The sequence below is a fragment of the Salmo salar genome, chromosome ssa09 (genome assembly GCF_905237065.1).
Source record: "Salmo salar chromosome ssa09, Ssal_v3.1, whole genome shotgun sequence".
NCBI lineage: Eukaryota > Metazoa > Chordata > Actinopteri > Salmoniformes > Salmonidae > Salmo > Salmo salar.
Window position 1 is genome coordinate 28,607,753 of NC_059450.1, and position 62,248 is coordinate 28,670,000.

General features: G+C 41.1%; 3 protein-coding genes and 1 pseudogene across 4 annotated transcripts in view; all 4 read right to left on the minus strand.

Annotated features, from left to right (window-relative positions):
- Positions 1-19,432: 19,432 nt before the first annotated feature.
- Positions 19,433-23,103, minus strand: bdkrb1 (bradykinin receptor B1). The gene is made up of 2 exons (XM_014211191.2): positions 22,243-23,103; positions 19,433-21,566 (listed from the first exon to the last, which is right to left on the minus strand). The coding sequence occupies exon 2, from the start codon at positions 21,550-21,552 to the stop codon at positions 20,482-20,484; it is 1,071 nt and encodes a 356-aa protein (XP_014066666.1). The 5' UTR covers positions 21,553-21,566; positions 22,243-23,103; the 3' UTR covers positions 19,433-20,481.
- Positions 22,900-23,674, minus strand: LOC123744777 (B2 bradykinin receptor-like; annotated as a pseudogene).
- A 5,544-nt stretch (positions 23,675-29,218) lies between these two features.
- LOC106611159 (B2 bradykinin receptor) lies at positions 29,219-32,349 on the minus strand. The gene is made up of 2 exons (XM_014211065.2): positions 32,108-32,349; positions 29,219-30,999 (listed from the first exon to the last, which is right to left on the minus strand). The coding sequence occupies exon 2, from the start codon at positions 30,990-30,992 to the stop codon at positions 29,955-29,957; it is 1,038 nt and encodes a 345-aa protein (XP_014066540.1). The 5' UTR covers positions 30,993-30,999; positions 32,108-32,349; the 3' UTR covers positions 29,219-29,954.
- A 25,414-nt stretch (positions 32,350-57,763) lies between these two features.
- The window catches only part of LOC106611160 (uncharacterized protein C14orf132), a 65,743-nt gene continuing 61,258 nt past the window's right edge, over positions 57,764-62,248 (minus strand). For both annotated transcript variants that reach the window (XM_014211067.2, XM_014211066.2), the window contains exon 2: positions 57,764-60,176. In XM_014211067.2, coding sequence (XP_014066542.1) covers positions 59,943-60,176 — 234 coding nt within the window. In that variant the 3' untranslated portion in view covers positions 57,764-59,942. The remainder of the gene's footprint in view (positions 60,177-62,248) is intronic.

The window sequence follows — 62,248 nt, forward strand, 5'->3', positions numbered from 1 at the left end:
GTTAGAATTGGTCTGATTGAGTGGTACTGCAGTTGGGTCCATCTTTGCCCTCGCTGAGTTGGATGTCTCTGGGTGCTCTGCGTTGTTGTCACCTATTTTACTCCAATGGTTCAATGAGAAAATGGATGTTGGGATGCCCTGGTTAAAAGCGTTGGGCCAGTATCCGAAAGGTTGCTGGTTCAAATCCTCGAGCTAGCAAGGTGGAAAAATGTGCTGTTCTTCCCAGTTAACCCCCTACAACAACTGCTCTCCGGGCGCCGATTTAAATGGATGCCGATTCAGAGGGGTTGGGTTAAATGTGGAAGGCACATTTCGGTTGAATGCATTTAGTTGTGCAGCTGACTAGGAGTACCCTTTTCCGTTTCTTGTATTCCATGCAAATTATACTCATACAAATACATTTTCTGGAACTGATGAAGCTGTTGTGGGAATGGCTCTACTGGTGTTTTCAGGATTGTCACTAGTTAACACAGCCATATTGTCAAAATTGGCTATATTCAGTGTGGTTTAAGGTTAGGGTTAGGTTTCAAATCAGATTTTAAGAGGAGAAATTGTAGAAATAGACAGGGTTTATGACTTTGTGACTATGGTAACTAGTGCTGACCAGCATAGATATTTGGTTATCAATAACAAAATAATTGCCATTAAATTGTATTTCTAAATTTAGGATATTGATACTACTAAATGACAATTTCGAATCCGTTGCTAAGCTTTTTCATCAACCTGTCACCTTTCCATTATATGCCAATTTGTCCAGCACCAATCATCAGACAATTCTAGGTCCAAGAGGCTTCTAAACAGCTTCTACCCCCAAGCCATTAGACTCCTGAACATCTAATCAAATGGCTACCCAGACTATTCACATTGCCCCCCCTCCCCTCTCCACACCACTGCCACTCTCTGTTGTCATCTATGCATAGTCACTTTAATTAACTCTACCTACATGTACATACTACCTCAACTAACCGGTGCCCCCGCACATTGACTCTGTACTGGCACCCCCCTGTATATATTGTTATTTTTTACTGTTCCTCTTTAATTACTTGTTACTTTTATCTCTTATTCTTTTCCGTATTTTTTGGAACTGCACTGTCGGTTAGGGGCTCATAAGTAAGCATTTCACTGTAAGGTCTACCTGTTGTATTCATCATTTCACTGTAAGGTCTACCTGTTGTATTCATCATTTCACTGTAAGGTCTACACCTGTTATATTCATCATTTCACTGTTGCATTTCACTGTAAGGTCTACCTGTTGTATTCATTTCACTGTAAGGTCTACCTGTTGTATTCATTTCACTGTAAGGTCTACCTGTTGTATTCATGTCACTGTAAGGTCTACCTGTTGTATTAATTTCACTGTAAGGTCTACCTGTTGTATTCATTTCACTGTAAGGTCTACCTGTTGTATTCATTTCACTGTAAGGTCTACCTGTTGTATTCATTTCACTGTAAGGTCTACCTGTTGTATTCATTTCACTGTAAGGTCTACCTGTTGTATTCATGTCACTGTAAGGTCTACCTGTTGTATTAATTTCACTGTAAGGTCTACCTGTTGTATTCATTTCACTGTAAGGTCTACCTGTTGTATTCATTTCACTGTAAGGTCTACCTGTTGTATTCATTTCACTGTAAGGTCTACCTGTTATATTCATCATTTCACTGTTGCATTTCACTGTAAGGTCTACCTGTTGTATTCATTTCACTGTAAGGTCTACCTGTTATATTCATCATTTCACTGTTGCATTTCACTGTAAGGTCTACCTGTTGTATTCATTTCACTGTAAGATCTACCTGTTGTATTCATCATTTCACTGTGAGGTCTACCTGTTGTATTCATTTCACTGTAAGGTCTACCTGTTGTATTCATTTCACTGTAAGGTCTACCTGTTGTATTCATTTCACTGTAAGGTCTACCTGTTGTATTCATCATTTCACTGTAAGGTCTACCTGTTGTATTCATCATTTCACTGTAAGGTCTACCTGTTGTATTCATCATTTCACTGTAAGGTCTACCTGTTGTATTCATCATTTCACTGTAAGGTCTACCTGTTGTATTCATCATTTCACTGTAAGGTCTACCTGTTGTATTCATTTCACTGTAAGGTCTACCTGTTGTATTCATTTCACTGTAAGGTCTACCTGTTATATTCATCATTTCACTGTTGCATTTCACTGTAAGGTCTACCTGTTGTATTCATTTCACTGTAAGGTCTACCTGTTGTATTCATCATTTCACTGTAAGGTCTACCTGTTGTATTCATCATTTCACTGTAAGGTCTACCTGTTGTATTCATTTCACTGTAAGGTCTACCTGTTGTATTCATCATTTCACTGTAAGGTCTACCTGTTGTATTCATTTCACTGTAAGGTCTACCTGTTGTATTCATTTCACTGTAAGGTCTACCTGTTATATTCATCATTTCACTGTAAGGTCTACCTGTTGTATTCATTTCACTGTAAGGTCTACCTGTTGTATTCATTTCACTGAAAGGTCTACCTGTTGTATTCATTTCACTGTAAGGTCTACCTGTTATATTCATCATTTCACTGTTGCATTTCACTGTAAGGTCTACCTGTTGTATTCATTTCACTGTAAGGTCTACCTGTTGTATTCATCATTTCACTGTAAGGTCTACCTGTTGTATTCATTTCACTGTAAGGTCTACCTGTTGTATTCATTTCACTGTAAGGTCTACCTGTTGTATTCATTTCACTGTAAGGTCTACCTGTTGTATTCATCATTTCACTGTAAGGTCTACCTGTTGTATTCATCATTTCACTGTAAGGTCTACCTGTTGTATTCATTTCACTGTAAGGTCTACCTGTTATATTCATCATTTCACTGTTGCATTTCACTGTAAGGTCTACCTGTTGTATTCATTTCACTGTAAGGTCTACCTGTTGTATTCATCATTTCACTGTAAGGTCTACCTGTTGTATTCATTTCACTGTAAGGTCTACCTGTTGTATTCATCATTTCACTGTAAGGTCTACCTGTTGTATTCATCATTTCACTGTAAGGTCTACCTGTTGTATTCATTTCACTGTAAGGTCTACCTGTTGTATTCATCATTTCACTGTAAGGTCTACCTGTTGTATTCATTTCACTGTAAGGTCTACCTGTTGTATTCATTTCACTGTAAGGTCTACCTGTTGTATTCATCATTTCACTGTAAGGTCTACCTGTTGTATTCATTTCACTGTAAGGTCTACCTGTTGTATTCATTTCACTGTAAGGTCTACCTGTTGTATTCATTTCACTGTAAGGTCTACCTGTTATATTCATCATTTCACTGTAAGGTCTACCTGTTGTATTCATTTCACTGTAAGGTCTACCTGTTGTATTCATCATTTCACTGTAAGGTCTACCTGTTGTATTCATTTCACTGTAAGGTCTACCTGTTGTATTCATCATTTCACTGTAAGGTCTACCTGTTGTATTCATTTCACTGGAAGGTCTACCTGTTATATTCATATTTCATGCATTTCACTGTAAGGTCTACCTGTTGTATTCATTTCACTGTAAGGTCTACCTGTTGTATTCATTTCACTGTAAGGTCTACCTGTTATATTCATAATTTCACTGTTGCATTTCACTGTAAGGTCTACCTGTTGTATTCATTTCACTGTAAGGTCTACCTGTTGTATTCATCATTTCACTGTAAGGTCTACCTGTTGTATTCATTTCACTGTAAGGTCTACCTGTTGTATTCATCATTTCACTGTAAGGTCTACCTGTTGTATTCATTTCACTGTAAGGTCTACCTGTTGTATTCATTTCACTGTAAGGTCTACCTGTTATATTCATCATTTCACTGTTGCATTTCACTGTAAGGTCTACCTGTTGTATTCATTTCACTGTAAGGTCTACCTGTTGTATTCATCATTTCACTGTAAGGTCTACCTGTTGTATTCATTTCACTGTAAGGTCTACCTGTTGTATTCATTTCACTGTAAGGTCTACCTGTTATATTCATAATTTCACTGTTGCATTTCACTGTAAGGTCTACCTGTTGTATTCATTTCACTGTAAGGTCTACCTGTTGTATTCATCATTTCACTGTAAGGTCTACCTGTTGTATTCATTTCACTGTAAGGTCTACCTGTTGTATTCATCATTTCACTGTAAGGTCTACCTGTTGTATTCATCATTTCACTGTAAGGTCTACCTGTTGTATTCATTTCACTGTAAGGTCTACCTGTTGTATTCATTTCACTGTAAGGTCTACCTGTTATATTCATCATTTCACTGTTGCATTTCACTGTAAGGTCTACCTGTTGTATTCATTTCACTGTAAGGTCTACCTGTTGTATTCATCATTTCACTGTAAGGTCTACATGTTGTATTCATTTCACTGTAAGGTCTACCTGTTGTATTCATCATTTCACTGTAAGGTCTACCTGTTGTATTCATTTCACTGTAAGGTCTACCTGTTGTATTCATGCATTTCACTGTAAGGTCTACCTGTTGTATTCATTTCACTGTAAGGTCTACCTGTTGTATTCATTTCACTGTAAGGTCTACCTGTTATATTCATAATTTCACTGTTGCATTTCACTGTAAGGTCTACCTGTTGTATTCATTTCACTGTAAGGTCTACCTGTTGTATTCATCATTTCACTGTAAGGTCTACCTGTTGTATATCATTTCACTGTAAGGTCTACCTGTTGTATTCATCATTTCACTGTAAGGTCTACCTGTTGTATTCATCATTTCACTGTAAGGTCTACCTGTTGTATTCATTTCACTGTAAGGTCTACCTGTTGTATTCATTTCACTGTAAGGTCTACCTGTTGTATTCTTTCACTGCATTTCACTGTAAGGTCTACCTGTTGTATTCATTTCACTGTAAGGTCTACCTGTTGTATTCATCATTTCACTGTAAGGTCTACATGTTGTATTCATTTCACTGTAAGGTCTACCTGTTGTATTCATCATTTCACTGTAAGGTCTACCTGTTGTATTCATTTCACTGTAAGGTCTACCTGTTGTATTAAATTTGCATTTCACTGTAAGGTCTACCTGTTGTATTCATTTCACTGTAAGGTCTACCTGTTGTATTCATTTCACTGTAAGGTCTACCTGTTGTATTCAAAAGTGCATTTCACTGTAAGGTCTACCTGTTGTATTCATTTCACTGTAAGGTCTACCTGTTGTCATTTCACTGTAAGGTCTACCTGTTGTATTCATTTCACTGTAAGGTCTACCTGTTGTATTCATCATTTCACTGTAAGGTCTACCTGTTGTATTCATTTCACTGTAAGGTCTACCTGTTGTATTCATTTCACTGTAAGGTCTACCTGTTATATTCATCATTTCACTGTTGCATTTCACTGTAAGGTCTACCTGTTGTATTCATTTCACTGTAAGGTCTACCTGTTGTATTCATTTCACTGTAAGGTCTACCTGTTGTATTCATCATTTCACTGTAAGGTCTACCTGTTGTATTCATCATTTCACTGTAAGGTCTACCTGTTGTATTATTTCACTGTAAGGTCTACCTGTTATATTCATCATTTCACTGTTGCATTTCACTGTAAGGTCTACCTGTTGTATTCATTTCACTGTAAGGTCTACCTGTTGTATTCATCATTTCACTGTAAGGTCTACCTGTTGTATTCATTTCACTGTAAGGTCTACCTGTTGTATTCATCATTTCACTGTAAGGTCTACCTGTTGTATTCATCATTTCACTGTAAGGTCTACCTGTTGTATTCATTTGACTGTAAGGTCTACCTGTTGTATTCATCATTTCACTGTAAGGTCTACCTGTTGTATTCATTTCACTGTAAGGTCTACCTGTTGTATTCATTTCACTGTAAGGTCTACCTGTTATATTCATCATTTCACTGTAAGGTCTACCTGTTGTATTCATTTCACTGTAAGGTCTACCTGTTGTATTCATTTCACTGTAAGGTCTACCTGTTGTATTCATTTCACTGTAAGGTCTACCTGTTGTATTCATTTCACTGTAAGGTCTACCTGTTGTATTCATTTCACTGTAAGGTCTACCTGTTGTATCATCATTACACTGTAAGGTCTACATGTTGTATTCATTTCACTGTAAGGTCTACCTGTTGTATTCATCATTTCACTGTAAGGTCTACCTGTTGTATTCATTTCACTGTAAGGTCTACCTGTTGTATTCATCATTTCCTTTTGCATTTCACTGTAAGGTCTACCTGTTGTATTCATTTCACTGTAAGGTCTACCTGTTGTATTCATTTCACTGTAAGGTCTACCTGTTATATTCATAATTTCACTGTTGCATTTCACTGTAAGGTCTACCTGTTGTATTCATTTCACTGTAAGGTCTACCTGTTGTATTCATCATTTCACTGTAAGGTCTACCTGTTGTATTCATTTCACTGTAAGGTCTACCTGTTATATTCATCATTTCACTTTTGCATTTCACTGTAAGTTCTACCTGTTGTATTCATTTCACTGTAAGGTCTACCTGTTGTATTCATTTCACTGTAAGGTCTACCTGTTATATTCATAATTTCACTGTTGCATTTCACTGTAAGGTCTACCTGTTGTATATCATTTCACTGTAAGGTCTACCTGTTGTATTCATCATTTCACTGTAAGGTCTACCTGTTGTATTCATTTCACTGTAAGGTCTACCTGTTGTATTCATTTCACTGTAAGGTCTACCTGTTGTATTCATTTCACTGTAAGGTCTACCTGTTGTATTCATCATTTCACTGTAAGGTCTACCTGTTGTATTCATCATTTCACTGTAAGGTCTACCTGTTGTATTCATCATTTCACTGTAAGGTCTACCTGTTGTATTCATTTCACTGTAAGGTCTACCTGTTATATTCATCATTTCACTGTTGCATTTCACTGTAAGGTCTACCTGTTGTATTCATTTCACTGTAAGGTCTACCTGTTGTATTCATCATTTCACTGTAAGGTCTACCTGTTGTATTCATTTCACCTTAAGGTTTACCTGTTGTATTCATTTCACTGTAAGGTCTACCTGTTGTATTCATTTCACTGTAAGGTCTACCTGTTATATTCATCATTTCACTGTAAGGTCTACCTGTTGTATTCATTTCACTGTAAGGTCTACCTGTTGTATTCATCATTTCACTGTAAGGTCTACATGTTGTATTCATTTCACTGTAAGGTCTACCTGTTGTATTCATCATTTCACTGTAAGGTCTACCTGTTGTATTCATTTCACTGTAAGGTCTACCTGTTATATTCATCATTTCACTTTTGCATTTCACTGTAAGGTCTACCTGTTGTATTCATTTCACTGTAAGGTCTACCTGTTGTATTCATTTCACTGTAAGGTCTACCTGTTATATTCATAATTTCACTGTTGCATTTCACTGTAAGGTCTACCTGTTGTATTCATTTCACTGTAAGGTCTACCTGTTGTATTCATCATTTCACTGTAAGGTCTACCTGTTGTATTCATTTCACTGTAAGGTCTACCTGTTGTATTCATCATTTCACTGTAAGGTCTACCTGTTGTATTCATTTCACTGTAAGGTCTACCTGTTGTATTCATTTCACTGTAAGGTCTACCTGTTATATTCATCATTTCACTGTTGCATTTCACTGTAAGGTCTACCTGTTGTATTCATTTCACTGTAAGGTCTACCTGTTGTATTCATCATTTCACTGTAAGGTCTACCTGTTGTATTCATTTCACTGTAAGGTCTACCTGTTGTATTCATTTCACTGTAAGGTCTACCTGTTATATTCATAATTTCACTGTTGCATTTCACTGTAAGGTCTACCTGTTGTATTCATTTCACTGTAAGGTCTACCTGTTGTATTCATCATTTCACTGTAAGGTCTACCTGTTGTATTCATTTCACTGTAAGGTCTACCTGTTGTATTCATCATTTCACTGTAAGGTCTACCTGTTGTATTCATCATTTCACTGTAAGGTCTACCTGTTGTATTCATTTCACTGTAAGGTCTACCTGTTGTATTCATTTCACTGTAAGGTCTACCTGTTATATTCAACATTTCACTGTTGCATTTCACTGTAAGGTCTACCTGTTGTATTCATTTCACTGTAAGGTCTACCTGTTGTATTCATCATTTCACTGTAAGGTCTACATGTTGTATTCATTTCACTGTAAGGTCTACCTGTTGTATTCATCATTTCACTGTAAGGTCTACCTGTTGTATTCATTTCACTGTAAGGTCTACCTGTTATATTCATCATTTCACTTTTGCATTTCACTGTAAGGTCTACCTGTTGTATTCATTTCACTGTAAGGTCTACCTGTTGTATTCATTTCACTGTAAGGTCTACCTGTTATATTCATAATTTCACTGTTGCATTTCACTGTAAGGTCTACCTGTTGTATTCATTTCACTGTAAGGTCTACCTGTTGTATTCATCATTTCACTGTAAGGTCTACCTGTTGTATTCATTTCACTGTAAGGTCTACCTGTTGTATTCATCATTTCACTGTAAGGTCTACCTGTTGTATTCATCATTTCACTGTAAGGTCTACCTGTTGTATTCATTTCACTGTAAGGTCTACCTGTTGTATTCATTTCACTGTAAGGTCTACCTGTTATATTCATCATTTCACTGTTGCATTTCACTGTAAGGTCTACCTGTTGTATTCATTTCACTGTAAGGTCTACCTGTTGTATTCATCATTTCACTGTAAGGTCTACATGTTGTATTCATTTCACTGTAAGGTCTACCTGTTGTATTCATCATTTCACTGTAAGGTCTACCTGTTGTATTCATTTCACTGTAAGGTCTACCTGTTGTATTCATTTCACTGTAAGGTCTACCTGTTATATTCAACATTTCACTGTTGCATTTCACTGTAAGGTCTACCTGTTGTATTCATTTCACTGTAAGGTCTACCTGTTGTATTCATCATTTCACTGTAAGGTCTACATGTTGTATTCATTTCACTGTAAGGTCTACCTGTTGTATTCATCATTTCACTGTAAGGTCTACCTGTTGTATTCATTTCACTGTAAGGTCTACCTGTTATATTCATCATTTCACTTTTGCATTTCACTGTAAGGTCTACCTGTTGTATTCATTTCACTGTAAGGTCTACCTGTTGTATTCATTTCACTGTAAGGTCTACCTGTTATATTCATAATTTCACTGTTGCATTTCACTGTAAGGTCTACCTGTTGTATTCATTTCACTGTAAGGTCTACCTGTTGTATTCATCATTTCACTGTAAGGTCTACCTGTTGTATTCATCATTTCACTGTAAGGTCTACCTGTTGTATTCATTTCACTGTAAGGTCTACCTGTTGTATTCATTTCACTGTAAGGTCTACCTGTTATATTCATCATTTCACTGTTGCATTTCACTGTAAGGTCTACCTGTTGTATTCATTTCACTGTAAGGTCTACCTGTTGTATTCATCATTTCACTGTAAGGTCTACCTGTTATATTCATAATTTCACTGTTGCATTTCACTGTAAGGTCTACCTGTTGTATTCATTTCACTGTAAGGTCTACCTGTTGTATTCATCATTTCACTGTAAGGTCTACCTGTTGTATTCATTTCACTGTAAGGTCTACCTGTTGTATTCATCATTTCACTGTAAGGTCTACCTGTTGTATTCATTTCACTGTAAGGTCTACCTGTTGTATTCATTTCACTGTAAGGTCTACCTGTTATATTCATCATTTCACTGTTGCATTTCACTGTAAGGTCTACCTGTTGTATTCATTTCACTGTAAGGTCTACCTGTTGTATTCATTTCACTGTAAGGTCTACCTGTTGTATTCATCATTTCACTGTAAGGTCTACCTGTTGTATTCATCATTTCACTGTAAGGTCTACCTGTTGTATTCATTTCACTGTAAGGTCTACCTGTTATATTCATCATTTCACTGTTGCATTTCACTGTAAGGTCTACCTGTTGTATTCATTTCACTGTAAGGTCTACCTGTTGTATTCATCATTTCACTGTAAGGTCTACCTGTTGTATTCATTTCACTGTAAGGTCTACCTGTTGTATTCATCATTTCACTGTAAGGTCTACCTGTTGTATTCATCATTTCACTGTAAGGTCTACCTGTTGTATTCATTTCACTGTAAGGTCTACCTGTTGTATTCATCATTTCACTGTAAGGTCTACCTGTTGTATTCATTTCACTGTAAGGTCTACCTGTTGTATTCATTTCACTGTAAGGTCTACCTGTTATATTCATCATTTCACTGTAAGGTCTACCTGTTGTATTCATTTCACTGTAAGGTCTACCTGTTGTATTCATTTCACTGTAAGGTCTACCTGTTGTATTCATTTCACTGTAAGGTCTACCTGTTATATTCATCATTTCACTGTAAGGTCTACCTGTTGTATTCATTTCACTGTAAGGTCTACCTGTTGTATTCATCATTTCACTGTAAGGTCTACATGTTGTATTCATTTCACTGTAAGGTCTACCTGTTGTATTCATCATTTCACTGTAAGGTCTACCTGTTATATTCATCATTTCACTGTAAGGTCTACCTGTTGTATTCATTTCACTGTAAGGTCTACCTGTTATATTCATCATTTCACTTTTGCATTTCACTGTAAGGTCTACCTGTTGTATTCATTTCACTGTAAGGTCTACCTGTTGTATTCATTTCACTGTAAGGTCTACCTGTTATATTCATAATTTCACTGTTGCATTTCACTGTAAGGTCTACCTGTTGTATTCATTTCACTGTAAGGTCTACCTGTTGTATTCATCATTTCACTGTAAGGTCTACGTGTTGTATTCATTTCACTGTAAGGTCTACCTGTTATATTCATCATTTCACTTTTGCATTTCACTGTAAGGTCTACCTGTTGTATTCATCATTTCACTGTAAGGTCTACCTGTTGTATTCATTTCACTGTAAGGTCTACCTGTTGTATTCATCATTTCACTGTAAGGTCTACCTGTTGTATTCATTTCACTGTAAGGTCTACCTGTTGTATTCATTTCACTGTAAGGTCTACCTGTTGTATTCATCATTTCACTGTAAGGTCTACCTGTTGTATTCATCATTTCACTGTAAGGTCTACCTGTTGTATTATTTCACTGTAAGGTCTACCTGTTGTATTCATCATTTCACTGTAAGGTCTACCTGTTGTATTATTTCACTGTAAGGTCTACCTGTTATATTCATCATTTCACTGTTGCATTTCACTGTAAGGTCTACCTGTTGTATTCATTTCACTGTAAGGTCTACCTGTTGTATTCATTTCACTGTAAGGTCTACCTGTTGTATTCATCATTTCACTGTAAGGTCTACCTGTTGTATTCATCATTTCACTGTAAGGTCTACCTGTTGTATTATTTCACTGTAAGGTCTACCTGTTATATTCATCATTTCACTGTTGCATTTCACTGTAAGGTCTACCTGTTGTATTCATTTCACTGTAAGGTCTACCTGTTGTATTCATCATTTCACTGTAAGGTCTACCTGTTGTATTCATTTCACTGTAAGGTCTACCTGTTGTATTCATCATTTCACTGTAAGGTCTACCTGTTGTATTCATCATTTCACTGTAAGGTCTACCTGTTGTATTCATTTCACTGTAAGGTCTACCTGTTGTATTCATCATTTCACTGTAAGGTCTACCTGTTGTATTCATTTCACTGTAAGGTCTACCTGTTGTATTCATTTCACTGTAAGGTCTACCTGTTATATTCATCATTTCACTGTAAGGTCTACCTGTTGTATTCATTTCACTGTAAGGTCTACCTGTTGTATTCATTTCACTGTAAGGTCTACCTGTTGTATTCATTTCACTGTAAGGTCTACCTGTTATATTCATCATTTCACTGTAAGGTCTACCTGTTGTATTCATTTCACTGTAAGGTCTACCTGTTGTATTCATCATTTCACTGTAAGGTCTACATGTTGTATTCATTTCACTGTAAGGTCTACCTGTTGTATTCATCATTTCACTGTAAGGTCTACCTGTTGTATTCATTTCACTGTAAGGTCTACCTGTTATATTCATATTACTTTTGCATTTCACTGTAAGGTCTACCTGTTGTATTCATTTCACTGTAAGGTCTACCTGTTGTATTCATTTCACTGTAAGGTCTACCTGTTATATTCATAATTTCACTGTTGCATTTCACTGTAAGGTCTACCTGTTGTATTCATTTCACTGTAAGGTCTACCTGTTGTATTCATCATTTCACTGTAAGGTCTACCTGTTGTATTCATTTCACTGTAAGGTCTACCTGTTATATTCATCATTTCACTTTTGCATTTCACTGTAAGGTCTACCTGTTGTATTCATTTCACTGTAAGGTCTACCTGTTGTATTCATTTCACTGTAAGGTCTACCTGTTATATTCATAATTTCACTGTTGCATTTCACTGTAAGGTCTACCTGTTGTATTCATCATTTCACTGTAAGGTCTACCTGTTGTATTCATCATTTCACTGTAAGGTCTACCTGTTGTATTCATTTCACTGTAAGGTCTACCTGTTATATTCATCATTTCACTGTTGCATTTCACTGTAAGGTCTACCTGTTGTATTCATTTCACTGTAAGGTCTACCTGTTGTATTCATCATTTCACTGTAAGGTCTACCTGTTGTATTCATTTCACTGTAAGGTCTACCTGTTGTATTCATTTCACTGTAAGGTCTACCTGTTATATTCATAATTTCACTGTTGCATTTCACTGTAAGGTCTACCTGTTGTATTCATTTCACTGTAAGGTCTACCTGTTGTATTCATCATTTCACTGTAAGGTCTACCTGTTGTATTCATTTCACTGTAAGGTCTACCTGTTGTATTCATCATTTCACTGTAAGGTCTACCTGTTGTATTCATCATTTCACTGTAAGGTCTACCTGTTGTATTCATTTCACTGTAAGGTCTACCTGTTGTATTCATTTCACTGTAAGGTCTACCTGTTATATTCATCATTTCACTGTTGCATTTCACTGTAAGGTCTACCTGTTGTATTCATTTCACTGTAAGGTCTACCTGTTGTATTCATCATTTCACTGTAAGGTCTACATGTTGTATTCATTTCACTGTAAGGTCTACCTGTTGTATTCATCATTTCACTGTAAGGTCTACCTGTTGTATTCATTTCACTGTAAGGTCTACCTGTTATATTCATCATTTCACTTTTGCATTTCACTGTAAGGTCTACCTGTTGTATTCATTTCACTGTAAGGTCTACCTGTTGTATTCATTTCACTGTAAGGTCTACCTGTTATATTCATAATTTCACTGTTGCATTTCACTGTAAGGTCTACCTGTTGTATTCATTTCACTGTAAGGTCTACCTGTTGTATTCATCATTTCACTGTAAGGTCTACCTGTTGTATTCATTTCACTGTAAGGTCTACCTGTTGTATTCATCATTTCACTGTAAGGTCTACCTGTTGTATTCATTTCACTGTAAGGTCTACCTGTTGTATTCATTTCACTGTAAGGTCTACCTGTTATATTCATCATTTCACTGTTGCATTTCACTGTAAGGTCTACCTGTTGTATTCATTTCACTGTAAGGTCTACCTGTTGTATTCATCATTTCACTGTAAGGTCTACCTGTTGTATTCATTTCACTGTAAGGTCTACCTGTTGTATTCATTTCACTGTAAGGTCTACCTGTTATATTCATAATTTCACTGTTGCATTTCACTGTAAGGTCTACCTGTTGTATTCATTTCACTGTAAGGTCTACCTGTTGTATTCATCATTTCACTGTAAGGTCTACCTGTTGTATTCATTTCACTGTAAGGTCTACCTGTTGTATTCATTTCACTGTAAGGTCTACCTGTTGTATTCATCATTTCACTGTAAGGTCTACCTGTTGTATTCATCATTTCACTGTAAGGTCTACCTGTTGTATTCATTTCACTGTAAGGTCTACCTGTTGTATTCATTTCACTGTAAGGTCTACCTGTTATATTCATCATTTCACTGTTGCATTTCACTGTAAGGTCTACCTGTTGTATTCATTTCACTGTAAGGTCTACCTGTTGTATTCATCATTTCACTGTAAGGTCTACCTGTTGTATTCATTTCACTGTAAGGTCTACCTGTTGTATTCATTTCACTGTAAGGTCTACCTGTTATATTCATAATTTCACTGTTGCATTTCACTGTAAGGTCTACCTGTTTTATTCATTTCACTGTAAGGTCTACCTGTTGTATTCATTTCACTGTAAGGTCTACCTGTCGTATTCATCATTTCACTGTAAGGTCTACCTGTTGTATTCATTTCACTGTAAGGTCTACCTGTTGTATTCATCATTTCACTGTAAGGTCTACCTGTTGTATTCATCATTTCACTGTAAGGTCTACCTGTTGTATTCATTTCACTGTAAGGTCTACCTGTTGTATTCATTTCACTGTAAGGTCTACCTGTTATATTCATCATTTCACTGTTGCATTTCACTGTAAGGTCTACCTGTTGTATTCATTTCACTGTAAGGTCTACCTGTTGTATTCATCATTTCACTGTAAGGTCTACCTGTTGTATTCATTTCACTGTAAGGTCTACCTGTTGTATTCATTTCACTGTAAGGTCTACTACACCTGTTGTATTCAGCGCATGTGACTAATAAGATTTGATTTGCTTTCATTTTTGGTGTATTTCTCATTTCTTGAAAAGGCTTAAAATAAAGGTTAAAATCTAGGTCATAGTCCAAAACAGGGCCCAAGTCATGAAGGTAGAGCTGAGACACACACAGCCTGCTACACGCCTCTGCATCGACCCACTGTTATGTCTCCTCTGTCAACATTTGATCACGTAAATTGTTACGCTGAGACCTTTAACAGACTCACAGCAAGAGAGAAAAGGTTGGGTCCGTAACTTGTGGGCCTTGTATAATCACACGGACGCCTGTCCAACAGCAGACATTTCTCACACGTTTTGTTCAGTCATTTTAGATACAAAATGGTATAACCACATGTGACCCTATTTGAATGTACATAATTATAATCTGGAAGTTTTTTATGACATTTGCATCAAACATAATTTATTATTTTATGTTGGAGCAACTGACACATTTCTCTATTGGCGTAGTTGAACCATGAAGGAAGATACTACCTAATTTCCTTCCTATAGCATTGGATTAAAATAGAAACAGCTTTCATTATACATAATGGCAGACGTCACAAAGTGATGGGTTTGAGGGTTGTTAACAAGGTTAAAATATCCTAAACAGGGATATTGTAGCTGTTGGGGCCCCAGATGGCTAATTACCCGTGATGGTCCAGATTGCGCATAATTGAAATTGAAGAACTGACAACTCAGGACATACACTGAGCTAAATGTCTGACAGATCAGTTTTTTTTAGATGAACTGATATATGGTGACTTATTTTCCACAAAATAAGTAAAACTGAAAGCCTGCAATATACAGTTTGGAGATGGTTAATTTTGGGTTGGTTGGGGATGCATTTGCTGGGAAGCTGACCTACTAGAAAGCCATACAAATGCAAAGAACCAATGATTGGTGAATGGTGGGGAGATGGAATTACATCCAGAATCATTATAGAATAATTGAATAGGATCTCCGTGGGTGGTGCGGCATCTTGCTTAGCACCCTGTTGGAAATGGGGACTGAGACAACACTGATGATTTGTCACGGTTGTCGTAGGGTAAAGACCAAGACGCAGCGGGAAAATATATACTCATCTTTTTATTTGGTGAAGAAGGCAAATACAAATAACGTATACAAAACACAAACGAACTTGACAGTCTTGTCAGGCAAAACAAGCACAATCTCCCACAAAAACCCATGAAAAACAAACTCCTAATTATAGGACCCTCAGAGGCAACAATAACCAGCTGCCTCCAATTGAAGGTCCAACCCCAATTAACTACACAGAAATACAAAAGACTAGATAGAACATGGAACATAGAAAATATACTAACAGACTAACAAACCCCGGACCACATAAACCAAACACCCCTCTACCTAAATACATAGCCCAAAACACACCCTGAACCACATAAAACAAACACCCCCTGCCACGTCCTGACCAAACTACAATAACAAATAACCCCTCTACTGGTCAGGACGTGACATGATTGGTGAACTCATTTAGCAATTATGTCAACCCCTAACTTGATTTAAAATCCCACCTCAATGTCTTGTAAACTGAAAGGAAGAGACGTGTGAGTTTTCTTGTAGGCTATGTAAAGTATGTGGCAGATGTGGAGAGGACACATGCCTAATTATGCAAGTTCATGTCAGACGTTATCAACAGTGGTCGACAGAGATTGAAATGATAATGATTTGGTGTATTTGGTAACATTGTTCTCCTGGATGTTTTTCACTTTTGCTCTCACACTATTTGCTTAGCTGCCAACTTTCTGGCTCCTTCAATGAAAATATTTGCTTAATGGTTTTCCTCAAAATTCCCTCGTTCGTGTGGTGAAAGTCCAACGGGGGTATTCCTGTGAATAATGTTTTGATTAGTATTTTACTTTATTTACATATTATTTACAAACATGCATATTACCTGTGGACAGTGCCGATTTTAGCATGTACATCTTGGTGGGGCAACAACAACAAAAAATACGGTGGGATGCATGCCAGCAAAGCCACTGCACAACACAACCCTGAACAATACATTAATTGCACTATAACGGTGACAAACGGTGCCCAGAAACTGTTAGGGCCTACATAAAGCTGTCCCAACATCTTACCATTGCTACAACTGGCTTTTCAGTGAAGCCTTGTCTGGCAGCGAAACAGTTCATTCAGCCTCATTTACTGCCTTTTAAAAAAACATAGCTGATATGGCTGACTTGCTTAAATAAATGTGGTTTCTAATGACAATTGAGATGTACAAACTGGCATAAGGGGACGACAAGCGGATAAGAGGCAATCTGTAATTTTGATTTAGACAATGAGCGAGCTAGGACGGACGTAGTCAATATACCTATTTGTTTAGCACTTTTGAAATGTATTGCGACATAATTCAGAACATGGGCCGTTCATGTAGTATTCTCCCTGTACACCAAGTCAGAACCGTAGGATAAATAAAGGGGGCATATAAGTAGACAATGAAAGCTCTTACAATATTCGATGTTGACATTTCTCTAAAACAGATTATAGGCTACATGTACACCACCAAGTCAGCACAGTAGGCTAAATTATGATGGCAAAGGGGACCAAGTTATTAGGGTGAGGCACATGTGCTACTAACAGCTTACTACACAACATACACTTAGTATTACTTTCTTAGCTACAGTATACATATCTCCCTGGCATATTACATAATTTATGCAGCAGCATACAATACATTTTTGTGCTCACTTGAACAGGAAGGTGGTGCGGCGGTCTTTCATGGGCAAATTTTGTCATCAATGTCTGGCATTCTCTAAATTGATGGTGCTTTCAAGACAACTGGAAACTCAGGGAAAAAAACAAGGTCGAATCATGATGACGTCATTGATCTTCAGGTCGTAGCACTAGAATGAGGCCGGATTTACAATTCCGAGTTGGATGACCGTTCAAAATGTATTTTGCCAGTCGGGGCTCGTTTATTCCCGACTTTCCAGTTGTCTTGAACTCACTGAAGTCAAGTTTTCACAGTTCCGAGTTAACAGTTGTTTTTGAGTGCGGCACAAATCATGCTTCATTGACAGCATGGCCAATGTTCAATGTTTATCATTTTAAACTGGGAAAGAGCCCCCTAATCCCAAATTTGGGACCACACAGCAACTCCACTGAATAGCAGGCTAGTGATTGCTTTGCAAAGCTTGCAGTTAGCCACTGTCACTGATTCCTTCCAAACTACTCATTGTTGAATTCGTGATTTCCAACTTGTTGTGTAATGTTTATGTCCAATGGCCGATGAGCACCGATATGTTTTATCTATTATTTCTCTTCATTATTTCTCTTCATTTGACAAGGATTAAAAAGGATTTGCCAGTAGATTGTCGACTTGATTCATGATGATGACTGCTAGCTAAGATTTTGAAAGTATGATGTTGACATGATCAGTCCAATCAAAGCTACTGTACATATAACGTGATTTGAAGTCATTTTATCTGTGGCCAATGACCTTGAGCCTTCTTGGGTGGGCACTTCTAATGTACTGTAACTCTATGGCAGGACCCAAGGGGCTAGAATTTTCTAGCTCTACCCTTAGACTTGGCGGTGGTGTAGTGTCCCCATGAGTGACAGAACACTGAGCCAATCACGGCTCAACGCTCCGTATTTTCTGCTGGCTTTCCCCGCCACCACCGAAAGCACTGAGCTAGGCTGAAACACCTGCATTTTGGAGCTGCCTTACTCAAGAAAACAAAAAAAGAGATCATGTTTGTATGCGGCTTTATTAACTCAATGATATATATATATTTTTTTCTTTACATTGTTTGCAAACTGATATGTGACATGTTTTAATGCCAAAATAACATGCAAAACAGGCTCAAAACAGTTGGGGCAGAGCCTTGAATGATGGGTCACCACTGCCTGTGCACAATGACAAATGGCACAGCTCCTCCCAAAAAATGCAAGAAACACTCAGTACCATTAATTATTTTATAAGCCAAGATTTCACTAGGAATTTCATGGTTTTTGCTCTAGAACCTGCATTCTCTCATGGTCAAAGACGTGACTGTTGAGCTTAGTATCCTGAAGTGAATGTCAAACAATGTTAGTCTCTAGCATTTCTTTGTCTCTGTTAAATTCCCTCTGAGTTATCACATGAGAGCAGCACTGCAGATGAGAGAACTGTGTGCTGGGTAGACGAGTGAATGGTGAACTCAACAATTATACATGGGTGGTTTGCGGTTCATAAATCGTATGTATATGTTTAAGCACACAAAAGAGGAGAGTTGGTTTTCCAAGAGGTGACTTTTGGGTAACATTTTATTTGGATAGTCTGTAGAGCATCTACAAATGGACTAACTATCTACTAACACTAATCCTAGGCCCTAAACTTAACCCTGAACTCTTATTCTAACCCTAACCGTAATCTTAGCAAGCAGTTGCTTATCAACAAATTGATTATCCAGACTATCCAAATAAAGTGTGACCTGAAACAATAGTTTTGTCACTGTAAAGATGTTTTTATAGGCTATGGTGTAAACTTCACTGTGGTGCAGAATCCACAACTATTATGAATAGCAACAAACATGACGTTGGCTCATCTGCAGTTTATAACTTGGAACTTCTCTCCGTTGGGTCTCCTGGGTGTGAACAACGACTTGACATCTCAAAATGGACTACTAGACCTACACATGCAAATAGTTATAGAATGTGGGTGGTCATACACTCAAGTTAACAAACTATATATACAAACATGAGCAACCAGAACCAGTCTAGAAAGCAAAAGAGCATAGCTAGGCAGACTCCTCTCCTGACTTTGGTCTTGTAAAATGATCATTAAATGACTATACATTTATTCCTATAGGTGTCTTGGGAATCATTGATATTTGTGTCAAGATACAAATAGTATTCTCTCCAATGTCACACAGGAGACATTTCCTCATATGTATTAAATAACTTTATTGAAAAGAAGAATGGTAGAGGTACAGTAAATGTGGGTACTGGCGAGAGAAATGCCATACAATGTTTAGGCGTTAACATAGATGTGTTTGGCATTTTAAAGGCCATCATTTATTGTGACAAGACAAGGTTTTGGGGCAATCTAGAATGGTGTAACACACATACACACACAGGAAACATTAAAAGATCACCCCGTGATCTTCACTGCTAGAACATACAATCTCTGTTACTTGTCTCAGAAAAAGGTCTGTAAAAGTTAAATTTTGCATTAAAAGTGACATTGTGACAGGTGACATTGTGATATTTTTGGGGTATTTTATTAGGATCCCCATTCGCTGTTGCAAAAGCACCAGCTACACTTCCTGGGGTCCACACAAAACATGAAACATAATACAGAATGGCATAATACAGAACATCAATAGACAAGAACAGCTCAAGGACAGAACTACATATATTTTTTTTAAAGGCACACTTAGCCTACATATCAATGCATACACACAAACTATCTAGGTCAAATAGGGGAGAGGTGTTGAGAGGTGTAATATGAGATGGAAGGAAGTTCCATGCAATAAGGGCTCTATATAATACTGTACGCTTTCTTGAATTTGTTCTGGATTTGGGGACTGTGAAAAGACCCCTGGTGGCATGTCTAGTAGGATAAGTGTGTTTGTCATAGCTGAGTGTAAGTTGACTATGCAAACAATTTGTGATTTTCAACACAATGTTTCTTATAAAAATTAGTGATGCAGTCAGTCTCTCCTCAACTCTTAGCCAAGAGAGACTGGCATGCATAGTATTTATATCACAATATACGCTTCATAAACTATCGCCATTATCTCACTTTTGAGACGATAATTTCCGTGCCCGTAAACATATCTCCTACACAATCTAAACCTTATAGACCTACATTATGTAGTTCAAGATTGCACACATTTTATGTGGCTACATTGTGTAATTCAACATTGAAAATGCAATTTAGTGTGAAATAACTACATGATATCAAACAAATGTGCAGGAAAATGCAGGAACTCATGTCTGTATTACAACAGGTTTGATTTGATCAGTCCTGTGGAGGTAGGTTGATACAATTGAAAGCTGAAATGCCATTGTATCAGATCTCCTGCGATTCTTCGTTCTCTTGTAGATGGCACTAACTTTCCTCCTGAAATACTGACCAGAAAATACATACAACAGAGGATTTAGGCTACTGTTCAGAATTGCTAGGTAGGTTGAAAACTGGGTACCAATGTCCAGTGTATAATGCCACGTCTCATCCAAGACCTCTGCATCACACAGCATATCGAGTAAGGTGAAGAGTTGGAAGGGACTCCAACATACAAAAAACAGCAGCGTCACGGCGTAAACGAGGACTGTGGCCTTCCTGTCGTTTCCACCCTCTATGTAAACACTGTTCCTCCTCTTCCTCAGGGCTCTGATAATGTTACAACTACAGGAACAAATCGCCACAACAGGTACAACAAAGCCAACTATGTTCAACAGGAGGTTGTGGGCCAGCTTCCAAGACACCCCAGAGTGGTCAGGATACTCCAGAATACACGCCATTGTCTGATATTCCTCAATGAACGTCACCTTTCTGTGAAGCGAAGCTAGACCCCCTATCAGCAGCCCAAACAGCCACAGTATGAGGCATATCGCTCGTGCGTAGCGCTTCCTCCTCAGCCACCTGGCCCTCATGGTCCTCACCAGCGCTAAGTAGCGGTCCACGCTCACCATCACCAACAGGTAGATGCTGGTGTAGAAGTTGACAGTGATAGACAGATTGACTACATGGCACAGGAAGTCTCCATAAGGCCAGTTGTAGTCATTAAGGATGTTCATGGCCCAGAAGGGCAGGCAGGCCAGGAGGAGCAGGTCAGCCAGGGCCAGGTTTCCCAGGTAGATCTCTGGGACGGAGCACTGCTCCCTCTGGAGAAGGAAGACCAGCAGGACAAAGCCATTACCCAGCAGCCCCGTCACACACAGGGTGAAGATGTAGGGAGGGATGATGCTGTGGACCAGGATCCATTCTGTGGCGTTGTGGAGAGGAGTCTTAGGGGTGGGAAGGAAAGACCTGTTGTTTTCTGACAGGAGCATAGCCATGGAGACCACCAGCTCTGTTGTCATAAGAAAATGTCAAAATGTAATATCTGAGTGTATTATCCACTAATCAACAATATTCATCTTAGTATTGTGACACTGATGTTTAATATTTTATGTGTGCATGGAAATTGAAGCCAAAGAAAAAACTATTATATAATCGATCTCCAGACCGTCTTCATCAAAGCTAGATATCTATCAAAACTTAACGCTAAAGAGTCCAAACTCTCTTGAAAGGTCATCAACCAATTAGCTGTGGTTGCATAAATATGCTGAATCCAACAACAACTTTAGTATTTCTGGTGTTGTGTGACAAAAGTGGGATTTAAGCATGATGTTTTGATAAAGACTTGACTTCAACTAATTGATCACTTTTTTCAAATGTGATTTAGTAACTCATATAACAGCCAACTATTTTTTTGCTTTTCCATTTATCAGTTGCAACTCTGAGCAGAATGTCCTTAACATACAGATATATGACTGTTCAAATAAATAAGGCTTTCTTTTTGTCAAGTTGAACAACCTCAAAAGTGTCTGTCTCAGTGTTTTTGTTCTATCAGTATTAATTGAAAGACTAAATTACTTTGTCTCTATACCCTTACTTTATTCAGAAGCCTGACTCACGAAGCCAACTTTTTGAATGTCATCCCAAGGAACATTTGTTAAAATATGCATTTGTAAGAAATCGCTTACCTTGTGCCAATCGTGTGAAAATATATTTGAGTAAGGAGAAGAAAACACTACAGTTTATCCCACACACCAACCCAGTAGACCATGTAGTGTTGTTCGTCTTTAAGCTTCTCACTGAGTTAGGGAGAGATGTGCTGGAAAGTTTGGTTCTGTATACAACATTCTTCCACACCCTTGTCCGACCGTGTATTTCAACTTGTTTATAAGCCAGTTTCAGTTCGCCTGAAGGTCAGGTCAGAATGTATGAATACTCAAAGAGAGAAAACATGAAGTGAAGTGAACGACTTGTTCTCCAGTGGTACAAACACCTTTATTGAATTTTGGCACTGTGTAATAACACATACACATACAGGCCCAGGGCCAAGTAGCTAGCTTAATCCATGATTTTTTTCTCTCCAGTAGATTTAAAGGTAATAATTGAATACCCTCTGTTTATATTTCATTATGAGTGATCTTAATTTGATCACTCTTTTGTAGCTGAAAAATGTTCCTGCACCGCAGATGAGCTTTGTTAGCTAACAGCCTAACTACCGATCAAGCAACATTATGGACTAAACCTTCAAATCATCTTGCTGAAGGATTATTTTTGCTTATATAGGTCAAATTAAGATGCTACATCTGTAGGTCCATGCTATAGGTCAGGGGCATTCAATTCTTACCCTATGAGGTCCAGAGCATGCTGGCTTTCTGTTCTACCTGATAATGAATTGCACCATCCTGGTGTCCCAGATCTAAATCAGTCCTTGACTAGAGGGGAACAATAAAGAAATGAAGTGACATAGGGCCTCCCGAGTGGCTCAGCAGTCTAAGGTACTGCATCGCAGTATTGCGCCATCACTACAGCCTGTAGTTCGATCCGGGTGTTAAGAAGCGCGATTAGGCGGGAGGACGCATGACTTGACTTTCGCCTCTCCCGAGCCAGTTGGGGAGTTGCAGTGATGAGACAAGATCGTAATCATGAAATTGGGGAGAAAAAGGTGGTGGCACTTGCTTCAAGGTCCAGAGATGAGTTTGAGGGCTATAGGTAATAATATGTGTCTTTCTTACATACACATACAGGAAAGGGTTCAGTGAGCTGTTGCTGTAGCCCAAGTAGGTAGCCAGTTGAGTGCTGATGTCTAATGCATCCACCAAGCCACAACCAGAGATGACTTCGTAGTGATAAAGGGTCTCCAGGAAGATAACCACCTGGTAAGGCAGCCAGCAGAGGATGAATACGGCCAGGACGATGAGTACTAGGTGGGCAGCCTTCCTCTCCTTTCCAGCCTGCCGCCGTGCTCCTCATCCTGCTCGTCTCTTTGTCCCGGAGCACCCTGATGATGTGGTAGCTGCAGAAGGACACAATAGGTACAGGAACCAGGAAGCCCACTATGTTGACAGTCAGGTTGTAGCGCAGCCTCCAGCCGTTGTGAGGGTACGCCATGTAACACGCCTCCACCCCCAGGTGAGTGGAAAAAGTGGACAGAGCGGAAGAACTGAGCGGGGAGGCTGAGGAGGCCACTCACCACCCACACACCCAGGTAGATTTCGCTGGCCCAGGCTGGTCTTCTCCCACCAGGTACCGGTCCACACTGACCAGCGTGAGGAACAGGATGCTGCAGTAGTAGTTCCTCCAAATGACAATGTTCACCAGCTGAAACATGAGCTCGCCGAACAGCCAGTGGAACTCTTGTAAGGCAACCACCCAGAACAACAGGCAGGACACCATGAGGAGGTCTGCAGTGGCCAGGTTACCCAGATAGATGTCTGCCATGGTGGCGTGTCTACTCTGGAAGCAGAACACACACAGGACGAAGGAGTTACCCAGCATGCCCCGCAGGCAGAAGATGGACATGTAGGCTGGCTGCATGCAGTACACCCACTCCCAAGCTTCTGTGTGGTTCCACTCCTTCTTGGCAATGAGCACACCCTCCATGAGAGGGTCCCTTGACCAGTTTGAGACCATTTGGCGAGCTGTCCTAAGAGAGATTGTGTGTGTCAATGTTGAAGTGTAATGTTATATTATAAAACATCAAAAAAGCTTTTGATGTCAAAGGTACTAAAAATGTGCACCACTACTTCTCTAATTTCTCTCAAACCGCTACTATCTGGTTCAAACTAAAGTGGATGGCGAGCTAATGGACTGGGGATTTAAGAGAATGGAATGGAATGGCTAATATTGTTATCAGTGAGAGTGCACAGGCTGTGCGTGTTGTTGCCTTGTGAAGCACACCTCAGCTCTTTACATAAATCACTGTGATGTACAGTCATCTAAACAGAGCTGCAGGTAACAGATGGTCCTTCTCTCTAATCTGGATGACATGGAGCACACTCTCTGTGGACTCTGTCTACATCTCCCTCCTCACAGTACTAAGTCAGCACAGCCTCAGTGGAAATGCAAAAATGTATGTTTTCAGTCTATCAAAAGGAGAGTAAATGTTTGGTACCCGTGGGAAACGGGAGAATATTATTGGTGCTGACTAGTACCACTCTTTTTTTTAAACTAGGAGTACCACTCAGTTTTTGAACAGGCAGCAAAATGCTACAATTACTCTACCCACACAATGGTAAAAACACACAGCAAAAAAAAGCTTAATTAGGATTTTTCTGTGAGTTGGGTGTACTTCAGAAGGACAAGAAATTGAGCTACAGTAATGTGTGAATGTTTTTTCACTCAACAAACAATGTAAAAAAACTTGTTGAGTGGTTTAGCTATATTTTAAGTTCCTCGGCGTACACATCACGGACAAACTGAAATGGTCCACCCACACAGACAGCGTGGTGAAGAAGGCGCAGCAGAGGCCTCTTCAACCTCAGGAGGCTGAAGAAATTCGGCTTGTCACCAAAAACACTCAAATGTTTACAGATGCTCAATCAAGAGCATCCTGTCGTGCTGTATCACCTCCTGGTACTGCAGCTGCTCCGCCCATAACCGGAAGGCTCTCCAGAGGGTAGTGAGGTTTGCACAACGCATCACCGGGTGCGAACTACCTGCCCTCCAGGACACCTACACCACCCGATGTCACAGGAAGGCCAAAAAGATCATCAAGGACAATAACCACCCGAGCCACTGCCTGTTCATCCCGCTATCATCCAGAAGGCGAGGTCAGTACAGGTGCATCAAAGCGGGGACCGAGAGACTGAAAAACAGCTTCTATCTCAAGGCCATCAGAATGTTAAACAGCTATCACTAACATTGAGGGGCTGCTGCCAACATACTGACTCAACTCCACCCACTTTAATAATGGAAAAATTGATGTAATCAATTTATCACTAGCCACTTTATATTATATAATGTTTACTTAGCCTACATTACTCATCTCTTATGTATATACTGTACGCTATACCATCTACTGCATCTTGCCATCTGATGTAATTAAATGTATCACTAGCCACTTTAAACAATGCCACTTTATATAATGTTCTCATACCCTACATTGCTCATCTCATATGTATATACTGTACGCTATACCATCTACTACATCTTGCCATCTTCATGTAATGTATCACTAGCCACTTTAAACAATGTCACTTCATATAATGTTTTCATACCCTGCATTACTCATCTCATATGTATATACTGTACTCTATACCATCTACTGCATCTTGCCTATGCCGTTCGGCCATCACTCATTTATATATTTTTATGTACATATTCGTATTCATTCCTTTACACTTGTGTGTATAAGGTAGTTGTGAAATTGTTAGGTTAAATTACTTGTTAGATATTACTGCATGGTCGGAACTAGAAGCACAAGCATTTCACTACACTTGCATTAACACCTGCTAACCATGTGTATGTGACAAATACATTTGATTTGATTTGTCCAAATGTTGAGCAAGCTGACAATTCTATTGTAGCTTGTTGCCTTAGAATTGAACGTGGAATCAACAAACTCTGCTCGAAGTTCGCTGAATTTGTACAAGATTTTTGAGTAAAATTACAAGTGTGTGTTTGCTCAAAACCACTCAAAACCACTCCCCTCGTTAACATATTTCCCAGCATGCTCTATTACAGGATGATTTTCAGAATTGTTTATTTCAACACCTGTTTGCATGTACATCATTGGGTTGATTAATATTATGCTACACAAACATAGATAACATTAATTTTTCTAAACTAATCCAATCTATTAGTAGTTTGACTTTTTGCACCCGTTATTGAAATGGCTGTTCCAGTTATATGATTTAGGTAGTCTCAAAAATTGCATTCACCCTACATTAGCAATAATCAATGTAAGTTATGGGTGATTAAATGTTCCAATTGTTAGATATTATCACTCTGGATTCCAATAGGATTTACACATCAATTTGCAAACCAGCTTAACGTGACTTGAAGACTTTGATGTGGCCTGTAAATCAGGAGTTTCAGACCACTGCATTAGGGTGTGACTAGGCCCTCAAAGAAAGGCGTAATGATATACAGTACCAGTCAAATGTTTGGACACACCTACTAATTTCAGGGTTTTTCTTTATTTTGACAAGGGTCCTTAGCTTAGTGATGAGCTTTGTGGGCACTATGGTGTTGAATACTGAGCTACAGTCAATGAACAGCATTCTCACATAGGTGTTAATTTTGTGCAGGTGTGAAAGGGCAGTTTGAAGTGCGATTGAGATTGCGTTATCTGTTGGGGCGGTATGTGAATTGGAGTGGGTTTAAGATTTCAGGCATGATGGTGTTGATGTGAGCCATGGCCAGCCTTTCAAAGCACTTCATGGCTACCGATGTGAGTGCTATGGGGTGATAATCATTTAGGCAGGTTACCTTCGCTTTATTGGGCACAGGGACTATGGTGGTCTGTTTGAAACATGTAGGTATTACAGACTCGGCCAGGGAGAGGTTGAAAATGTCAGTGATGACACTTGCTAGTTGGTCCACGCATGATTTGAGTACATGTCCTGGTAATCCATCTGGCCCAGCGGCTTTGTGAATGTTGACCTGTGAGCAAGACCTTTAAACATCTGCTACGGAGAGCATCATCACACAGTCATCCGGAACAGCTGGTGCTCTCATGCATGCTTCAGTGTTGCTTGCCTCAAAGCGAGCATGAAAGGCATTTTAGCTTGTCTGGTAGGGTCGTGCCACTGGGCAGCTTGTGGCTGGGTTTCCCTTTGTACTCCGTAACAGTTTTCAAGCCCTGCCACATCCAACAAGCGTCAGAGCTGGTGTAGTAGGATTGAATCTTAGTCCTGTATGGACACTTTGCCTGTTTGATGGTTCGTCTGAGGGCATAGAGTGATTTCTTATAAGCTTCCAGATTAGTGTCCCGCTCCTTGAAAGGAGTGGGACACTATATTATCCATCTCGTCGTTCAGCCAAGTCTCGGTGAAACACAAGATATTACGTTTTTGAATTTCCCATTGGTAGGATAGTCTTAATCGTAGATCGTCCAGTTTGTTTTCCAATGATTCCGGGTTAGCCAATAATACAGAGGGTAGTGGTGGTTTGTTTACTCGCCGACTAATTCTCAGAAGGCACGCGGAGGATGGGGATTTGGGTCTGGTCTCCTCAAAGCAGTATACCCTTCGCGTCAGACTCATTGAAGAAAATATCTTCCTCCAGTTCGAGGTGAGCAATCACTGTTCTGATGTCCAGAAGCTGTTTTCGGTCATAAGAGACGGTAGCAGCAACATTATGTACAAAATTAGTTACAAACAATGCGAAAAAAACGATCAAAATAGCACAATTGGTTAGGAGCCCGTAAAATGGCAGCCACCCCCTCTGTGTGCCATTTTTCCACCCTTTGCCCTGATGACAGCTTTGCACACTCTTGACATTCTCTCAACCAGCTTCACCTGGAATGCTTTTCCAACAGTCTTGAAGGAGTTACCACATATGCTGAGCACTTGTTGGCTGCTTTTCCTTCACTCTGTGGTCCAACTCATCCCAAACCATCTCAATTGGGTTGAGGTCGGGTGATTGTGGAGGCCAGGTCAGCTGATGCAGCGCTCCATCACTCTCCTTTTTGGTCAAATAGCCCTTACACAACCTAGAGGTGTGTTGTGTCATTGTCCTGTTGAAAAAGAAATGATAGTCCCACTAAGCGCAAAACAGATGGGATGGCATATCGCTGCAAAATGCTGTGCTAGCCATGCTGGTTAAGTGTGCCTTGAATTCTAAATAAATCACTGACAGTGTCACCAGCAAAGCACCCCCACACCATCACACCCCCTCCTCCATGCTTCACGGTGGGAACCACACATGCGGAGATCATCCATTCACCTACCAAATTTTAACTCATCAGACCAAAGGACAGATTTCTGGGCCCAAGCAAGTCTCTTCTTCTTATTGGTGTCCGTTTAGTAGTTTTTTTTTGCAGCAATTCAATCATGAAGGCCTGATTCATGCAGTCTCCTCTGAACAGTTGATGTTGAGATGTGTCTGTTACTTGAACTCTGTGAATTTCTGAGGCTGGTAACTCTAATGAACTTATCCTCTGCAGTAGAGGTAACTCTGGGTCTTCCTTTCCTGTGGCAGTGCTCATGAGAGCCAGTTTTATCATAGCGCTTGATGTTTTTTGTGACTGCACTTGAAGAAACTTTCAAAGTTCTTGAAGGTCAGTCAATCCGGAAAATGTAGTGTTTTAAAGTTGGACTGTCGTTTCTCTTTGCTTATTTGAGATGTTTTTGCCATAATATGGACTTGGTCTTTTACCAAACAGGGTTATCTTCTGTATACCACCCCTACCTTGTCACAACACAACTGCTCAAATGCATTAAGAAGGAAAGAAATTCCACAAATTAACTTTTAACAAGGCACACCTGTTAATTCAAATGCATTCCAGGTGACTACCTCATGAAGCTGGTTGAGAGAATGCCAAGAGTGTGCAAGGCTGTCATCAAGGCAAAGGGTGGCTACTTTGAAGAATCTCAAATATAAAATATTTGTTTAACACTTTTTAGTTACTTCATGATTCCATATGTGTTATTTCATAGTTTGGATGTCTTCACTATTATTCTACAATGTAGAAAATAGTAAAAATAAAGAAAACACCTTGAATGGGTACTGGTGTATATATATATATTTTTTTTTACAGTGCACTCAAAACATTGATTTCCTGTTTGGCACGACCAACTATACTTTGGGGACAAACTGGGGGTGTGCCCCTGACCACAGTCACTCCTGACAACATGTCTAGCCAATGAAGTTGGGGTTTGGGAAAAACATAATAAGAGAGAGTAACGTTCTCCTCCCACACAAAGGAACACAACTTGTGTCACCACTGGAAAGTCTGTGACACATTCACTAATGTAGCCATCCAGACATTTAGTCAGAGAAAACATCATAAATCACTTACTCAGAGTTCCCCCGAGAGTCTCTGGGTCTTGTTTTAGGTTGTCTGACATTTACATGCATTTCAAATGATTCCACAAGATAGCAATTTTTTACTTCAATAATGTTCTCAAAAGTAACACAAAGTTGACAACTGTTCTATATACATTTCTAGTAAATTCTGACTCATTTCTAGAACACAATCGGTAGATTCTATTTACACAGCTTATTTCACAGAAAACAATATTCATATATTGCACTGAATTAGAAGAAACAGCCCTCCTAAATAACACATTACTGATAAATACATTCTAAACTTAAGCATGGCTTTTAAGTTAAAGTACATTGATACTATTAAGGTTATTAGTATAAAATGCAGTCAGATGAGGGCGGGGTGCTGAAGTGTCAAATTCTATCATAGAGATAAAAGTATTATAACTAGTTCCCTTTTTGTGCCTCAAGCTCAAGCCAGCGTTTTGAGCGTGGAAGACAGCTGTGACCGTTGTGACCCAGTGGCCATCTTCTTCCTCATAGACAACTGTTCGAACACCTCCATTACTTTCTTCCTGAAGTTCTTCCCCACAATCACGTAGAGGACTGGGTTGAGCACGCTGTTGAAGAAGGCCAGGTAGGTAAACACCTGGTTGCAGATATCCAGACTGTTGCTGAGGTTGCAGCCTGAGATGTCTGCTGCCCTCAGGAGGACATCCAGAGCGGTGACCAGGTGGAATGGCACCCAGCAGAGTAGGAAGGCCAGGAGAACAGACAGCACCAGCAAAGTGGCCTTCCTCTCCGTGTGCTCCGTGTTGAATCTCTCCATGGCCTGGTTCTTCAGGGCTTGGATGATCTGACAGGTGCAGTAGGAGATCACCGACACAGGGATGGCAAACCCAAACACGATGAGCGTCACGTTGAACACCAGCTCCATCTTGGGACTGGGGTAGTCCAGAAAGCAGGCGGTCACCTCGAAGTCTGGAAACCACTTCACCGCTCTGAAGAGCATGGTCGGGGTGCCCAGGAGCAGCCCGAAGCCCCACACTAACAAACAGCCCAGCTTGGCGTAGGAGGGCCTCCTCATCCTCCCGTGGCTCATCGTATGAACTAGCGCCACATAGCGGTCCACACTGACCAGAACCAGGAAGTAGATACTGCAGTAGGCATTCATCTTGATGCCCACGTTGATCAGGCGACACAGCAGGGGGCCGAAGGGCCAGTTGAAGCCGTTGGCCACGTTGACTGCCCAGAAGGGGAGGCAGGAGACCAGGAGCAGGTCAGCGGCGGCCAGGTTACTCAGGTAGATCTCTGCTACGGTGCAGGCCTTCTTATGCAGGCAGAAGACCAACAGGACAAAGACGTTACCTAGAATCCCCAGGACACTGATGGCCAGGATGTAGCCCGGTTGCATGGTGTGGAGCCAGTCCCACCCCTCAGCGAATGGGCAGTGGCTGGTATTGGTACTGTTCCTTCCTGTCATGTCTGTAGAGTTGGTGGTTATGTCCATTTTGGAGCTGTAGAGAAATATGTTGTGTAAATGTAACTGGGGTTGTTCATGGAAGGGGAGGGGGGTACATGGCAGATACCATTCCTGGACAGGTGACTCTCAGTAGGCATTAATTTATAAAGTTTACTGTATAATCTAGTACGTTAGTCACATGCTCATGCTGGTTCTGTCATAACATCCAGTCCTCATGCACTTGTGGTGATGGGAGCTGCGACTCATGTGGTTTATAACCCAACAGAATATGGAACTTCCCTGCTCCACAATGGGACTTTTTTGTATTATTTATTCAGACACTGTGTCTGCAAGTCATCATAAGGAAGTTGTCTTATTAAAGTACTGTACAAGTAGCTAAGTGGTTGTTTCAGTGTGCTATTCATTATGCATATCTTTATATGCATTTCTTGTAAATATCATATACGTAGACCGGAAATAAAAAATGCTCAGGTAGCGAAAGATAAAATATTCATGAAAGTTAAAGTGAGGATCAATATCTCTTGTCATGAAAACATTTGGGAGCCACATTGCCCCATAATTATTCTCAGCATTATGATTGCAATACTTATCTTTTTATCACTGTTTTAGATCAGTATCATCATCGGCTGCGACTGTCGGCTGCGACAGCCCCAACATTCTTTGAAAAGGCGTGCAATAAAATGTTATACATTTATGCTGCTGGAGGAGTGGTACACACATTATTTGCTAAAAAATAAACATAAATCTGTATCTGTGCACAGAATGCTAATTTACTTTTTTATAGAGAAGAAATCCCTTCAATATGAGGTATTAAGAGACTATTGAAAGTACTGTCTCTCTCCCCATGCTGTCAACCACATATTATTGTTCACATCCCTCAATCTGTTTGAGGAGTTTTAGAGTTTAGCTACAAAGTGCTCTCCTTTTTGTCTGTTAAAAAGTCTGACAACATAAACAATCTTCTTGTTTCTAAGTTGGATTCGAAAATGAGAGGAGAGGCAGCAATTCAATCAAGTTTACTCTAAATATGATCTGAACAGCAAATTTACTGTGATATAACTCTCCACTCATTTATAATTTTCTTGCATTAGTGACAAACCTATGTTATAAATGTTAAAGATACAGTACGTCATCTTACAAACCTTGTTGGCTGGAGCAGGAGTCCTCTGGTCTAAGTGTAAATCCAGACGTGCCGTGCGTCTGGTCAGTCCAGTCAAGACGTTTCCCTACAGTGCTCCTCTACCCTGGAGTCAGCTCTGATTTATTCTTTTAAAGGAGGGAGTCCATCATGGAAGTGATGTCACTCAAAATCTGTGCACTTTATTTGTTCCCTTTTCCCCCAATTTACTGAAATTGTGTGTTTTGTCTTCTTTATAATTTCTGCCCTATCTCATACTACACTTTTTATAGGACTTTGATGGAATTCCCCTCGATATAAGTGTGTTTGGATATCTACTGACATCCCAGCTGTTGTTTTGGTCATCCTACCACAACCTAGCATTACTGAGAAAGAAAACAAACTCTGAACTGGAGTTGCTTTAAACAATAAATCTTTACAAATTCATTACGAATGCTGGGAAGGACAAATTAAACCTTTGCCACACACAATGACTTACACTAGAGTTAAGCCTACATACCACGCTCTTATTTAGTGTCAATGTAGACCTAAACCACTTAATTATTTTCTGTACATTCATGGCTGGATTACGTTTTAGGCATGTTGTAAATCAAATATCCCTCTGTGAACAACCTTCAATTCAAACAGGGTGGGGTATCGTCAGAGGGGAACAGCAAGGCCGTGAAACAATAAGCCATCAAGTGTTTCTAATTAGTATCAGGAAGATCACAATCAAGGGTCAAGGTCAGAGCACAAAACAATGATCCATTACGAGTGTGTGTGTGTGTGTGTGTGGTCAGTTCACATACTCCAAGATAATCAGAGGTAACTGGAATAGTACTTTTCTAATTTATTGGGTGTTTGAACTTTAATGTTATTGTTGAAAGATATTTATTAGAGAATGTACCTCTTGAGAAGAAGTGCATAATACAGTGTTTACATTCAACATGATTGTGTGATCCCATCACAGTAATGATGCCATCACTATTTTAAATACATTAGGCTCCTGAAATTAAACAGATGAAAAAGTACCTCTGTGGAAGGGGTAATGTTGGTAATCTGTTTTATAGTCATGTCACTGCACGAGGCAAGGTTCAAGGTGCGAAGTGAAGTGTAGGTTTATTCAAATAATAAGGTAATAGAGTCCAAAATCCCAAGGGCTAGGCCTAAACAGGCATTCATGCACAGAAAAGAGTCAATTGGAGATGCACTGCTGTAAGTCAAGTAAGTCACTGCTGTAAATAATTATGTTTTTGTCATTCACATGCCTGGCCTCTTGTCCTGCATTGTCAAGTATTTGCATTTATCTTGGCATTTATCTAATACTAAGAGCTTTTCCACAGTTAGGATCCAACTTGAACTGTTCTGTAATGGACAAACATAAAACAAATATTTCAAGAGCAGCCTTTTTCCATCTTCGTAACATTGAAAAAATATGAAACTTTTTGTCCCAAAATTATGCAAAAAAGCTAATCCATGCTTTTGTCACTTCAAGATAAGCAAACAGCTGGAGGCAGGGCTTTCTCCTATAGAGCAACATTTTTATGGAGTGGTCTGCCGATCCATGTGAGAGACGCAGACTCTGTCTCAACCTTTAACTCTTTACTGAAGACTCATCTCTTCAGTAGGTCCTATGATTGAGCGCAGTCTGGCCCAGGGGTGCGAAGGTGAACGGAGTGACGAACCAACCTTGCTGTCTCTGCCTGGCCGGCTCCCCTCTCTCCACAGGGATTGTCTGCCTCTGACCCTATTATGGGGGCTGAGCCACTGGCTTGCTCGCACTCTCCCTTCCTTCCTGTCCTTGGCCTCGGGCTATACTTATGCAATAAGGCACGAGGGGGTCTGGTATATGGCCAATATACCACAACTAAGGGCTGTTCTTAGGCATGACGCATCGCAGAGAGCCTGGATACAGCCCTTAACCGTGGTATATTGGCCATACAGTGGGGGAAAAAAGTATTTGATCCCCTGCTGATTTTGTACGTTTGCCCACTTACAAAGAAATGATCAGTCTATAATTTTAATGGTAGGTTTATTTGAACAGTGAGAGACAGTATAATAACAACAAAAATCCAGAAAAACGCATGTCAAAAATGTTATAAAAGGACTTGCATTTTAATGAGGGAAATAAGTATTTGACCCCTCTGCAAAACATGACTTAGTACTTGGTGGCAAAACCCTTGTTGGTAATCACAGAGGTCAGACGTTTCTTGTAGTTGGCCACCAGGTTTGCACACATCTCTGGAGGGATTTTGTCCCACTCCTCTTTGCAGATCTTCTTCAAGTCATTAAGGTTTCGAGGTTGACGTTTGGCAACTCGAACCTTCAGCTCCCTCCACAGATTTTCTATGGAATTAAGGTCTGGAGACTGGCTAGGCCACTCCAGGACCTTAATGTGCTTCTTCTTGAGCCAGTCCTTTGTTGCCTTGGCCGTGTGTTTTGGGTCATTGTCATGCTGGAATACCCATCCACGACCCATTTTCAATGCCCTGGCTGAGGGAAGGAGGTTCTCACCCAAGATTTGACAGTACATGGCCCCGTCAAATGATGCGGTGAAGTTGTCCTGTCCCCTTAGCAGAAAAAAAACCCACCCCCAAAGCATAATGTTTCCACCTCCATGTTTGACGGTGGGGATGGTGTTCTTGGGGTCATAGGCAGCATTACTCCTCCTCCAAACACGGCGAGTTGAGTTGATGCCAAAGAGCTCCATTTTGGTCTCATCTGACCACAACACTTTCACCAGTTGTCCTCTGAATCATTCAGATGTTCATTGGCAAACTTCAGATGGGCATGTATATGTATTCTTGAGCAGGGGTACCTTGCGGATGCTGCCGGATTTCAGTCCTTCACGGCGTAGTCTGTTACCAATTGTTTTCTTGGTGACTATGGTCCCAGCTGCCTTGAGATCATTGACAAGATCCTCCCGTGTAGTTCTGGGCTGATTCCTCACCGTTCTCATGATCATTGCAACTCCACGATGTGAGATCATGCATGGAGCCCCAGGCCGAGGGATATTGACAGTTCTTTTGTGTTTCTTCCATTTGCGAATAATCGCACCAAATGTTGTCACCTTCTCACCAAGCTGCTTGGCGATGGTCTTGTAGCCCATTCCAGCCTTGTGTAGGTCTACAATCTTGTCCCTGATATCCTTGGAGAGCTCTTTGGTCTTGGCCATGGTGGAGAGTTTGGAATCTGATTGATTGATTGCTTCTGTGGACATGTGTCTTTTTTACAGGTAACAAGCTGCAGTTAGGAGCACTGCCTTTAAGAGTGTGCTCATAATCTCAGCTCGTTACCTGTATAAAAGACACCTGGTAGCCAGAAATCTTTCTGATTGAGAGGGTGTCAAATACTTATTTCCCTCATTAAAATGCAAATCAATTTATAACATTTTTGACATGCGTTTTTCTGGATATTTTTGTTGTTATTCTGTCTCTCACTGTTCAAATAAACCTACCATTAAAATTATAGACTGATCCTTTCTTTATCAGTGGGCAAACGTACAAAATCAGCAGGGGATCAAATACTTTCCCCCCCCACTGTATACCACAAACCCCCGAGGTGCATTATTGCTAGTATAAACTGATTACCAACGTAATTAGAGCAGTAAAAATAAATGTTTTGTCATACCCGTGATATACGGTCAGATATACCATGGCTGTCAGCCAATCAGCATTCAGGGCTCGAACCATCCAGTTTATAATCGGCCTTGTTTCAGGGTAGTAAGTTATTGGTCTGTTAATATCCCTTTGGTGGTGTGGGAGCTGTGCTTTGTCAAAGTGGGTGGGGCAATATCCTGCCTTGTTGGCCTTTTACTTGGGTAACTTTGTACGGGGCCACAGTGTCCCCCCCTTCTCAGTCTCCACTGTCTGTGCTGCAATAGTACAGTACCAGTCAAAAGTTTGGACACACCTACTTATTCATGGGTTTTTCAAATTTCACTATTTTCTACATTGTAGAATAATGGAATCATGTAGTAACCAAAAAAGTGTTAAACAAATAAAAATATATTTTGATTATTTAAAGTAGCCACCCTTTGCCTTGATGACAGCTTTGCACACTCTTGGCGTTCTCCCAACCAGCTTCATGAGGAGAACTTTTCCTACAGTCTTGAAGGAGTTCTCACATATGCTGAGCACTTGTTGGCTGCTTTTCCTTCACTCTGCGGTCCAACTCATCCCAAACCATCTCAATTGGGTTGAGGTCGGGTGATTGTGGAGGCCAGGTCATCTGATGCAGCAGTCCATCACTCTCATTCTTTGTCAAATAGCCCTTACACAGCCTGGAGGTGTGTTGGGTCATTGTCCTGTTGAAAAACAAATGATAGTCCCACTATGTGCAAACCAGATGGGATGGCGTATTGCTGCAGAATGCTGTGGTAGCCATGCTGGTTAAGTGTGCCTTGAATTCTAAATAAATCACTGACAGTGTCACCAGCAAAGCACCCCCACACCATCAAACCTCCTACTCCATGCTTCACAATGGGAACCAAACGTGACTAGATCATCCATTCACCTACTCTGCGTCTCTCAAAGACATAGCGGTTGGAACCAAAAATCTCAAATTTGTACTCATCAGACCAAAGGACAGATTTCCACCGGTCTAATGTCCATTTCTCGTGTTTCTTGGCCCAAGCAAGTCTCTTATTCTTATTGGTGTCCTTTAGTAGTGGTTTCTTTGCAGCAATTCGACCATGAAGGCCTGATTCACGCAGTCTCCTCTGAACAGTTTATGTTGAGATGTGTCTTTTACTTGAACTCTGTGAAGCATTTTTTTAGGCTGCAATCTGAGGCTGGTAACTTTATTGAACTTATCCTCTGCTGCAGAGGTAACTCTGGATCTTCCTTTCCTGTGGCTGTCCTCATGAGAGCCAGTTTCATCATAGCTCTTAATGGTTTTTGTGACTGCACTTGAAGAAACTTTCAAAGTTCTTGAAATTTTCCGGATTGACTAACCTTCATGTCTTAAAGTAATGATGGACTATTGTTTCTCTTTGCTTATTTGAGCTATTCTTTGCATAATATGGACTTGGTCTTTTAACAAATAGGGCTATCTTCTGTATACCCCCCTGATTGGCTCAAACACATTAAGAAGGAAAGGAAGGAAATTCCACAAATACATTTTTAACAATTTTCACACCTGTTAATTGAAATGCATTCCAGGTGACTACCCTCATGAAGCTGGTTGAGAGAATGCCAATAGTGCGCAAAGCTGTCATCAAGGCAAAGGGTGGATACTTTTAAAAATGTAATATTATTTGATTTGTTTAACACTTTTTTGGTTACTACCTGACAAGCATTTCGCTACACTCGCATTAACATCTGCTAACCATGTGTATGTGACCAATACAATTTGATTTGATTTCATATGTGTTATTTCATAGTTTTGATGTCTTCACTATTATTCTACAATATAGAAAATAGTAAAAATATAGAAAAACCCTTGAATTAATAGGTGTGTCCAAACTTTTGACTGGAACTATATATGTGCCGGGGGGCAAGGGTCAGTCTGTCCTATCTGGTGTAATTCTCCTGTCTTATCTGGTGTCCTGTGTGATCTTAGGTATGCTCCCTCTAATTCTCCCATCTCTCTCTCTCTCTGCCTCTCTCTCTCTCTATCGCTCTGTCTCTGCATTGTCCCAGACTTGCTGTTTTGACTCCCTCTCTCTCTAAGCTCTTCTGTATAAGCATTTTCTGACATCTGCTGATGTAAAAAGACCATGCATAAGCATCAACTAAATAGGTTTTATATTGACCCAAAGCAAAGTGATCTTGGTGTTTCTCCATCTGAATGATGCTGCAGCACTTACTGCAAATATATCCAGCAATTAGCATTACCACAGATTGTCTGGTAGTGGCTGTCCTCCTCATGTAGGGGTCGACTCAGAGGTCAATGACCACTCTCTTTTGGCAGTGACCATTACTCACACGGACCACCAGCTCAGACAAGGGCATTCTTGTTCACGGTCATGTTTTTATGTCAAATTTGAAGTGTGTAAGGGGTATTTTTCAACCCGTGCTCTTCAGCTGGTGATTTAATGGACTGTACAGTATGTGACTTGTATTGGGTCACGTAAATGGAGTCTTCTATAAAAAAAATATTTTAAATTTTCTTAGAGACAATGTGGCCAATGGCGCTGTCACATTACCAATGGTCTTGGCGCCACCTTATTCCCCCCTCTGTCTGTCTCATATGACAGGTCCTACATGTGATGGGGGCCCATAGTAGGCTTCAACACATCACCGTTCAATCTAATATTCCACTGGTGTCATACCAGACTTCCTGGTCTGGCAAAAATGGCCTCCACGTTTCTCTGCCCTTTCCTCTTAAAATGTGATCATCACAAAAGTTGACGAAAACCTGGAAATCAGATATCCTCTGAGATGGATTGGCTCATCAGATTTAATGGTTTAACAGTGCCATTCACGTATTTTCCCCATCTGGTGTCTATGACTGATCTTTGTATCTCCTCTAAGCCATGTCAACATTTATGTAGTTGAGGGGGTATACTCTAAATGAAAAACGTATATGGCTTGCTATAGCAAGACATGATCATGCTTTATATCAGAAATCAATGGTTTATAGATAGAATATGGCTTGGGATTTGTTTACAAATGAACACTAACATTTTTATCCAGCAACTGAACTGAATTGATTGGAAATCCACTTAAGACACTGATCATAGTTTCAGATCTGGAAATTCTATTCATGAATGTAAATTGCCAGTCATTAGTTAATGGTTTTCTTAAGTTGTGAATTTCCATCAGTTCATTCATTGACTTTCAGAATGACCCCAATACCTAACACTCTTCATCATTGTCATTCAACTCTGGTTAGTGTATGCCCTCAGTGCATCAAATACATCCTATGGCGTACCGTTCTTTATGGGCCATCAATAAATGTTCAGCCTTGCAAGAGAATGGACACTCCCATTTCCCTACAACATTGGCCTGTCTATCTCTTCTGAGATTTTTACTTATCGAATGTAGCAAACGAATTGCACTTCCCTTAATTAGTCTCACTTAAAAACAGATTATCAGTCTCTGTTGAGACCAACCGGCTACTTTTTTTCAGCCACCTTATGTTATGTTGTTTAAGAGCACATCTTAAATTGGCTGACAACTGCTCCCCGCGCAATATGATAAATGGATATTTGCACTCCACAGGTGACCACCACAAAGTAATACAACAACACACATATGGTATGTGGTGAGTAAAACACTTCAACACTGCTTATTTCAACTGGGGGAAAAATTGTGTCTGAATAACAATGTCCTAGAAAGTGCATGTCTCAAACATCACACTGCACTGTTGCACTAAAATGTCACACGCCCTGTTCCTTTGAAGTGCTAGCCCTCTATCAAGGTAGTATTTGATACAGATGCCAGAAGCAACATAAATGGTGCACTTCCATTGTCAGTGTACTGTACCTCTATGCACTGCCCGTAGGCCCCATTGACACTGCTATAGAGATGCTGTACTTTCATCCAGAATTTGCAAGCTGTTACACAAATAGAAACATTATCTAGTTATGTCCCTCTAGATGACGATGGCTTCTATAAGTGGATCTTGGTTTGTTGTTATGTCTTTAAAATATCAGATGGTCCACCATGAACTCACTGCTTTAGCGGATAATGTGGGTAGCAGAGAATTGGAGATCTTTAGACGTGGTGTGGTTGAGATTTTGAGTTGAGAGAAGTGTTTTCAGAAGTTATATGTCCAGACTTCTTTTTTCCATCTGTTTTCTGTGAGTCATTTCCCTCTAAACAGTGAATCACAAGATGTTGATGCACAGGATTATGGAAGTGTGACCATAGTTACACAGACATACTTGACTAGATCCAAACAAACAATTTGTCTAGATTTTGAAATTTAACTAGGCAAGTTAGTTAAGAACAAATTAGGTTAACTGCTTTGTTCAGGGGCAGAACGAGCGATTTTTACCTTGTCAGCTCAGGGATTCAATCTAGCAACCTTTTGGTTACTGGCCCAGTGCTCTAACCACTAGGCTACCTGCCACTCCAAATAATGGATGATGGTGGATTTTTGTTGTTGGTGGATTTATTGTAATCTAAACCTGACTCTTGGTTTTATTCATTATCATTTGATATAGAACATGTGCAAGAATGGCTTGTTTTCCAGTAATCCTAATACAACACTTACCCTATGGGGTTTACTGACTATACACCTTAAATCTAGGTCTGTATTTCTGACAGCTTTATCATACCAACATTGCAAGGTAAACTTTAAGACTGGACTAGAAGTTAGGTTAGTTACACATATTGGGAGGTATCTTACAGGAACTTCAAAGACAGTGTGAAATGTAAACTTTCTGTTGTCAGCAATGTCAAGCAGCTTTTTACTAGCACTGTGGGTAGACTGTTTGGAAAACTGTGTGGAGCTGGGGGAACATGGGTAACATAATCTTGACGAGACGGCAAATTTCTCTGTCTGTTTCTCAAACATGCTAATTTCTGCCTCTTCCTGTCTCTTGCTCTGCCCCCGCATGACGTACTGCCGTCACCACCAGTCCTGGGCTCCATGCAGTATTTAACACCAGGAGGAACTGTGGGCCTTATAACCTCTGTGACCACTAATGTAGCTGGGATATCATGCCACTTCTCCCATAGGCAGAGAAGATTCTGTACTCCAGACTTACGCTGAGTAGATTGGCTGAACCCCAAGGCTAAAAACCACATACTTTGCCCACCCATAATAATAAAAAACCTCGTAACAGCACCAAAGTCAGGTGGTTGCAATGATCAGTCTGTTTATGATTAAAAATGAGAAGTGTTTTAGGGAAGTACTGAGTCAAAGTTAGAGGAGACGTTGAATCTCCTGGCATTGGAATGAGAGAATGAGTGCACTTTCCTTTCTACTCAATTGGCCAAATAAGTGACCTCAAAACTCAACAAAACATCACTGAATCAATGTACGTGTGTAACCTACTTGTAAGTGGTCTCTCCCACATCTTATTGACTCATGCTCTCTACTCAGATTTAGATATCATTGCCTGTCTCCTCCACCTCCGCTATCAAAACTGTTTTCTCAAAGCTGCATACCAGTAGCTGAGGAACTCTTATTTTTTCCACTGGGTGGAGGTATTTATGTTTATGGTAACGGCTGGAGTATTGAGCAAGGCTTCTATCTCTCTGGCAGCCAGCCATACATAGTGTTTACATTATCACGGTGGGAGCAAGGTAAACTATTGAAGAGAAGACACACAGAACATTTGGGAAGGTCTATTTCACCACTCAGGCATTTCCAGTTGCAGGTTCATCTTATCACTGGAACTTCCAGAACAGAACGGAACAAATAATAATTCTTGCCATTGTTAAAAAATCTTTGAGAAATCTAAGCTTGATTGTCCTTCCACCTAACATACAGACAGTGGATCAGCTCATTGAGTATGGCGGCAGTTTCCTGTGAGGTGGAAACCAGGCAAATTTTACACATTTCTGTAACCTTTTTACTGTATGTCTGGCCATGCAATGTAAAGTATATAGGCTATTGTGGGTACATATGGAGCTATTCCAATAAATACAAATGCTAATTGATTACATTATTTGGCTTTTTAACCTAAATCATGTGTTGAATGTCCTCTCCTGGACAGACACTTGGCACTAAACAGCAGGCCTGCATTTGGCCAGCATCATAGACCTAATAACATGGATTTCCATGTCAGTATTTTCTTGCAACATTGTATTGCGGGAGGAATTACAGAGAGAAATAGTTGGCTTTATCTGGACGTTTTTCCTTCACATACAAGATATTTAGAGACCATCTCTATCTCCAGCCTTCAGCCACCTGCCCGTTAAAGGATAAAGCATGGGCCTGTCTGACAGAGGTTTAGATGGGTTGTGGGAAGGGTCATCATCTAATGGTTGTTTACATGCTAAGCTACAGTATAGATGGCCTGTTATTATCATCATCATCATCATCATGGTCTTTCTGTACATTACTCAGACAGACTAACAGTATTGGTTTCAAAGTCACAGCCTTTTGTTTTCACCACGGACACAGAGAATGACAGGAAAATAAGTAATGTGGAATTTGGACTTTTTGTAGAGATGATCAGCTTATAAACACCACACCCTCAAACACATAAAAGAGCACTGACTGAAAATGTTTGTTAAAGCATCCAGAGCTGAAATGAGGAAATACAACCCAAACAGCCGAAAGAGAAAGAGAGACAGAAACAGAGATAGAGACAGTGAGAGAAAGATAAATAGTTTTTATGAATGCCCTACAGATCTGCATCACCTCTGAGTTATGACAGACTGACAGACCTATGTAAGCAAAACAGGGACATCCAGTAAACAGTTTGTTTTGCAGGTCTTCCCTGCCAGAATGTGTTTTTTAGGTCTGTGTGGGTCTATTCTGCCAGAATGGCTAAAGAGATTTCTTACAGTATATCATGTAAATAGTCCTCTAAATGTTTTTCTCACTGTAAATTAGCCTACATTCCATATAATTCAGTGCCCTCTACTGGTCAAAATAGTCACTTGCGAACACATCCTCATGTAAGTCCGTCTATACATATATTTAAACCAGACTGGTCTCATAGACTAGACGTAACATAGTGAACTTAAATCATGGACACTCAAATTAGTATGATATGTTAAGTTTGGTATGGTTACATGAGACAGAAGGTTACTTATGGCAGGGTGGGTGGGTAGATGCATAACATGACTGTCTAGCAACCTAAAGGTTGCGTGTTCAAATCTCATCATGGACAACATCAGCAACTTTTCAACTACTTACTATTTTTTTTAAACGCTTCCCCTAACCCTGACTTTAACCCTTTTAGCTAACACTTCCCCTAACACTTCAGAAATTATTCACACCCCTTTTCCACATTTTGCTATGATACTGCCTGAATATAAAATGTATTAAATTTAGATTGTTTTGTCACTGGCCTACACACAATACCACATAATGTCAAAATGTAATTTCGTTTTTTGAAATTTTTACAAATTAACAAAAATGGAAAGCAAAAAGCAAATGTCTTGAGTCTATAAGTATTCACTACCTTTGTTATGGCAATCCTAAAAAAGTTCAGGAGTAAAAATGTCAAGTCACATAATAAGTTGCATGGACTCACTCTGTGTGCAATAATAGTGTTTAACATGATTTTTGGATGACTACCTCATCTCTGTACCCCACACATACAATTAACTGTAAGGTCCCTCAGTCGAGCAGTGAATTTCAAACAGATTCAAACGCAAAGAGCAGGGAGGTTTTCCAATGCCTTGCAAAGAAGGATCAAAAAAAAAAAAATACATTTAATATCCCTTTGAGCATGGTGAAGTTATTAATTACACTTTGGTGTATCAATACACCATGTCACTACAAAGATACAGGCCTCCTTACTAACTCAGTTGCCGTAGAGGAAGGAAACCGCATAGAGATTTCACAGCGAGGCCAGTGTTAATTTAAAACAGTTACAGTGTTTAATGGCTGTGATAGGAGAAAATTGAGGATGGCTCAACAACTTTGTTGTTGCTCCACAATACTAACCTAATTGACAGAGTAAAAAGAAGTAAGCCTGTAAAGAATAAAAATATTCCAAAACATGCATCCTGTTTGCAAAAAGGACCTAAAGTAATACTGCAAAAATTTACGAAAATAAATGAACTTTTTTTTAAAATTTGAGTTATTTCAAGCCTAAAGTGGTCAAGTAAGTGAACAGATTAGATTTCATCTGCAGTTTGTGTCAACCAACTGTGACAAACCTACCAACCGTAACGCTCCATTTAGAAATTTGATGCATTACATCCATAACACCTGAGCTGTGCTTATTTTAAAAAATGTATTTCACCTTTATTTAACCAGGTAGGCTAGTTGAGAACAAGTTCTCATTTGCAACTGCGACCTGGCCAATATAAAGCATAGCAATTCGACACATACAACAACACAGAGTTACACATGGAATAAACAAAACATACAGTAAATAATACAGTAGAACAAAAGAAAACAAAAAGTCGATATACAATGAGTGCAGATGAGGTAAGTTAAGGCAATAAATAGGCCATGGTGGTGAAGTAATTACAATATAGCAATTTAACACTGGAATGGTAAATGTGCAGAAGATGAATGTGCAAGTAGAGATACTGGGGTGCAAAGGAGCAAGATAAATAAATAAATACAGTATGGGGATGGGGTAGTTGAATGGGCTGTTTACAGATGGGCTATGTACAGGTGCAGTGATCGGTGAGCTGCTCTGACAGATGGTGCTTAAAGCTAGTGAGGGAGATATGAGTCTCCAGCTTCAGAGATTTTTGCAGTTCATTCCAGTCATTGGCAGCAGAGAACTGGAAGGAAAGACGACCAAAGGAGGAATTGGCTTTGGGGGTGACCAGTGAGATATACCTGCTGGAGTGCGTGCTACGAGTGGGTGCTGCTATGGTGACCAGTGAGCTGAGATAAGGCGGGGCTTTACCTAGCAGAGACTTGTAGATAACCTGTAGCCAGTGGGTTTGGTGATGAGTATGAAGCGAGGGCCAACCAACGAGAGCGTACAGGTCGCAATGGTGGGTAGTGTATGGGGCTTTGGTGACAAAACGGATGGCACTGTGATAGACTGCATCCAGTTTGTTGAGTAGAGTGTTGGAGGCTATTTTATAGATGACATCACCGAAGTCGAGGATCGGTAGGATGGTCAGTTTTACGAGGGTATGTTTGGCAGCATGAGTGAAGGATGCTTTGTTGCGATATAGGAAGCCGATTCTAGATTTAATTTTGGATTGGAGATGCTTAATGTGAGTCTGGAAGGAGAGTTTACAGTCTAACCAGACACCCAGGTATTTGTAGTTGTCCACGTATTCTAAGTCAGAGCCGTCCAGAGTAGTGATGCTGGACAGGCGAGCAGGTGCGGGCAGTGATCAATTGAATAGCATGCATTTAGTTTTACTTGCGTTTAAGAGCAGTTGGAGGCCACGGAAGGAGAGTTGTATGGCATTGAAGTTCGTCTGGAGGTTAGTTAACACAGTGTCCAAAGAAGGGCCAGAAGTATACAGAATGGTGTCGTCTGCGTAGAGGTGGATCAGAGAATCACCAGCAGCAAGAGCAACATCATTGATGTATACAGAGAAGAGAGTTGGCCCGAGAATTGAACCCTGTGGCACACCCATAGAGACTGCCAGAGGTCCGGACAGCAGGCCCTCCGATTTGACACACTGAACTCTATCAGAGAAGTAGTTGGTAAACCAGGCGAGGCAATCATTTGAGAAACCAAGCCTGTCAAGTCAGTCAATAAGAATGTGGTGATTGACAGAGTCGAAAGCCTTGGCGAGATCGATGAATATGGCTGCACAGTAATGTCTCTTATCGATGGCAGTTATGATGTCGTTTAGGACCTTGAGCGTGGCTGAGGTGCACCCATGACCAGCTCTGAAACCAGATTTCATAGCGGAGAAGGTATGGTGGGATTCGAAATGGTCAGTAATCTGTTTGTTAAAACCTCTTCAGCGTCTGATCCCGTTAGCGGGATCAAAATCCAGCGAAAAATCATATCGCCAATTAGCATTAAAAAAAATCATAATTTAAAAAAAATAATAATAATATATATTTTTTTTTTTTATAGATACACCTCTCCTGAATCGACCCACGTCGTCCGATTTCAAAAAGGTTTTACAGGAAAAGCAAATCATTAGATTATATTAGATGAGTCCATCGTAAAAAGCAGCTTCATAGCCATTTTCCGACCAACCACTTGCATCACATATAATCAAAAAACAGCTAAATGCAGCACTAACCTTTTACAAACTTCATCAGATGGCACCCCTAGGACATCATGTTATACAATGCATGCATTCTTTTGTTCAATAAAGGTCATATTTATATATAAAAACAGCATTTTACATCTCTGTCTGACGTTGACTACATAATTTCCCCTCAAAAGCGTCCCGGTAAACAATGCTACATTTCCCTAAATTACTATTCTATAACGATTTTTTAAATGTATATTGTCAATCTAACATTTATAGATGAATATCTCTTGAGATCACCCGTCATACCAGATTTTAAATTAACTTTACTGGGTAATCACACTTTGCGATAAAAGGAGATGCGATACTCAGAAAATTAGCTAATATACAGAGCTCGGCGCCATCTTGGAAAGAATCTCATGTCACATCTTATCTTCTATAATATTGTCAATAATCGCCTACCTTTAGTTGTCTTCATCAGAAAGGATCCCAGGTCCACAACAGATGTATTTTCGGTCAAAAAAGTCCATACTTCACGTTCCATTAGCCTGATGTTGGTAGCGCGTCCTATGGCTCTCTCCAAGCGCAGCTCTGAAGTTCATAATAAATGCAATGCTCGCGCATGTAGGTTCGTTCAAACATGTCAAACGTTGTATAAAATAAATCTTCAGGGCCTCTAACACCAAGAGAGCCAATAAGATTCGAGGGGGATGATGTCATGGCCTTTAAAACCGTATCCAAAGGTGGGGGCAGACATGGCGCCCGGCGTCATAATGGTGATGGCCCATCCCCTGTGACCAATTTCAAACTCGTGTCATTCACTGAGTTTTGACTCTATAAGGCTCAAACCACTGTGAAAGGACTGGCGACATCTAGTGGAAGCAATAGGAAGTGCTCAGTGAACCATTGCTCACTGTGTGATTAATAGGCAAAGTGATGAAGTCGAGTCCACAATTCAGAATTACACTTCCTGTTTCAATCGGTCTCGGGGTTTTGACTGCCATATGAGTTCTGTTATACTCACAGACACCATTCAAACAGTTTTAGAAACTTTAGAGTGTTTTCTATCCATATATAATAAGTATATGCATGCCCTATCTTCTGAGTTTGATTAGTAGGCCGTTGAAAATGGGAACGATTTTTTTTCAAAATGCGCTGTGGCGCCCCCTATCCTACGGTATCCTCAAGAGGTTTTAACTTGGCTTTTGAAGACCTTAGAAAGACAGGGTAGGATAGTTATAGGTCAGTAGCAATTTGGGTCTAGAGTGTCACCCCCTTTGAAAAGGGGGATGACCGCGGCAGCTTTCCAATCTTTGGGAATCTCAGACAATACGAAAGAGAGGTTGAACAGGCTAGTAATAGGGGTTGCAACAATTTCGGCAGATAATTTTAGAAAGAGAGGGTCCAGATTGTCTAGCCCGGCTGATTTGTATGGGTCCAGATTTTGCAGCTCTTTCAGAACATCAGCTATCTGGATTTGGGTGAAGGAGAAATGGTGGGGGCTTTGGCGGGTTGCTGTGGAGGGTGCCGGGCAGTTGACCGGGGTAGGGATAGCCAGGTGGAAAGCATGGCCAGCCGTAGAGAAATGCTTATTGCAATTCTCAATTATAGTGGATTTATCGGTGGTAACAGTGTTTCCTAGCCTCAGAGCAGTGGGCAGCTGGGAGGAGGTGCTCTTATTCTCCATGGACTTTACAGTGTCCCAGAACATTTTGGAGTTAGTACTAGAGGATGCACATTTCTGTTTGAAAAAGCTAGCCTTAGCTTTTCTAACTGCCTGTATATATTTGTTCCTAACTTCCCTGAAAAGTTGCATATCACGGGGGCTATTTGATGCTAATGCAGAATGCCACAGGATTTTTTTGTGCTGGTCATGGGCAGACAGGTCTGGAGTGAACCAAGGACTATATCTATTCCTAGTTATACATTTTTTGAGTGGGGCAAGCTTATTTAAGATGGTGAGGAAGGAACTTTTAAAGAATAGCCAGGCATCATCTACTGACGGGATGAGGTCAATGTCATTCCAGGATACCCCGGCTAGGGGGATTAGAAAGGCCTGCTCGCAGAAGTGTTTTAGGGAGCGTTTGACAGTGTTGAGGGGTGGTCGTTTGTTCGCAGACCCATTACGGATGCAGGCAATGAGGCAGTGATCGCTGAGATCTTGATTGAAAACAGCAGAGGTGTATTTGGAGGGCGAGCTAGTTAGCATGACATCTATGAGGGTGCCCGTGTTAACGGATTTGGGCTTGTACCTGGTAGGTTCATTGATCATTTGTGTGAGATTGAGGGCATCAAGCTTAGATTGTAGGATGGCAGGGGTGTTAAGCATGTCCCAGTTTAGGTCACCTAGTAGCACGAGCTTAAAAGATAGATGGGGGGCAATCAATTCACATATGGTATCGAGGGCACAGCTGGGGGCAGAGGGAGGTCTATAGCAAGCGGCAACCGTGAGAGACTTGTTTCTTGAAAGGTCCATTTTTAGAAGTAGAAGCTCGAATTGTTTGGGTACAGACTTGGATAGTAATACAGAACTCTGCAGGCTATCTTTGCAGTAGATTGCAACACCGTCCCCTTTGGCAGTTCTATCTTGGCGGAAAATGTTATAGTTAGCGATGGAGATTTCAGAGTTTTTGGTGATTTTCCTAAGCCAGGATTCAGACACGGCTAAGACATCCAGGTTGGCAGAGTGTGCTAAAGCAGTGAGTAAAACAAACTTAGGGAGTAGGCTTCTAATGTTAACATGCATGAAACCAAGGCTTTTACGGTTACAGAAGTCAACAAATGAGAGCTCCTGGGGAGTGGGAGTGGAGCTAGGCACTGCAGGGCCTGGATTAACCTCTACATCACCAGAGGAGCAGAGGAGAAGTAGGATAAGGGTACGGCTAAAGGCTATACGAACTGGCCGTCTAGCATGTTCGGAACAGAGAGTAAAAGGAGCAGGTTTCTGGGCATGATAGCATAGATTCAAGGCATAGTGTACAGACAAAGGTAAGGTAGGATGTGAGTACATTGGAGGTAAACCTAGGCATTGAGTAATGATGAGAGAGATATAGTCTCTAGAGACATTTAAACCAGGTGATGTTGTCGCATATGTAGAAGGTGGAACAACATGGTTGGTTAAGGCATATTGAGCAGGTCTAGAGGCTCTACAGTGAAATAAGACAGTAATCACTAACCAGGACAGTAATGGACGAGGCATATTGATATTAGAGAGAGGCATGCGTAGCCAAGTGAACATATGGGTCCAGTGAGTGGTTGGGCTGACTGGGTACACGGCGATTCAGACAGTTAGCAGGCTGATGCTAACAAGGTAACAGTTAGTAGGCCGGGGCTAAACAAGCTAGCAGTTAGCAGACCGGGTTAGCAAGCAAGCAGTTAGCAAGCAGTTGGCAAGCAGTTGTGACTGGGGGAATAGAAGCTTGTTGTGTGCAACAGGGAGTGGTAATTATATGCAACCTTCACAAAAACATTTACTTGCTAAAACATGTCCAGCTTGTCTATCTATGGGTAACAGAGTTGACATGTTATGTTCGACCTGCTCAGTGTTCCACCACAAAACACCAGAAAATGTCCAAAATGAGTAGAACCAGCTCACCTGCTTTTACTCTATGATTTGACTATTAGATGTTTAATGTCTCTTTTGATAAATATATTTAACTAGGCAAGTCAGTTAAGAACAAATTCTTATTTCCAATGACGGCCTACAATGATGATGAAACTTAGAGACATTTTGGATTAAGTGTGTTGAAATCTTCCTAGAAATGACACAGGATTGACAAGCCTTTATTTATAGAAACAAATCTGTTCCTTTGTTTTCCGTCTGTGCTCTCTGTAGAGATGCAGCTGCGGGCTGAGGGGCTGGAGAGGTCAGATTAATATTTTCTGAAAGGGCTGCCTCGTCATAAATCCACCTCTCTTTTGAAGGACATTTGCTGTTTGGGTTGACAGACAGAGCTAGATACTGTACCTTCTCAACCCTGAGAGCAGAGAGCTGCAGCCAGCGACTTTTCCCAGGTGCATATTCACGTTCACATTCTAAGAATATGGCCCAGGCTTTTTGAGTGACTTACAGACATTGCTGAGCTCATATTCTATATATACAAAAGATGGGGACACCCCTTCAAGTGAGTGGATTCGGCTGTTTCAGCCACATCCCATTGCTGACAGGCGTATAAAAATCGAGCACACAGCCATGCAAACTCCATAGACAAACATTGGCAGTGGAATGGCCTTACTGAAGAGCTCAGTGACTTTCAACGTGACACCTTCATAGGATGTCACCTTTCCAACAACTCTGTTTGTAAAATTTCTGCCTTGCTAGTGCTGCCCTGGTCAGCTGTGCTGTTATTGTGAAGTGTAAAAATATAGGAGCAACAACGTCTCAGCCGCGAAGTGGTAGGCCAGACAAGCTCACAAAACGGGACAGCCGAATGCCAAACTGCTTCTGGAAGTAACGTCAGCACAAGAACTGTTCGTCGGGAGCTTCATGAAATGGGTTTTCATGGCCGAGCAGCCGCACACAAGCCTAAGATCACCATGTGCAATGCCAAGCGTCGGCTGGAGTGGCGTAAAGCTCGCCGGACTCTGGAGCAGTGTAAATGCATTCACTACCTGGCAGTCCAACAGACTAATCTGGGCTTGGCAGATGCCAGGAAAATGCTACTTGCCCCAATGCATAGTGCTAACTGTAAAGTTAGGTGGAGGAGGAATAATGGTCTGGGGCTGTTTTTCATGGTTTGGGCTAGGCCCCTTAGTTCCAGGGGAAATCTTAACGCTACAGCATACATTTTGGACGATTCTGTGCTTCAAACTTTGTGGCAACAGTTTGGGGAAGGCCCTTTCCTGTTTCAGCATGACAATTCCCCTGTGCACAAAGTGAAGTCCATACAGAAATGTTTTGTCGAGATCGATGTCTCAATGGGCATGGGGGAAGGAAATGGCTACAGTGGCTGTGGGATACACAAAAAACAATCCCATTCCATTCCCTCCTTCTCCCTCTCTCTGTTATAGCTGGAACATCATTTGCCATTACTTGAGTTTGGGAGAAAAGAAGCAGAGCTTAATGTAGAAATGGATTAGAACTACCTCTTGTGGTTTTTTACCCCCCCCCCTTTCTCCCCAATTTCGATCTTGTCTCATCGCTGCAACTCCCCAATGGGCTCAGGAGAGGTGAAGGTGAAGTCATGCATCCTCCGAAACATGACCCGCCTAACTGCGCTCCTTAACACCAGCCATCTTAACCCAGAAGCCAATGTGTCGGAGGAAACACTGTTCAACTGGCGATCAGGGTAAGCCTGCAGGCACCTGAACAACCACAAGGAGTCGCTAGGGAGCGATGAGCCAAGTAAAGTCCTCCCGGCCAAACCCTCCCCTAACCCGGACGCTGGGCCAATTGTGTGCCGTCCTATGCGACTCCCGGCCACAGCCGTTTATGGCACAGCCCGGGAATGAATCCAGGTCTGTAGTGTTTTTAATGACAGTACACAATCTGTCCCCAGACAAATTCATCATGAGAGAATCTTTCAATTATTGTAGGCCAAATCTGTCTCAGAGGGATAAACGACCTAATTGGATCTATTTGAAAACACACATCTTCAGTTGACTTCTCCATGTCCAACTTTGCAAAGCATGTAATTAATCATGAATAATTCTGTTTAGCACCATTCTAATTCAACATTTTCAACACGGCAGTGGAGGCTTCAGCTCTTTATCTATAACACGTTCATAAGATTTGACATGAGCCAGCAATCTGGTAATGATGAGGGCCATTTTTGTGGGTGAAAATATGGAGCCTCGGAAATGACAGCCAAGGGCTAAAGGTCTAATTCTAGTACTGTACCTCTCACTGTTGCTATTGCACCGCACCTGAAAGTAATCCAGTTCTGCCATCATCCATCCATCCATCCATCCATCCATCCACTCACTCACTCACTCACTCACTCACTCACTCACTCACTCACTCACTCACTCACTCACTCACTCACTCACTCACTCACTCACTCACTCACTCACCCAAACCCCTCCTCTCAATCCCCTGCCCAACTCTCGATTCAAAAACTGACAGGCAGCTGTCAGTCAATCACCAAGCCATCGGACCGAACAATAAGACTTTATCACTTCTGCCTATTCAAGCAGTTAACAGTAATAACATTTGTCATACGCACGTCAAGGCGGATTATAGATTATGCAACTGCCAACACAATTACAACGCCTCTGGCACACTGTGAAACATTTCCTGTCGCTTTTAATCATTCTGACTATTCAACACGATGGCATTAAGATTTAGATTTCCAGTCGATGCAGCACAATGTTAGTTCTAATTCTGGCCGGGCGAAAAGAGGGAGGGGTTGACAGGTGACACCCCTCTGTGGATGATGATGGTAACAGGTCCTGTGGGATCAGGATCCAGTAATGGGATTCAGTTGTTACCCCAACTCAGGGAGCGTAAGGGTCAGAGAGAGAGAGAGAAAGAAAGAGAGAGAGCGAGAGAGAGAAGGCTGTGACCCAAATTGTACTCTATTCACTATTTAGTGCACTACTTTTGACCAGGGTCTTTAGGCTGGTCAAAAGTAGTGCACTATATAGGGAAGAGGGTGCCATTTGGGACACAGTCAAACTCAGGCCATTAATCCAGAGCCACTTACCTCATTCACTTGTCCCAGTGTTTTAATGGTGAAGGCAGGAGTACATGGGCTGAGGTGAACTCATGCCCTCCTCCACTCACCTGGGGCTGCCATTCAATCAGGAGCTCCAGTCAGAGCTCTCCACCAACACAGCCAGGTCGGGTCAATGTTGTGATACTGCCTGATTGCACTTAATGAGTCTGGGAAGCCCTGAATGGGAGTCAGTGTCAAGTGTTTGAATTCAGCCTCCTGATATTCAAATCAAAGTTTATTTGTCACGTGCGGCGAATACAACAGGTGTAGACCTTACAGTGAAATGCTTACTTACAGGCTCTAATCAATAGTGCAAAAAATTTATTAGGTGAACAATAGGTAAGTAAAGAAATAAAACAACAGTAAAAAGACAGGCTATCTACAGTAGCGAGGCTATAAAAGTAGCGAGGCTACATACAGACACCGGTTAGTCAGGCTGATTGAGGTAGTATGTACATGTAGATATGGTTAAAGTGACTATGCATATATGATGAACAGAGAGTAGCAGTAGCGTAAAAGAGGGGTTGGCGGGTGGTGGTTGGCGGGACACAATGCAGATAGCCCGGTTAGCCAATGTGCGGGAGCACTGGTTGGTCGGTCCAATTGAGGTAGTATGTACATGAATGTATAGTTGAAGTGACTATGCATATATGATAAACAGAGAGTAGCAGCAGCGTAAAATGAGGGGTTGGGGGGGTGGGCACACAATGCAAATAGTCCGGGTAGCCATTTGATTACCTGTTCAGGAGTCTTATGGCTTGGGGGTAAAAACTGTTGAGAAGCCTTTTTGTCCTAGACTTGGCACTCCGGTACCGCTTGCCATGCGGAAGTAGAGAGAACAGTCTATGACTGGGGAGGCTGGGGTCTTTGACAATTTTTAGGGCCTTCCTCTGACACCGCCTGGTGTAGAGGTCCTGGATGGCAGGCAGCTTAGCCCCAGTGATGTACTGGGCCGTACGCACTACACTCTGTAGTGCGTTGCAGTCAGAGGCCGAGCAATTGCCGTACCATGCAGTGATGAAACCAGTCAGGATGCTCTCGATGTTGCAGCTGTAGAACCTTTTGAGGATCTGAGGACCCATGCCAAATCTTTTTAGTTTCCTGAGGGGGAATATGCTTTGTTGTGCCCTCTTCACGACTGTCTTGGTGTGTTTGGACCATTCTAGTTTGTTGGTGATGTGGACACCAAGGAACTTGAAGCTCTCAACCTGCTCCACTACAGCCCCGTCGATGAGAATGGGGGCGTGCTCAGTCCTCCATTTCCTGTAGTCCACAATCATCTCCTTAATCTTGGTTACGTTGAGGGATAGTTTGTTATTCTGGCACCACCCGGCCAGGTCTCTGACCTCCTCCCTATAGGCTGTCTCGTCGTTGTCGGTGATCAGGCCTACCACTGTTGTGTCGTCTGCAAACTTAATGATGGTGTTGGAGTCGTGCCTGGCCATGCAGTCATGGGTGAACAGGGAGTACAGGAGGGGACTGAGCACACACCTCCAGTGTTGAGGATCAGCGTGGCAGATGTGTTGCTACCTACCCTCACCTGGGGGCGGCCCGTAAGGAAGTCCAGGATCCAGTTGCAGAGGGAGTTGTTCAGTCCCAGGATCCTTAGCTTTGTGATGAGCTTTGAGGGTACTATGGTGTTGAAAGCTGAGCTGTAGTCAATGAATAGCATTCTCACATAAGTGTTCCTTTTGTTCAGGTGGGAAAGGGCAGTGTGGAGTGCAATAGAGAATGCATCATCTGTGGATCTGGATAAATTAGTAGCACATACTGTGCCTGTGTACAGTATGCTGTCTCTACATTTGAGATCTAGAATAGAGGGAGTGTATTGACTATGCCGTGAAAAACGTATGTGGAGACTGAGATTGATTTGCGGTGTGTCCGTGCCTTTTCCCCCAGTTTCCCTGACAGAGTGGGTTTGAGAAAGAGACCTGGAACTGGGATCCAGAGACAACAAGGGTGAGTAACGCCTCGTAATGATGGGAGCTAAATAATCCTGTAAGCCTCCTCATGCCCACGTAACAACCCACTCACAACCTCAGCAACAGGAAACACATTGATGATAATGATCTGAAAATACATTCATCACTTCTTCCTGGGAGCAGAGTTGTATGGTTGGGCATATGTATGTAACATAGCATACACATGTTAATATATGATTATTGTCAGAACGACTCTAACATGCAGGAGGGGTGAAGTCAGGCGCAGGAGACCAAGGTACGTGAAGCACACATTTAATGAACAAAGTCCAAAAGTGCCGTAAAACAAGGCAGGGTACAAAACTCAAGCGACAGGATAGAACCCTAAATGAGTCGGGACGCAGCCCAGCAAACCCTAATGCCTAAACACAGAACGGCAGAGGAAAATCAAATCCCCAACCTACGATAAAACGACACAAAATAATCCCGCACAAACCCAAACCAAAAACAGACACACTAAATACCCCACTAATGAACTAACACAAAACAGGTGCTAACCTAAACAGACATAACCAAATGAAACAGAAAAGGAGATCGGTGGCAGCTAGTAGGCCGGCGACGACGACCGCCGCCGACCGGGGAGAGGCTGTAGACGTTGTGACAATTATGTTACGTCACTTGTAGCTTCAGCAGTGCGGGAGGAAAGGGAAAAGACCCCTGTGCTTCTGCCCCTATCTCTGAGCTGACACAGTTTGACAAGATGTGTCCGAGGCATTTGGCTACATTAGCATATTCAACACCTCACTGCTGAGCTGTCAGCCGGGATTGGACAGGAGAGAGCTGGAGTGGTGCACCCTGGGACAACAAGGGGGGTTTCCTGGCAGCATGCACTCAGACCTCCTCCACTACTATACCTTCAGACAGATTAATCTTACCCAAGGCTCAAATTAACCCACATTATTATCTACTATTAATTCACTATGGGAGCACTGTGGTGAGCAGCCTCATCAGCAACAAACCCACTGTGGTGGATGAAGTAGAGTAGACAAAGCTGAATGCCATGCACGTACACCTGCAAGCACCATCATTATCATCTATTAACATAGATTAGCATTCGCCAGGTCAATGGTTATCGTCTTCATCTGACTGGTTCTAAAGGGGCTTTTGAGGGAATGTAACTGGCGAGTATGGCTAGACTTCTGGGTGTTTCTCCACACTGTGTGGGTATATTTATACAGTGCAGTGTGAGGATCAGCAACGGGTTAAAACGAAAAGGAAAGGGTGCGCAGGGATCATCCACAGCTGACTTTACTCCTCCACTTCCTTTCCTTATGATGTGGATTTTGAAAAGGCCGTGGCTGTTTGAGGCTAAAGCAGATTCAGATATTAAGTAGACTACTGACTGACTGTAGCGGTCGGGGGAGGACATTCAGATTACCCAGGCATGGAGGGGTCTTAGGAACGCAGTTGGAGGGCATTGTGGGGGTGATCTCTTAATGCTCTTCCTCTGTGCTATTTTCTGACCTGGCATCAAATGGATTTGCCACAGCACCTTGAGCATAAAGGTCTCTCTACCTGAGTCAGGGGGACTCGAATTGTACAGCCTTATAACATTATGTAATGTACTTAAGTAGTATGTACTTGAATGGCAAATCTATTGTTTCAGATGTGCTGTTAACGTATCTGAGTTAAAGGGTAATTAATGATATATGACAATTATTATTGCATAGCTGTAAACATTGTCATGTAAACACAATTTACAAATATGTTCCTATTCCTAATTATATGAATGATTACTACTCAGCCTAGCCAATATCCAGAGTCTACTATAGAGACATCTATTACAACAAAGTAAAACAAGGCAACTTCTCCTATTTTCAGTGAAGGAATGACAGTGGCTCTCATCTAGACAGAGATATATACAGCCTGTGTAAGAGTGAGTGATGGTACAATGCTTGTCTTGCATCAATCTCACCTGGGGGCACAGCATCCACTAGTAATCAGTGCCAGTGCATATACCTTCAGTAGGAAGCAGTGCCAGTGCACATACCTTCAGTAGGGAGCAGTGCCAGTGCATATACCTTCAGTAGGAAGTAGTTCCAGTGCATATACCTTCAGTAGGAAGTAGTGCCAGTGCACATACCTTCAGTAGGAAGTAGTGCCAGTGCACATACCTTCAGTAGGGAGCAGTGCCAGTGCATATACCTTCAGTAGGAAGCAGTGCCAGTGCACATACCTTCAGTAGGGAGCAGTGCCAGTGCATATACCTTCAGTAGGAAGCAGTGCCAGTGCACATACCTTCAGTAGGAAGCAGTGCCAGTGCACATACCTTCAGTAGGAAGCAGTGCCAGTGCATATACCTTCAGTAGGGAGCAGTGCCAGTGCACATACCTTCAGTAGGGAGCAGTGCCAGTGCATATACCTTCAGTAGGGAGCAGTGCCAGTGCATATACCTTCAGTAGGAAGCAGTGCCAGTGCATATACCTTCAGTAGGGAGCAGTGCCAGTGCATATACCTTCAGTAGGAAGCAGTTCCAGTGCATATACCTTCAGTAGGAAGCAGTGCCAGTGCATATACCTTCAGTAGGAAGCAGTGCCAGTGCATATACCTTCAGTAGGGAGCAGTGCCAGTGCATATACCTTCAGTAGGAAGTAGTGCCAGTGCATATACCTTCAGTAGGAAGCAGTGCCAGTGCATATACCTTCAGTAGGAAGTAGTTCCAGTGCATATACCTTCAGTAGGAAGTAGTTCCAGTGCATATACCTTCAGTAGGGAGCAGTGCCAGTGCATATACCTTCAATAGGGAGCAGCGCCAGTGCACATACCTTCAGTAGGAAGCAGTTCCAGTGCATATACCTTCAGTAGGAAGCAGTTCCAGTGCATATACCTTCAGTAGGAAGCAGTGCCAGGAGCTTGTCTCTGAGAACCAATGCATCACCTGTCAGGCTTGTGTCTCACAAACACACTGAAAAGCCTATCTCTACTAATGTGATATATTGTGTTATGCATAGGGTATGGGTTTCATTCAATCCGTATCGCAGAAGTTCAGTGCTATAATGTGCTTGACATTTTAAGGTAATTTCCAATTGAGCCGACATACCATATGCAGCGTTTACCGTGATTGCGGTCTCCGTGAACACAGGAACATTGCCTTTAAATGTCAATCGTGGTAGCGCTGAACTTCAGCATTACGGATTGAATCGATCCCTAAATCTTATGGTGAGATCTCTATTAATTTCCTCCCAGTGTACATTTTGCTCAGAAGGTGTTACATTTAACACTCTCACAATACATATGAGTGCCACTGTACAGTGTTAAATAACACTTCTGTTGATGCGTTTCCCTGTTGGATTGAATGGGACATTTTTCATGCAATAAGGATTCATGGAGACATATACAGCAATCCTGAAACTTTAATAGTAATAGATGTTCTTACAAAAAAGAATATTGTGTAATTTATGTGAATTACAACATTGCTAAACACTCACACATTCACCTCTTATTAAAAAATAAAGTAACGGTCTTTGGAAGACCTTATCTCAACGTTATATTATTACCTCCTAATTTGGGGATTTAAATATTACAATTTGTTGGAAGTTCTATCATAGTTGGGTAATATAAGTAAGTTCTTAGTGTATGTTGTAGAAATACAAATACGTACAGTGTATACCATGACATGAGAAACCTTCTACAACCTTTTACAATAGATAGTCTTACTACAAAGTCTTCTTTCATCAAGATCACATAAGAAATATAATTGAATACTAACAGCCCCTACGCAGATCCTTAAATAGGTTATTGCTAACACTAGATGATGCCCTGTAGCTTAAAATAATATATCATATTACAAAAAGATGTCAAAAAGGATGATGGAATACATTTTCCCACTGGGCACACACTGGTTGAATCAACGTTGTTTTCATTTCAATGACATCTGTGCCCAGTGGGTTGACATTTTGCATCAGCTCAAGAGTGGGGGATGTATACACAAGAAAATGGCTATTCACTTCAGCATCCGAATGTTATTCATAATTCATTAGATCATGTGGCTGATATAACTCACTGGCTATAATAGAGAACTTGGCTCAAATAGATGTTTATCACTCTCGCTCAGATAATTACACTTACAGCTTATGAGGCAAGCCAGACAACATTCAAGAACGACTGTCTCCTTGAGAGAAGACAAAAGAAAATCAAGAAAGGAGCAACTCTTACCTGTATCAGCTCTTCTCAGCGGAACAGAAAGCTTAGAGGCTGAGATTGAGCATGTTTTTATCAAACCATCACATTTACCAAGCAATCATCATTTAGTGGGTATTGTATGTTCTTTTCAGTTCTGTTCTAGACAGAAATCAGTCAATCATTTTGATACAAACTCATAGCACTGTCGCTGTGATAACCTAAAGAAATGATCTCCCTGACATCCATGTACACTAGAATGTGTGTTGTGGTGACACCAGGGGTCTCACTCGCGTCTTGAAAAGAGCCTGTTAATATTCTCAATTAAGGGACGTGGATTAATCGCCAATGTAACAACTGCCTTTGGACGTACCGCAGCACAAAGCTATTTCACTGAACAGTTCTGAATGTAAAGAACCCAGCTTGAAGGAAACAGATAGAAAAATGCCCAGCATTTCTATTACCCCACTTATTTAGATCATACAGCACGTAAAGACTCCAAAGAAGGTAGCTAAATAACAATTAAGCTTTGACAACCTAAAGCTGTACAGTATTTTTCCTGCTCATGTAAACTGTGCTTATATCTTTCAAGTCTGCCTTGATCATATACTGAGAGGTTTGTTGTAAAAAAGTGAAATGTCTTTGATAGATGTATTGTTTAGTGTAATAAATAATGTTTTAGACGAAGAATTTGCTGTTGTGATCAGAGTAAATTAGACTGTGAGTGATTGTCTTTATTGGACCATAAACTGGTGTGGCATTGCTAAAGAAACTGAGAAGCAATAACAGTTGGAGGATCCAAAAGGATGTTGCAGGAATTTTTCATTAAAGCCAGTGTCTGTTGGTCCATTTTCTGTCGATATTACAAAGGAAAGCTAATACTTTGGGCCTTCCTTTGTCAGAACAGATAACAGGCTGTAAGAAGCTGAGCACATGGCTAATGCAGAAGTAATCCCAGAGTCCCATAAATGTTTTAATAGTCACGTCTCTGTTCATCCCAATAATTAAGCAGCACTCCTCTTAATTGCCTCTCTTCTATCTGGGGGACATTTTAAGATGGTCCAGTTCACCCTGTATGTACCCTTCAGCCCCACAATGCAACACAACAACATTCAGGAGCATGATGTCCACTGAAAATTAGGCGACTAAAGTTGAAAATACCTTTCTGCCTCCAGTTGAACTGTGCATAGTGTTCGTATCCTGAAACTTTAGGATTTTTGTATTGAAAGTGAATGATGCTGAAGCTTCAACTATAGAACCCCCACACCATAGCCAGCATCTGCATCCCAGAGCCCTTTGATAATTCAGTATGTGATATTTGTCCTTTGTCTTTTATCACGTTCCCCCATGGGGAGGCTCTTTAATTTTTGGCTGGGTGGGCGGGAAGGAGAGATGGATCAGAAGGTGAATGCGTAGACCACTCCCACCACCACGATGTTGCCGATAGTAGCGATGATGGCAATCCAGAGCCAGATGGCGTCACTGGACGAGGACTGGTCATCCTGCTGGGCCTGGGCTGAGGCAGCCGCAGAGGCAGCATGGACGCTGGCCGAGGAGTTGAAGAGCGAGTGGTCGGCACTGTAGTTGTCATTGGGTGAGGAGTCCATGAAGGCCCCTGTCATGACTGGGATCTGGAGGAGAGGGAGGAAGTGAGGGAGAGAAGGAGAAAGATAGAAAGAGAGAGAATTAGAGAAGATGGAAAGGTGTTATTTTATTTCATATGCAGTGTAGAGCTCTTTGCCAATAGGTACTGCACATCGATCTAACATTACAGTAAAGTCCCTTATCCTGTGAGTAGGATTTGTTCTTGGGCCCTGCATTAGCAAGTTAAAGCAGAACAGTATATTAAAATAAATAGTGAACATGATATCACTGCATCTTGTTGCAAATGGGAACAAGGTTTCTCACTTGTTCGTGTGGATCCCTCCTGAGCACACACAGGCTAGTTCCCACCCTGGGAAATAGGGCTTAATTAACACCAAATTAATATTTAATCTGTGGGAAGTGAGATTTTTAAATTTATTTAACCTTCATTTAACTAGGCAATTCAGTTAAGAACAAATTCTTACTTACAATGACAGCCTAGGAACAGTGGGTTAACTGCCTTGTTCAGCGGCAGAACGACAGATTTTTACCTTGTCAGCTCGGGGACTCAATCTAGCAACCTTTCTGGCCCAACGCTCTAACCACTAGGCTACCTGCCGCCACTGATTTATTGCTTGGGACAATTAGAAGCCCTAAGAATGCTGCTGGTTGGCAGAAAGATGGAGAGTATCAGTACTGTATGTAGTGTAGGAAGCTGAGGTGTGCCTGAGAACAAAAAAGAACAGTAGCTCTCAAACTAGAAAACAGACTTCTCCTCTCCTCGGAGGGCTGTCGAAATCACCATGCTAAAAATACATTTGGATGAGATGACGTGGAGCAGTCGCACTATATACACCGAAACACTCTCCCTCTCTCTCCGCTGGCGCTCAAACAAACACACACACACAATAATTAATAGAAACAAAAACACACACACACGCTCCTTTGAGGTCTTTCCTCGCACACAGGGAAATGTCTTTTTGAAAAGCATTCCGCTGCTCGCCAGCCATTGGCCCTCGGTAGTGAATAATGACATGACACATCCAATTGTGTGCCAGTTATTCCTCATGAGCATGACGGGAGCGGACATCCATGTATGGGGGAAGTAGCCTGGGAGTCCCTAACCCCAATTAGTGATCACTCAGCCAGAAGTAAATACTGAGGTTGGCTGATGGATGGATGGAATACTGATCTACAGCGGTTTGATGCCATCAGAATGTGTGACTCATATGTCTGTTTGATGTGTATGCTATGTACAGTACCGTTCAAAAGTTTGGGGTCACTTAGAAATGTCCTTGTATTTGAAAGAAAAGCACATTTTTTGTACATTAAAATAACATCAAATTGAACAGAAATACAGTGTAGACATTGTTAATGTTGTAAATGACTATTGTAGCTGGAAACGGCTGATTCTACATAGGCGTACAGAGGCCCATTTCCAGCAACCATCACTCCTGTGTTCCAATGGCACGCCTTACAAGTCCTTAACTGGCAGCTTCATTAAATAGTACCCGCAAAACACCAGTCTCAACGTCAACAGTGAAGAGGCGACTCCGGGATGCTGGCCGTCTAGGCAGAGTTGCAAAGAAAAAGCCATATCTCTGTCCAGTGTCTGCGTTCTGTTGCCCATCTTAATCTTTTCTTTTTATTGGCCAGTCTGAGATATGGCTTTTTCTTTGCAATTCTGCCTAGAAGGCCAGCATCCCAGAGTCGCCTCTTCACTGTTGACGTTGAGACTGGTGTTTTGCGGGTACTATTTAATGAAGCTGCCAGTTGAGGACTTGTGTGGCGTCTGTTTCTCAAACTAGACACTCTAATGTACTTTTCCTCTTGCTCAGTTGTGCACCGGGGCATCCCATTCCTCTTTCCATTCTGGTTAGGGCCAGTTTGCGCTGTTCTGTGAAGGGAGTAGTACACAGCGTTGTACAAGATCTTCAGTTTTTTGGCAATTTCTTTGCATGGAATAGCCTTCATTCCTCAGAACAATAATAGATAGACAATTTTCAGAAGAAAGTTCTTTGTTTCTGGCCATTTTGGGCCTGTAATCAAACCCACAAATGCTGATGCTCCAGATACTCAACTAGTCTAAAGAAGGCCAGTTTTATTGCTTCTTTAAATC

Bases quoted from the DNA above. Each gene is read 5' to 3' on its own strand.
- bdkrb1 (XM_014211191.2), bottom strand. From the start codon at position 21,552: ATGGCTATGCTCCTGTCAGAAAACAACAGGTCTTTCCTTCCCACCCCT.
- LOC106611159 (XM_014211065.2), bottom strand. From the start codon at position 30,992: ATGGACATAACCACCAACTCTACAGACATGACAGGAAGGAACAGTACC.